The 72,089-nt window shown below is 42.2% G+C and overlaps 1 long non-coding RNA gene across 2 annotated transcripts; it reads right to left on the reverse strand.

The window, feature by feature from the left end:
* Nucleotides 1-16,978: 16,978 nt before the first annotated feature.
* Nucleotides 16,979-36,696, reverse strand: LOC133369814 (uncharacterized). 2 transcript variants are annotated; one of them, XR_009758997.1, is made up of 4 exons: nucleotides 36,556-36,696; nucleotides 33,667-33,811; nucleotides 20,868-25,781; nucleotides 16,987-18,790 (listed from the first exon to the last, which is right to left on the reverse strand). It is a non-coding gene; the product is annotated as an uncharacterized LOC133369814 (long non-coding RNA). The 2 variants fall into 2 exon arrangements; XR_009758996.1 differs by having other exon boundaries at nucleotides 16,979-25,781; nucleotides 36,556-36,663.
* Between the last annotated feature and the right edge of the window lie 35,393 nt (nucleotides 36,697-72,089).

The raw sequence follows: 72,089 nt of genomic DNA on the forward strand, positions 1-72,089 counted from the left end.
GTACAAGGGCGCTCTCCTAAACCATCAAGCATATGAGAAGGAATGCTGAATATTTCCCAGGCTGTAAAAATATGCAGATCCAATCTTCGCAGTGAGGCAAATCTCGAACATATGCAGAACAAGATTTATTTAATTGTGTGCGCATGAGAAATTTGAAAATACGCAGGGAAGAATTGCCAGCCCGAATCAGTCCATTGGTTCATCAAGTTCAGCTCTTGCCTTCAGCAATGGCGAGAGAAGCCCCGAGACTCTCAGGGAATGCGGCCCAAAGTACCCACAATGCACTCAGATGGATTTTGACAAGGGGAAGGAGGAGGGAAGTCCTCTCCGGTCCCTTTGGGCAATTAGTGGACATGAGAACATGCTGTGATAATGTTGTGCTTTTTGCCTTTTCTATGCATAGAAGTGGAGGGGAAACTGTGTGACACATTTATAGGGATTTAATCTTTGTTGTCCGGCAGGAAGGTACAAGGGGAGGGGGAAACTGAGAGGTACTTATGAATCTACAATACAGGACAGTTAATTCATTTTGACGTTGTTTACCACTGTTTTGTTTTCCCACCAGCGTTCATAAGAAGGACTCCTTTCTTTTGCTCCGTCAAATGCAGTGTTATAGTATCACTGCATTCCAAAGTTTGGATTAAGAATGGATCTGTCCAGCTCTTGTGTGAAGCGGCCAGCTAAAAAGTTTCCACCCCTATTCAGTCTCTCTCTCTCTGCCTTATACTGAGTCAAACCATTGGTCCATCTAGTGCACTAGTGTCTACACTGATGGTCAGGAACTCTCCAGAATTTCCAGCCCTACCTGGAGATGCCGGGGATTGAACCTGGGACCTTCCGTATGCAAAGCAGGTGCTCTGCGACAGAGTGTGGATGGGACCTATTGGCTGATGCTGATTTGAAGGCATTCCACTGCTATAACATCCTGGCATCTATCTCGTTCATTCTGTATCTGCTAGCCACTGCTTTTACTGATCCGTAAAACGGAAAAAAATATTGACATTAATATCAGTCATTTTAAAGGAAATATTGATATTTTGCAGAAAATATCAATATTTTAAAAGGAAATCGCAGTAAATTATCCTTCTTACAATCAGTGTTTTAGAGACATTGGCACCACATGACCTGAACCTGGAGGACAGTACCACCACTACTTAGCTTCTGCCAATGAAGCCCCTCTGAGCATTCCATCCTCAAAGCTCTATAACTGCCACCTTGGTAACAGCATTTGTATGTTAGCAGCTGATGAAGGCGGAAGCTGAAACGTTTTGTTAATATAATAAAAATCTCTGTTTGGTTAATCACAATTACGTTTATATATATATATATATATAAAGGTCAGTTTTTAAAAATAGCCGCAGAAATTTGCTACATTAAAATCCAATCCTCAGCAATTGAGAATAAGTGAATTAATGGACAATTCAGTACCGAATCCTAATTGGGTGGAATTGTAGCATATCCCTACCACTGCGCCATGACACTTCCTCTAGGTATGTGTGGCTTGCCGAACAATGTCTTTATCATTTCCCATGATTCACTGGACAGCAGCAGGGTCACTCCATTGGTCAGGATGAGAGACCAAAAATATTTGGTGCACCCTCTCCTTGTATTTTTTTGCACCCCAGCTCGTCATTATGTCCCTATCTGGACAGAGAGAACCTCGCTTCAGTTGTTCATGCTCTGGTAACCTCTAAATTAGATTACTGCAATGTGCTCTATGTGGGGCTGCCTTTGAAGACGGTTCGGAAACTGCAGCTCGTGCAAAATGCAGCGGCCAGATTGATAACAGGGACCCGGCGGTCCGAATGTATAACACCGATTCTGGCCCGCTTGCATTGGCTGCCTATATGTTTCCGGACCCGGTTCAAAGTGCTGGTGTTAACCTATAAATCCTTATACGGTTCGGGACCACAATACCTGATGGAATGCCTCTCCCGATATGAACCTACCCGTACACTACGCTCAACATCGAAGACCCTCCTCCGGGTGCCTACTCATAGGGAAGCTCGGAGGGTATCAACAAGAAAAAGGGCCTTTTCAGTGGTGGCCCCCGAATTATGGAACAATCTTCCTGATGAGGTACGCCTGGTGCCAACATTATTATCTTTTCGGCGCCAGGTCAAAACTTTCCTCTTCTCCCAGGCATTTTAGTATGTGTTAAAATTGTCTTTTAACTTTTTTAAGAATATAAAAAATTTAAAGTTGTTTTAAATTGTCTAAATATGTGGTTTATTATATTGTTGTATGACTGTTGTGAACCGCCCAGAGAGCTTCAGCTATGGGGCAGTATATAAATTTAATAAAATAAAATAAATAAATACAAGAACTTGTAATTAAGAATTTGTCCCTGAGTTGCTTATTTCCTCATCCCTCCCATGTATTTTTTTATTTATTTCGTTCAATTTATATACCGCCCATAGCAAAATAGCTCTCAGGGCGGTGAACAACAAGAGTAAAATACAGTACATCATAATGGTAAAATCACAAAAACATATACAAGACACAAATAGGAAAACAAAACATCACTTGCCATTTTAGGCCAGCCTTTCCCAACCTGGTGCCTTCTAGGTGTTGTGAACTACAACTCCCATCATCCTTGATCATGGGCCATGCTGGCTTGGGCTGATGGGACTTGTAGTATTTAAAAAATAACTGGAGGACACCAAACTGGGGGAGGCTGCTTTAGATTGCAAGCCTGGCCTAAAAGGGCAGGGAGTCTGTTTTAAAAGTGCTGCTCTGGAAGCCTTTTTTGGTTGAAGAGGATAAAAATTATTTACGTAAATAAATACAATTCTCTGGTTATGACTTTTGCTCATTAGAACTCTGTGGCCCAAACCCACGCAAAGATCTCCCTACTCTCTTACAAGACTTCGTCCAATCTCTCCTGCTGCCCATTGTATTTCAGGCTCCCTCCAAGAACGTCTGTGTGGGGCCACCTCTCTCGTTTCCTTCAACTCCATCTTAAAGCCTACTTGCTCCAGGGAAGTCGCTGGCTTAACCCAGCCTTCCCCATGCTGGCTGGGACTGATGAAAGTTGTAGTTTAAAACACCAGGACAGAGGGCACCAGCTTGGAAAGGCTGCCTTAAGACTTTTCTCCCAACTGAAATCCCAATAATTCTTGCCACCCTGGGCTCCTTCTGGGAGGAAGGGCAGGGTATAAAACAATTAAATAAATAAATTTTCAATTGTAAGCACCTTGGGACAGAGACCTGGGTTGCTTTTCCTTATGTTATTCTTTAAAGTGCCAGGCCATGGTGCTATAAATCAGCTTTCCCAAGAAGAAACAGGGTGCATGTTTATCTCTCCACCCTCCCCACCCCAAATCCCCAGCTTTTGAGCTACAAACCTGGACTCAAGATGTGTGGTGTTTTTTTAAAAAAAAAATTTCAAAAAGCTTGTCACCTGCTTTCAGTTCTATGAGTTATGCTGAATATCAGCCTGAAATAAATCAATGTTTTGCACAGCAATATTTTGCCTAGAAGGGATTCCATCCAGGCTCACACAGCCTCAGGCTGCAACGGAATTTATTTGGTACCACTTTCTACAGGATTCTCACTGAACTCACTTTAGTGTCCCCACCAGCTCTGTGGATTCAGTGGGTGAGTCTGACCCTGGCTTTACCTTTCTAATATAAAAGGAAGAGCTGAATTTAAATTAAAACTGTTTTTTAACCTATGAGAGTGACTTGTCCCAACACTGTTCTCTTTTTTAAAAGAAGATTTCTTGTACTTTTTTCCATATTTTACAGAACTATCAGTCTAGACTCAACTGATGAGCAGGATGGCTGAAACTGTCTTAATTTTCTTTTATTTTTGCCATATTGCCAAGTGGTGTAATGTGACCTGTTTAAGACTGTAATGTTATATTTATAGTATTGAAATGGTTTTTGTGTTGATGTGACATTTGTTGTTACTGCTGTTGTATTAGTTTATTATGAAATTGTTTTTGTAATTGCTTGCTTTTGTTGGAAGCCACTTCGAGTACAGGGTTTTTTTGTAAGTCGCTTTGAGTTCCTTTGTGGGAAAAAAGTGACTAATAAATATTATTAATAAATAATAATAAATAAATAATAGTCTGGGGGTGCTCCTGGGTCCATCTTTGTTGCTAGAGGCGCAGGTGACTTCTGTGGCTAGGAGTGCCTTTTACCAGCTTTTGCTGGTTAGATAGCTGTGTCTGTTTCTGGACCAGGATAGCCTGACCACTGTTGTCCATGCACTGGTAACCTCCAGGCTGGATTAGGGCAATGCACTCTATAATTTAACAGTCAACTCTAACGGGCTCCTGCTGGGAAGAAGGGCAGGATATAACTCAAATAATAAATAACTGGGAATTGTAGCTCTATGAAGGGAACAGGGATCTCCTAACAACTCTCAGCACCCTTAACAAAGTAAAGTTCCCAGCATTCTTTGGCGGAAGCCATGACTGTTGAAAGTGATATGATACCGCTATAAATGTATAGTACAGAATCAAAGAACCAAAGAATCAAATCATAATAAAAAAAATATTGAGATCAGATGTATGATTTTGGATAAGCTGTCATCCTCACCTTGAACCACCCTCATTCTTGAAGGCAGCTTTATCTGCATGAAAATCACAAAAGTGAAAAAGGCCTCAACGCCATCCCTCTTTCAAGATCCATTCCTATTACGGTTACAATTTTTTTTTGATTTTTTTTTGCAATGCCTTTTATTTTGCTGCTCTCTCTCTTTAAAAAAAACCCCTGTCACTCCCCTCTCCGCCTCGACCTCTTCCCTCAGGGCTTCTTCTTGAACCATGTGCATGAGGCCTGAGGTCCCCAGTGTCAAATGTTAGACCTTGTACTCAGCTGTCAGAGGAGAGAATAGGCTGGGATGATTGATGACTGGAAAGCCCGAAATCCAAACCTCGGCTGCAAGTGCTGCTTTGACAAAAAAGAGAGAGATCCCCACAGTGGTTCTAGTCAAGGTCAGCTCACATTCCATTACACCCACCGCTTTGGGGCATCTAACAAGCCATCATAGTCACAGAGACTTTTCTTCTCTCCCCGTCACTTGTCCACACACCCTCCCCTTTTTAATTTGCCTGCCAAATTTTTCAAGCACTTAATCCCAATTTTTGTAAGAGAGAGAGAGAGAGAGAGAGAGAGAGAGAGAGAGAGAGAGATGAGACTGGCTCTCCTTCTACCAACCTCTCCCCCTGCCCCCACCCCCCCGGGCTGCATTTGCTCTGAGATGCCACAGGCTGTGTTTTTATGCCGCACAAGTCAGATGACAAGATTATTAATGGGAGCAGGGCAATGTCATATCTGATTTCATGCATATTCATGAATGGTGTCATGCAGCTGGGACCATGTGCCATGGGAAAGACAGGGGGAGAGAGAGAGAAAGTTTTCCACCCTCTCCCAGCTGTGAAGAATCTGACGGTGGAGTCTTTAAAGTCACATTTAAAAAAAAAAAAAGGTGGGGGAGAAGAAAAGAGCCAATCAAAAAGTGGGGACACTGCATGGGTGTCCCAGTACAGTACAGATTCAAACTTTAATTATTTTCTATTTATTTTGTTTGGTTATTTAATTGATATAGCTGGCCATCAATCAATATCCCTTGGGTGACTCATAGACGAGACTATGCTGCATAGAATATTTAGAGTAGCATGCTAAAAGTAGACCCATTGAAATTAATGGGCCCAGGTTAGTCATGTCAACTCATTTTAATGGGCCTACTCTGAGTAGAACTAAGGCCTTCCAGATGTTGCTTGAAGTACAACTCCCATCAGCCTCCACAAGCATGGCCAATGAAGAGGGATGATGGGAGTCATAGTTCAGCAACATCTGGACGCCAAAGGTTTGCCATACCTGATTTAAATCAATGAAAAGCAATAAAAGACTGCAAAAAAATAATAATCCTGCCAGCAGATGCAGTATAAAGAATTTACAGCCCAGTTTTAAAACATAATTAATAGCACACTCCTAACAGTGTTTACTCAGAGGTAAGCCCCAATGAGTTTAATGGGGCTTACTTCTGAGGAAGTGTGTATAACCTAAAGAGACCAGGTGAAAAAGGCAATAATTCTAACCCCGCATACCTAGGAGTAGACCCCATTGAATTCAAAGACTTACATCTGAATAGACCTGGTTATAATTGCACTATTTAAAGGTCTTTATCTAGTGTCAAAAAGACCACAGAGAAGACATCAGGCAAACATCTCTAGGGAGATGATTCCACCATAGTGGTGATGATGGTGCCATGATAAAAAAGGCCCTCTTTTTTAATTAATTAAGGTCCTGACCATAATCAATTAATAAATTAATTATATGGATCAAACTTTTCTTCATTAATCCAAGGGCAATATTAATTAGGGTAAGGGACCGCTTGTCTATCTTGTTTGAGATAATTTTTTCCTGGGGTGAAAGAAGGAATGAAAAAGAGAAAATATTGGAGATGGTTTTTCCTTTTGGCAATGCTGTGTGGCAGCTTCATCCTTCCATATCTCAATACACACACACACAAATGAAATAACCCACCAACCGTCAGCATAATTTCTTTTAAGTTTAGGTAACATGCAAAGTTTAAGTGATTAATTAACCAATCAAGCAATTGACAAAAAGGCCGCTGGTTAATCAACAACACCACAAATGATTTAATTGGTTGAGAGCCCCTGCAGGGTGGCGGTGGGGGAACCCTGAGAGGAGGATTCAGGGAGCATCTCAGTTTTTCATCTTTGAAAATGGAAATGGACTGCCTTCAAGTCGATCCCAACTTATGGTGACCCTATGAACAGGGTTTCTGTGGTAAGTGGTATTCAGAGGGGGTTTACCATTGCGTCCCTCTGAGGCTGAGAGGCAGTGACTGACCCAAGGTCACCCACTGATCTTCGTGGCTGTGTGGGGATTCGAATCCTGGTCTCCCAGGTCGTAGTCCAGCACCTTAACCATTACATCACACTGGCTCACAAATAAAAAGGTTCCCTGTAGCACAGAGATGGAACATCTGCTTTGCATCAAAAGGTCCCAGGTCCAGTCCCTAGCTGAGCTAGATGGAGCAATAGTCTGACTTGGTGTAAGGCCACTTCCTATGTTCATCCTTAATATCAACCCTTGTCTTGATTTTGGCAATTTGGCACATCACACTGTATCTGCAACCAGTCCTCCAGTAGAGGGTAATTTAAAGCATAAAAATGCCATTTTTCTCATTCAGGCAGGCAAAGAAAGGGAAGGGGGGCACAAATCTCCTAACCAACAGATTAGAGCAATGGAAAGAACATGACAGCAATATCAGAACAGAGGAAATAACATGTTAATGGCATTCAATATTCTCTGGGTGTCGCGTCATCAGCATTTTTATTGCCACTTTCCCTCTGAATAGAGTATCAGAATTTATTGAGCCAGTATGTCTCCATCAGCTTTGATAAAATATATTTTATTCAATAGGATACAGAATAATATTTATCTATGAACTAAAAAAAAGAACCAAATGGTTGCTGCCATGTGCAAAGATATCAAGAGCACGGGAGTGTATGTGTCTTCCCCTCACCTGTCTGACGAGCAGGATGGTGCTGCGGTTGTCAAATGCCCAACAAAGTTGCCCTTTACCTGACCAAAAATTATCTGTGACTGTGTGAGTTGTTGCGTCCCACAGAGTTCTTCATCCCTCAGGATGGATGGGAGGTGCCACTGTCAACACAACGTTCCAGCTCTGAGAAGCTGGTCGGTAGGGGTAAAAGGAAAGGCTTCGAGACCAACACCACTGCATGTTGTATCTGAGCATACCATGTAAAGCCACTGGTTGCATCTCTCTAAATCAGGGATGGGAACCCTGTGGGCCAGAGGAGAATGTGCCCCTCCAGCTCTCTCTCTCTGGCCCACAGGACTCTCCCCAGGCCATTCATCCTTCTGGGCCACCCCCCTCACCAGCACTGCATTGCACCTTCCTTCCTTGTGTGTCTTTGCCTGGCTGGAACGTGCCCTTGAATGTTAATGATGCTTCTTGCTTCCCTGGATGCCGAATAGACAGGGATGTGTGAGTGTGAACAAGACTAGACTATTGTACAAAAATGAAATTAACATTCATTGCTCTACCCACTTTTGCCTCTAGCCCTGCCCACCTCTGGTATGTGGCCCCCAGAGGCTGCCCAGAAAGGAACATGGCCCCCAAGCTGAAAAAATTCCCCCCCACTCCAAATTTATTTGCCAGTTAATTCCCTCTAGCCAGTACCCTTTTGGGGGGATAATCAATGGCACATCAAAACCTTGCATTCGTGAAGTTGTTCTTCACAAAGTAATGATGCCACACACAAGGGGGTGTTTGTATATTTGTCAATTCATGGTCCAAATACAACACTATTTGGGCCACCTTTTGCATCCGAATGGGGTTCATTGACCCAACACCATCTCAACTGGAAATGGGGAAGGGCCGCAGCTCAGTGGGGGAGCATCTGTTTTGCATGCAGTGGGTCCCAGTTTCAATCCCCAGCATCTCCAGCTAAGGGCTGAGAGAGATCCTGTGTGAAATATTGGAGAGCTGCTGCCAGTCAGTGTTGACAATACTGGGCTAGGTAGGTCAATGGCCTGACTCAGTCTAATGCAGCTTCATGTGTTGCAAGAAAATAGGTTTAATGTATAAAATGGAACACATTTCAATTTACAGCAAGGAAAGTTAGAAGAAGGTTATTGACTCTCTCCTATTCTTGCCCATTCATTTCTGGCCATTTCATCAGGCATATGGTATTCATAAATTAGGCTCTGCAAATATCTGAGCCACAAGCCAAGGGGCGGATGTCCCATCCAGTAGAGAACCAAACACAGCCTCTCTTTTGTCTTTCCTATGGGGGTCTCCATTTAGGGCTTAACCTCCCTTCTCCCCCCCTTCCCATCCACCACTCCAGACCAGAAACTTCAGTGACTCACTCCAGTGATGAGAAAAGAGAAACACCTTTACTTCTGGCTCTTGTACTGGTAGAGATTTTGGAGAATCCTGTGTTGCCATAATTCACATGTTCGTCTGAGGTCAAGAACAGAAATCATGCAAGCAAATACAAGCAATATTTGCTATTGTACTTTTTTGGTTTAGTCTGCAATGAATTACATTATTTTTTGCATTTCCCTTCCACTGAAGTGAATTTCACAATCAGTTTTATTAGTTTTGGCCACAGTGGATAACAAGATGAATAAAGTAGGCTTCAGCAGAAGCCTAAATGTAGTGGAATGGAAACAGCGCTGATTGCAACAAACACTGAACAGGGCAGAAATTGCTGTCTCCTTGCATTTCAATTCAAACTCCTTGCTGTGCTAAACAATGAAAAATGGGTCTGTGTGATGTATATATGCATATTAAAAGCACAAATCCCTTGGCTTGAAAAATGAGTGACATTTTACTGTGTGTTGCTAATGTTGATAGATAGATATAAGTAATTGAGAGCCAGTGTGGTGTAGTGGTTAAGGTGTTGGAGTACGACCTGGGAGACCAGGGTTCGAATCCCCACACAGCCATGAAGCTCACTGGGTGACCTTGGGCCAGTCACTGCCTCTCAGCCTTATGAAAACCCTATTCATAGGGTCGCCATAAGTCGAAATCGACTTGAGGGCAGTACATTTACATTTTTTATAAGTGATTACGTGGGCAACAAATATCATTTAGAAGACCCTGCCTCCCTGCCTCCAAATGTAATATTCAACATGTGTGTGTGTGTTCATGAACGTGTGCATACACACCTGCATGAAAGCAACCCTTTAAACCATAGTGGGAATGTCCACAGAGACAGAGAAATACATTGCACACACACACACTGAAATATCTTTGCCCCATCCACTGAAATCAGAAATGTTGCCCCTACCTAATCCCTCTTACAGAACTATATTACCCAGAATTCCTTGGGAGGGGAGAGTAAACCAGTTCAAGGGCCAAACTTACAGTGATGATGGGTGATTGATGATTGGATCTTCTGCATTTTTTTAAAAAAAACTGGGGCAAGTATCATATGGGGGGAGGGAAGAGAGATCAGGGAAATGGCAGAATGGTGAAAATTATGCCTCAATACCACAGCACTCCAGCCCTGAGTGAATCTTTCCCAATAATATCTGTCTCTCTCTCTCTCTCTCACACACACACACACACACACCATGTGGCTTTTCACCAAACGTATTTCTATGCCCCTGGGCCTTTCCACACTCTTTCTTGGCTGACTCTTGCCTCACCTGGCCCTGTCAGAATTTCCTTTTTCTCTCTCCCCTCACCCGTCCCAGAGTCTACTACCTTCCCTCAAGGCATCTGACTTGTCATTACAACATTTTCTACACCCTGCTGATCTTGTGCTTTGCTTCCCTAAAACAAATTTCAGAAGAGTTTTGGACACACACACACACACACTTTCAAGGACAGAAAGCTTAGAGAAAAATGATGTGTACTTTACACTATAGGCTGATGACATTGCATGCTTCCTTCCAATGTGTGTGTGTGCATGTGCCACATCTGCACATATCAGATGTGGTTTCTTTGAAAGGTATATATTGTGTGCGGTGGTTTCCTTCTCTTCCATCATGCTCCAGGCTGAGAGATGCCAGCCCTCCCGCTGCTTCTCATCCACTTGCCACCAGGGTCCCCTGTCTATCAAAACATGTGGCTGAATGAAGCTCCTGGCACACTTATTTGAGGAGGGGGGACTTTTTCATTACTCCATTAGAACGGAAGATCAAGTGTTTTTCATTGCAATCTTGCAATAACTTCTCTGCTGGACTGTCAGCCTAGGGGCCAAGCTAGCTGAGACGTTGGAGATCACCAAACAGATTTCCCATCATGTGCAATGCCTTTTAAGACCATCTATGAGGGCCCTGAATTGGGTTTGGATGTGAACACTTGGGGAGGAAATGAACTCTCACTATGCTATTTTTTTAATATAACACACATGCATGTGCACACAATGCACATACACACACATACTATTTGCCCTGCTAGGTGCATGCATGTTTTCTCTAAGGGAACAGATAATAGCTGGGAGGGAGGGACCCTTTGCACAGTGGAAATGGCATGGTGGAAAAGATCAACACCCCCTTCCCAACACCTTGTTGGTTCTGTCCGATTGAGAGGCCATCACAGGTGCTTTTAAAATAAATGTTAAGAATCAGGATATCTAGATATGGATTCCAAACACATAATTCAGCACTTGAGAGTCCAAGAAATTTTAGGAACAATGGATTATATCCAACTAAATTTTACTGAGTAGACCCTTGAAATTGATGGACCTAAGTTAATCATGGCCATTAATTTCAGTGGATTTACCCTGGGAATTGAAATATCTGTCAATTCCAGTTCTCTCAGATTCTCATTTTTCTTCCACAGCAATTTGCATTTTTGTTAAAAAAAGTTGTCATGAAAATTCTTCTCTTAATAAACACCTTTTTGTAGACACTTTTAGCTAATGTATACATTTTTGCAACCAGTTTCTCCTAGCGTAGTGCATTTTGTATGTTAGTTTCACTCATATATTCATTTTTTTATGCACGCTTTCCCTTCATATGATTTTTTGTAAATATTGTTTGGTTGGTGAACTGCATTGCAATATTTGAATAAGTGTGGATTTTGAAGGATGGCTGTGTTTTGGTTCCCGTGCTGTTTTGAAATGCAAAGTGAATTGAATTCCTTGCCCATCCCTAGTCTACCTGAGTAGGACTAACACTGGAGACAACGCAATATGTATTGCTCAGCATAAAACTGGCACTTTTACAAGTCTCTCTAAATACACATTTTGAAAGACATGCGGATTGGCTTTTCCAGAACTGTGTAGCATACACTGTGTAGCATAAACAGTTCATGGCTTCCCCCAAACAATCCTGAGAAGCGTAGTTTGTGAAGGGTGCTGAGGGGAGACCCCAATTCCCCTCACAGAGCTACAATTCCCAGAGTTCCTTAGGAAGAGGGACTGACTGTTAAACCTAATCTGGGAATTGTTGTGTTGTGAAGGGAATAGGGGTCTCCTAACAACTCTCAGCACCCTTCACAAACTACACTTCCCAGAATTCACTGGAGGAAGCTAGGACGGTTTAAAGTGGTATGATACGACTTTAAACGTATGGACTGCCTTCAAGTCAATTCTGACTTATGGGCGACCCTATGAATAAAGTTTTCATGGTAAGCAGTATAGTGCAGATGGGGCCTTAGTTGTCTGACAGCTTTTCACCACATGAACCTCTCTCTTCCCTTCAAAGGATAGTACCAAGAAGGATTCCATCTTTCTGATGAAAGTTCACACTAGCTGATAGAGCAAGTGGGTGTAGGGTTCCCAGGTTCATGGCCTGAGACTGGTCCTGCATCTTTAGGAGAAGAGAAAGTCAGCCAAGTGCAGGTGTTCTTGCAACACTATAATGGGAAAAACCACAGGGTGGAATTCTCCCTTTCCCCTGCACAACTTTTAAGATACAGAAGACCTCTTGGAGGCCGGGCCTGGTTTGAAGGCCTTATGGGTGCCAACTGTCAGGCAGACCTTGGGAGCAGCTGAATACACTAATCCTTTCTCAAAAGATGCAAATTGCAAAGTCGTTTTCTAATGCCAAGTTGACTGACTCCTCCAAACCAAAGAATTTAATATAGCACTTGTCCCTTGAGAAGGAAAAAAAATAGATTAAACCCCCTCTTGAAAACTTTGGTAGTTGGGTTTAACATACTGTGTGCCTGGGGCTTGCTACTTGAATTTTTCTTCAAAGATTCACTGCAAAGTATCTGCCAGTTTCCTCCTCTAACCCCCACCCCCTTTCCTATTTGCCTGGTTAGCCTTTAAAGGAGAAAATTTCATTAACAAAAACCATGGATATAAAATATAAAAGCAGAGATCAGCTCCTGCAGTGCCAGAGCCAAATGTTACTAAAAAGGATTAGTTTCTTTCACTGTTGAGAAATTTCTCATGGAAGACCTTGGCTGCCCTTTCGATATTAAAACTTCCCAGCAAGTATTACACAGGAGTTTTAAATTAGAACGCACTGTCATTGGGACTGTTATAAACTGTTAAATATGTCCTTTTTGCAGGCTGGGCTACAGTTAAAGGCAAGCCCACACTGTTCTGTGTTCTGAAGTTGTGGGGATATTGGCCATTTGTGGTAAGAAGAACCTTGGTGATGGGGACTGTAGGGAGTGCTATGCCAAAATCTGCCTTCCAATTTCTCCAAAGTTCTTTTCCTCTGCGAATGAAGGTTTCATTTCTTTCCTTTGTTCTCAGGTAATTTCACATATTAATTAGAATTTTGCTAGAATTCTGCCTAGTACTGACTTTTGAGCTTGCCTTATCATTACAAAATGGCTGAGGGTGTTTTATGTATTGTCTCTCTGCAATACTCCCCTTGAGAAAAGGTTGCCGCATTTGGGGCTTTTCAGTTTAGAGAAAAGGTGAGTAAAAGGTGACACAACAGAAGCATATAAAAAAATTATGCATGATGTGGAAAAAGGGGACAGAGAAACATTTTTTCACTTCTCATAATGTTAGAACTCATGGGAGATTCAGCACAGAAACTACTTCCTCATGCAGCACATGGTTAAACTATGGAATTTGCTTCCACAAGAGGCAGTGATGGCCACCAACTTGGATGGCTTTAAAAGAGGATTAGATAAATTCATGGAGGATGCAGCTGTCCAAGGCTACTAGCCATGATGGCTGTGTTCTGCCACCATAATCAGAGGCAGTATGCTTCTGACCCTCTCTAGGATGTATACCTTAGCATGGTGAGGGGGTGTGAGAGTGAGGCTAGACTCTTAGCAGGGGCACCCAAAGCAGAATGGTCAAAGCTGAGACACCAGAATAAGATGCATCCAAACTCAGAGGAAGCCAATGGTAAACCACCTCTGAATACCTCTTACCATAAAAACCCTATGAACAGAGTGTCCAAAATGCAACACGAGATAGTGCTGGAAGATGAGACCCCAGGTCAGAAGGCACTCACCGAGCTACTGAGGAAGAACTAAGGACAAGTACAAGTAGCACTGTGACTAATAACGCAGCTGGGTCAAAGCCGAAAGGAAGCCCAGAGGCTGATGCGCACAGATGCAAAAGGAGAGTCTGGAGTTGTACGACGTACACAATAGGAACATGGAATGTGAGAAGCATGAACCAGGGAAAGTTAGAAATTGTCAAGCAAGAAATGGAACGCATCAAGATTACAATACTTGGTGTGAGCGAACTAAAATGGACGGGAATGGGACATTTCCAATCAGGCAACTACAAAATATTTTATGCAGGAAATTAGAAATTAAGTAATGGGGTTGCTTTAATAGTGAGAAGTGATGAAGCAAGAGCAATTAGGAGCTACAACGCAAGGTCTGAGCGAGTGATATTAATGAGATTAAGTGGGAAACCTATCAACATAACCATCATCCAAGTCTATGCTCCGACGGCAAATGCAGAAGAAGAGGAATTGGAGAGATTTTATGCAGAAGTACAGGAAGAAATTGATCACACACCAAAACAAGATGTGCTGATACTCATGGGGGATTGGGATGCAAAAGTAGGGAACAGAGAAGAATTAGTAATTGTGGGGAAATGGGGCTTAGGAGACAGAAATGAAGCAGGACAAAGACTTATACTGTGAAGCCAATAATTTGTTTCTTGCAAACACATGTTTCGAGCAACCGAAAAGACAACTGTACACTTGGATATCACCAAATGGTCAATATAGGAATCAAATTGATTATATAGTTGGTAGCAGAAGATGGAGAAGTTCCATACATTCTGCAAAAACAAGATCAGGAGCAGACTGTGGTACAGATCATGAACTGGTCGTATCGGAAATCAGAGAAAGCTAAAGAAGAAGAACAAAGCAATCATAATGCCAAAATACAATTTAAATAACATCCCAGAAGCATATAAAGATAAAATAAGGAACAAGTTTGAGGCTTTAAACTTAGTTGACAGAGAACCAGATGAACTATGGACTGAAGTCAGAGACATTATCAGGGAAGAATGCAAAAAAAAAATACCTCTAGTTAAAAAGAGAGAAAGACCTCAATGGATGACTGAAGAAACTCTTAAAATGGTTGAAGAGAGAAGGAAAGCAAAAGGAGATAGAAACACGGTCTCTGGAACTGTCACGTTTGGGATGCTTTGAGACACAAATGATGTTTTTGCCATTACTTGTTTTCTTTGGTATGTGGGTCTTCTTGTGGACTAGAAAGTTTGATCTTTGACCAAACATTTTCCCACATTCATTACATGTAAAGGGATTTTCTTCAGTGTGGGATTGCTGATGTATCACAAGGCTTGATTTCTTACGGAAGTTCGTCCCCAAAATCAGGCATTTATAAGATCTCTCTGGCTTACAGATCTTCAAGTGTTTCACAAGAACCTTTTTCACTTTAAATCTCTTTCCACACTCAGAACACTGACAGGACTCTATTCTTGCCGGCACCCTTGGATGGCTAGAGACAACAACCTTCAGTATTTTGGGACTGGTGGACAATTTTACTATTATGCTGCTGCTTCTCCCCCCCCCCCTTATCTTCAGGTTTTCCATAACCTTTACACCAGAAGCTTTGTGAGGATATCATCCATTCAGGAGTTTATTTAAGTTCAACATCATTCATGACTCTTCCTTTACAAGACTCTTGCAACAGATGGAATTAAAGAAAGAGAGGTTGCAATCACTTTTTCCATACAAAATGCAGCTAATCTGAACTCACACAAACGTTTAGATTGCGAATAAAAGAACTTCCATATCTTAGATCTTCCACTATGTATCTTAGATCTATGAGTCTGGTTTAGAACAGTCCTTTATCAGGCATGGTGAACCTTAAGGGTGGTATTAAACACTAGTCCTACTCAGAGTAAGCCCACTGAAGGTAATAGATATGATTAACAGGTTCATTAATTTCAGTGAGTTTACTCTGAGTAGGGCTTAGTTGAATACAGCCCTAAGCCTTTATTTTCTCCTGCGTTCATCCATCCCAAACCCTTCTCTAGAAGTTGACAACCGATAGATCAACTTAAGGCAAAGTTATCTCATACACAATCTATCCTTCTCATTGTCTCTGTTCTTTCTCCTTTATAACTGTCTACAATGGCAGAAACTCCAGACTCACAAACAGAGCAAAACATGCCCTACTCCATTGCAAACCCCTCTATTTAATTTCTCCCCCTTCTTTGTTTGTTTTTGAGCCATTTTTTTTCCTGACAACAATAATCCCCTTTTAAATGCTGGTTCCGCCAGTCACATAATGGACCTTCCCTTCTGTTATCTGACCGGCAGAGCTCGTAATGAGTGTTTAATTATAGTTTATACAGCCCACTTTGGTCTGAGTGGAAAAAGCTGCTTTGTTACAGTCAATGAAGTATTTAAAGCTATGTCCAAGTTAGGGACGGGTTTATTAAACACTTGGGTAAGCAATAATAAACTAACATTGATCGAGCAACTTGATAGCTTTCTTTTATGTGCTTGGGGAAGGGGGGACACTCAGGTCCAGGTAGAAGCATTTAAAGTAACTTGGCACAGGAAAAGAATCTGTTCACATGGCTGCTTCAGGAGGCAACATTGTCTGATGTAACTCAATCTGCCACTTGTCTAAAAAACGTTGCTTTGCCACCACCAAACTGGGCCGGGGGGGTGTCCTGTAAAAGGGGAGGAGGAAAAGGAGGAAAGTCTTTGCTTCTAGCTAAAAAAGGAATGTTGCTTTCATCATGGAAGGCTTAGCACTGAGACGGGGAACCCGAGTCCCTCCAGATGTTCCTGGGCTACAACTCCCATCATCTTTGACCATTGGCCACGCTGTTTAGGGTGATGGGAGTTGTAGTCCAACAACATCGGGAGGACCTCAAGTTCCCCGTCCCTGCCTCAGAGAACACATTAGTCAGGAAACATGGACTGACAGCATAGGAGTCTTACATTCTAGGAAAGGGGTAATGGGTGAGGACAAGGCCCTTGGTTCCATCCCCAGTATTTCCAGGTAGAGCTGGGAATGTTCCCTGTCTGAAACCCTGGAGAGTCTCTGCTGGTCAGCATAGACCAGGGCTGGCTAACTTATGGCTTTCCAGACATCATGAACGTATAATTCCCAACATCCCTTTGCATTGACCATGGTAGCTGAATCTGATGGGAGTTGAAGTCCAACACTATTATCTTTCTGGACTGAGGTTTTGAAGAAAGATCTGAAATTATCCATGCTGCCATTCAGATGTTACTCTAGTTGGCCCTCCTTTTGATGTTTAAGGATTGTCACTCTGATATTTTCTTTAAAGAACTTCTAATGCATCTTTCATTTGCTACTCTTCTTTCAGTTGCTCAAACATGGAAAACTTCGGATAATTTGAACATTTCCCTTGGGTATAAAAATACCTGGAAGATTAACATTTTTGGGGGGAAATATACTTTTTTTTTACAATCGACTCAAAGCAAAGCTAAACCAGGCACATTTCATGTGATAAAAGTCCAACAACATCTGGAAGACCACAGGTTAGAAACTGAATGGATTAACGGTGACTCATTCTAAGGAAGGTTGCTATGTTTCTATGAAACAATGAGTTCCAGAATGTTTTGTGTTGATAAAAGGCAGGCATATTTATTCTGCTGACATAGAATGCTAGATGTCACACAATGTGGCATATTGATGACAAAACAGAGCTCTCAGCACTTCCTCATGGTGAGATCAGTCTTCCAGTTCTGTAAAAGGGTTATTTAACAGCAGCAGCACTGCTCCCCAGCACCCCAAAATCATGTAAAATAGGATAGTCTGAATGAGCAAAGGAGGAAAATCAATGGTGTCATATAAAGAAAAATGCTGTTGTTATGGAAGTCTAGAGGATATACCACTCAGGAAACTGAACAATAACTTTATTATCTCTCTCAAACAAGAACTCCAGCAAGATAAACTAAGTTCAGTGCCACCTAGTGACTACGCTATGTAATTACACTATCCACACAGACACGTTTGCAAAGAAATTTGCTGTCATAATGTTGCAAGGGAACAGGCTGGCTTTGTAGCATAAAGGATGGACAGGAAAAAACAGTGAGCAGGTCAGAGCTCTCCAGAAACAGGAAGGAGCACTATGAATTAGGGATGCCTTATGAAAGGATGCAGAACAGGCAGAAGAGCATACACATGGCTTTGCTGAATCAGATGAAAGGATTATCTGGTATGTTGCTTCCAACAAAGACCAGAAATATGCGTCTCTGAGACCCAGAAGAAGGAAAGTGACAGCCAACCTTTGTTGTTGGTCCTCATCATTTCATATTTAGATGGGGAATCACACAAGTTCAGGAGCTCCATGTGCCTTCACTGCACATGCAGAGCTCTTTAGTCCTCCTCCTCCTCCTCCTCTACCTATCACCATTGTACTTCAGATTTATACTATACTTTATGAGGGTTGAAACTCAAAGCACATTGCATGCATTTTCCTGGTAAACTTTCCTGTAGTGAGACGTATCAGTATTATTATCATCTCTGTCTTGGAGACAGGGAAGGGTTTGAGGCTTGCTTAAGCTTGCCTACAGAATACACGAAGCTGTGGATTGGAACAGGCCACATAGACCAGTGGTCATACACTTGGTTTGCCTGCCAAAGGCCCCAGGATCAATCCCTGGCATCTCTGCTGATCTAAAGAATCGGAGAGCAGATGATGTAGAAGATTCATTCTTCCCAGGACCCCGCAGAGAGTAACTGCCAACCTTTAGAGTGGGGGTGAGGAACCACAGCCCCCGGGGCCAAATGCACCCCTCCAAGTCTCCCCCCCTCTCTCTGGTCCTTGTGACTCTGCTCCGGCCACACCCTTCACCAGATTGGCTTTGCATCCTCTTTGAGTGCTTCTGTCTGGCTGGACTGTGTCCTCGAACTCTAATCATGCTCCTTGCTAGCTTGGAGGGATGGAGAGATAGAGAGGGGTACGTGAGTTAGTATAGAAACAGGCCTACAAAGTTACCAGGGTAAAATTAACATCCATTGCATGACCCACTTTCACTTCTGTTCTTGCGCACCACTGTCATTTGCCCCCCAAAAAGTTGACCATTAGGCTATGTGGCCGTCGGGCTGAAAAAAAGTTCCCTATCCCTGCTACAGACACAACACTGGACTAAAGAGGCTGAGCTTGTGGTATAAACAGCTCCTGGCGACTTCCTGAGTCATACATGGTTTATCCTCTAATTCACTATGCCAGCTTTCCCCAGACTGGTGCCCTGCAACTGTCTTGGACTGGGAGGGTATTGGGAGTCATAGTCCAAAGCCATTGGAGAGCGCCAGGTTGGGGAAAGCCGCAGTGCGCTATAGTAGTCCTTGAATGCTAATTATGCCTCATATGTCTCAGGTACCCTTATATGTTATTAATTTAAATATATTTGAGAATACTAAGAAATGCCAGAGTTTTTTTTTAAAGCCTTCCTCTGTTTCATTTGAGTACTTTCCAACCAATGCAGTCATATTGTTGTCAATGGTTACATGTTACATTGCAATGTGGTATCGCTGCATCTTGGGAAAATGGCATTTGCACTGAATGTCTGCCGCAGGAACCTTGGATAAATATTCTATTGTCCACTATCATTTATATCTAATATGAAGCGTTCCACACAGATCATCTTTAATCCTTGTGCTTGTTAAGGAGCTTAAAGAGTAAAAATCAGTTGATTTCAGGGTCTTTTGTAGTTCAAGGTCAACATGATTATAGTCCTTTCTCTGTGTCTTTATTTAAAGGCATGGACTCATCACAGTTTCCAAAGCTCAATTCCATTTTTGGTCTCTAATTAGAAGCTGTCCAGGAGTATATTTGGAGGCTTTTATATGCGAGATCAGCCCCTTGCCCTGGGACCAATTATAGAAAAATAGCTTTACACATTTTACTGTTTGAATATCTGATGTTCATACATGCTGTCATATTTTATGGTGAAGGCATGATAAGAGGCATACCATTACCAGCTCAGGACACAACTGCATTCTCATAGCATTAAAACCCAGAATGGAGATGTCGCTATTGGATAGAATATGCTATGCACATCTAAATGCTTCAACTCAGCCAAGTTTGGGTTTTAACAAAAATGACAGGGTCAATAATTGTTTGAAAACATTCTCTTCCATTATTTAAATGTAGACATGGAAGCCAAATGGAAATAATCATATGGTAGAGACTTGAAGCACAAGAGTTGGTTGATTGTTACTTATCAATATTTAAGGCTCAGACTCCCCCAATTTGGCACTTCCTGGTAGGAATAAGGGGAGGAATTGGTTTGGTCATTTTTTCATGGTGGTGGATTGTCGCGATGCAATGCTGCTGACCTTGCTTATGGATCAGAATGCAACTCCCAGTCAGACTGTGCACTTCTCCAGATTTGCACAAAAAATGCGCAATGCATTTTGAGTGAGTCACAAAAAAAGTATTTTACATAAGACATCCATATTCTTTTTACTTTAAAAATACCCAGAATGCATATTTTATGGATGAATGCATTGAAAAGTGTGTATTTTAGGTTTTAAAAGTGTATTTTGTGCATTAAAAGTACACACAAAATGTGCACAACAAGGCAGAACTACGCAGAATGGCATGCAAAGGGTATTTGATCGAATGGACCTATGATTAGGGATGTAAGAAGGAATCATTTTCCATTCCATTCATCACATACAACACTGTATCTGTTCCACTGTCGTTTGTATTCTGCCAAAATCTATGTTATGCACCTCACTGCCCACTGTGGTGAAGTAACTCGCATAATTTATGCAATTAATTACATAAATTATGTATATTGCATTGTCATTGCATTAGACCACCCCTTTCATTTCATTGCAAAAGGGGAAAAATATGTAATCAAGTACATATCATTTGTGGAATGAAAGGAAGAACAGTGAAAACCGATTGTATCGCTGGAGTAATTTCCATTCCAGACATGGAACAAACAATATCTGCTCCAGTTTCTGTTTTCGTTGGGATGCTCTGACATTCCTACCTGTAACTGAGAGGCACCAAGACTGAAAAGGGATGGAATGAGATGCTCAAGAGGGAAGAAGGAATCCATTAATTGGCACCAGGAGAACCCTTTCTATGAATGAGAAGAAGAAGAAGGAGAAATACATTATTATTTAATAAATAGGCCAGTCTCCCTACGTCACAGCAATCTGAGATGAAGAATTGGATTTGTGAGCAAACCTTATGATTCTTAAATGATCATTCTTGATCATTCTATTAGTACAAATCTTGTTTATCTTGCAGTATTACTATATTAATATTGTTACTTTTACAAATGAATAAGCAGTGTCCAAACTCAAAAAAGAATTATATTACATGTGGAAAATATAGAGCATGACCCTGCAAACCTTCCTTAAGTCTTATTTATTTTAATGAGAAAGTTAAGCATTGTGCTTAATTCTCTCCCATTTCAGTCAAATGGTACTTTTAATTCTAGCTGAAGAGTTGTGTCTGTGCTTAGCGCATGTCCTTAAATGAAGAAACTGCATTTCTCCATTCTGCTGTGCTTCCGGAGAGTTTAAAAATACATTTTACGTGATATTCAAAATGCCACTTCATTCTGTATTTATTAATGTCCCAAAGGGATTGACTTAATTATGGTGGGTGTTTTGTTTAGTGGGGGGGAGAATCATGCACCAATAAAAGGAAGGAAAAGGAGGAAGAGAGAGAGGAACTAAGATTATTTCCATGATTGAATTCAATTTATTTAGAGTATTTTTAGCCCATGCTTCATCATAATGACTCCACTTTTGCCTGTTGCAAATTATGAAATCGTAATAGAACAACCACCCCCTTGCTTTCCCCTTAGGTTTCTAGGGGACTCCCCAAAGCCACGGCTTAGGGTTCAGCACATACAGCAGTCAAGCCTTTCTACGTCTTTCCAGCTCCCAGCTTCACAACAAACTAACGAACACAGAGAGATGAACTCCTGGCCTCAGGATGTTGGAGAGAATCACTCTCCTGCCAGACTTCCTATAGCAATAGGACTGTGCTGGACCGCATATTAAGATGCAGATCAGCCACTCAACAGGCCCATTAATTCACAAAGGGATTGAGTTGGCCTGAACTATTAACTTATGAAAGGAACTGGTTTGACCAGTTCAGCAGATGCCTCTGCTACAACTCCATCTAAACAGATTCAAAATCACAGGCTGCAATGGGACTCAAAGACATCATCCAGACCACCCTAACCCTATAATAACAGTGCAGTCATGGTAGTGCACTTTTAGGACACATCGATCTCAGCAGGAGAGATTTCAGCATGTGCTTAACCCGTTCCAGTGACATTAAAGAGACTTTGAAGTGCTTCAATGTGGCTGGGTTCTGCCCAATGTTTTTGCTCTATTGCATTTACAGATTGGTTCCACCATTCCAAAAGTTGGAAGGAGGCCTTCCCCCCCCCTTTTAAGGAGTTTATACATTATGGAAAACAAGTCGACAGCTTGTCCTTATAAATATGAAGGTTTCCTTCTCTACCCTCATGAATCTGAAAAGTCATTGCTTAAAAAAAATACACAAAACTACTGATTCAGCAAACTGAATCAAACTAAGCATTCCCTGAGCAAGTTTTGCTGACCAGAGAATACTCTGGCAATTTAATTTTTTTGTCTAACATTTACTGTACATTTTTCTGCCTTCCAAATATTATTATGTTTACAGAAAGAGTTCCATTTCCTGCAGAAAAGTTCCATTATTGACAATATGAATATCACTGTGAAATATACTCCAATACCTCAAGATGCTCAGGGAATTCAGTTAGGGTCCCTGTGGAACATTCCTTATTTGTGGTCAGCAAGGAAAGCTCTGGAGTGCACCATATTTTCCTGTTTATAGGTTCCACTTGCTTGCAATGATTGACCTCATCATGATAGAGAAATTGCCCAGAATTGAGAAACCCATGTTGCCGCCATTATGTCACATTGTGTGACATCAGGCATTCTGTGTCTGCAGAATCAAGGTGCTCTGCTGTCATCAGCACAAAGCAAGCAAATTACTAGAACTTATTGTTGCCTGTAATATTCAGCTCCAAAGCTCAATCCTTGGAAAGAACACAGGAGGTGGTCTTAGAAAGGCAGTCCATCTAACACAGCTTTAAGGATGGAAGGATCTGTCAATTCTTTACATTCTCTCACATTGTCATTTTTCCAGTCTTAAATTCAGTTCTCCACATTTCTGCAACCATTTGCAAGGTGCTGTTTTTTAAAAAACAAAATCCTCATTAGAATTAATTGGTATTTTAGTGCAAATTTCTCCTAATAAACACATTTTTGTAAGCAGTTTTGAGTAATGTGCATGTTTTTGCAAGCAAATGTCCCTAATGTATTGCAATTTTGGATGTTATGTACACAAATATATTCATTTTTATGCACATTTCCCCCAATGCATTTTTGTAAACACTGGGAGGCTGGAGGACTGCATCACAAAATTCGGAGACATGCCAGTTTCGAAGGGTGGCTGTGTTTCAGTTCTCGTATTGCTTTGGAAAGTGAGGATTTGATGCATTTGCCTTTAAATGCAAACTGAATTAAATTTCTCCCCCATCCCTGCTTACCACTCATGACTGAGACCAGCTCTCCAGGGTTTTAGACAGGACTGTTTCCCAGCCCTACTTGAAGATGCTGGGGATTGCTTTTGGAGCCTTCTGCATGCAAAGCAGGCACTCTGCCACAGAGCAAAGAAGCTTCCTGTCATCAAGGAACCAAGGCTTTGACAATCATTTCATTTCCCCATCCCTTCTCATAGCCCCTCATATCGTTTCTCTATTACTATTATTATGTTGTTGTTGTTGTTGTTGTTGATGTTGTTGTTCACCAGTACGTCCCAGGGAGGGTCACAACAATATAAAATACATTATTAAAAACAGTTCAAGACAAAACACATTCACAGCCAGAGAAGATCTTGAAAACATATTTCTCAAGTGTCAAAAGCCAAGATGAAGAGGTGTGTCATCTGTGTACGACAAATTTACACATATGCAGACCCTCTAGGCATCCTTCTGGAAGTCCCTCTGACTGAATTTCCCCCTGTGTTTCATGGTTCTGTTTTACTTTATTCTGGTCATGGCTTATTGCCATTTATTTTTCCTAGTGCTTTGCTGAAACTACACACACACACACACACTTACTTCCTTGACACTTTTCTTCTTATAGACATTTTCTCTGAAAACTCAAGAGTGGAATACTGGCCACAGCTGATCTTTGAAATACTTACAGAACCAAATGGAGGCAGATCTGTCAACCCCTAATGGTGGTGACTTGCCTATCCCTTCCTTCCTGTCCATTGTCCTCAGAGTTGGCCTAAGACAGGGGTTGCTGATCTTTTTGGACCCATGGGCACATTGACAAACTGGGAAAACTGCAGTGGGTACCACACACATACATCAACCAAGCCCACAGCACAATGAATTTCATTGACTACAATAGAATGCTTTTTTTCAAGTCTGCTTTAAGTTGGGCGAGGGCACACTGTGGGCACCAGGGAAGGCCTTTGTGGGCATGCATGTGTCCATGAGCACCATGTTGGTAACCCTTCCTTAAGGTATGCCACTGCCTAAGGCAGACAAGCTCAAGTCTTCCTAGCCAGGCCACTGCTTCTGGTTCCTTGTCCAGAGTTTGCCACTCTCCCAATATGGTGCCAGCCACTTTCACTCTTTCCCACCTGGTGAGCAGTGCTGGCAGTAGCAGAGGAATAGAGTAGAGTGGCACTTTAATTGGCACCTGCCATCTTAGTTCTTCAAAATGCATTGGCTGACATGACATTGATGTCACATCAGACATTGCATTTGGTGAAATTTAGGATGATAGCTCCCTAATGCTAGGGATGGATCAATCTGTCAATTTCAGTTCTTTCTGCTTCTCATTTTTCCCAATCTTAAATTCAGTTCTCCAAATTTCCACAGCAATTTGGTTTTTTTAAAAAAAAAATCCTTATGAAACTTCACCAGCAATTTAGTGTAAATTTATTCTAACAAATGCAATTTTGTACGTAGTTTTGACTAATATACACATTTTAGCTAACCTTTTCCCTCAATGTAATGCATTTTTGCATGTTATTTTCACTAACATATACAATGTATGCACTTTCTCCAATGCTGCATGCTTTTTTGCCCATTGGTTGAACAAATGCATCCCAGTTGAATTTGGCTGGACAATGGCATCACAGTTGAATCTGGAACAATAGCTGTGTTTTACTTTGCGTATTGGTTCAAGAAGTGCAGGTTAGGTAGTTTATCATTAAAATGCAAACAAAATCAAATTTCTCCTCTTTCTTCTCAAGTGTCAGCTTGTCTCCAAAGTTATGGTAGAGGTGGTAGCGAGTGGGCTGGGGAGTGGGCGGGAGGCAATGATGGGTAACAGGGTGGTGGGGAATGAGCTGCCTTCCCAGTCTGCCATTTGAGCCCAGTGAGGCTCAGCATGCCTCAGAGTAGGGCTGTCCTCCCATTTCTTCTCCCCCCAAAAATGTGTCACTAAAATTAAGAAGCTCAATTTGTTCTGATTGCAGAATTTTGAATCTGGTTGCAGAGATTATCATATCAGACAGGCCCTTACGTGTTCTCATATATAGCAGGATGGGATGGAAGAACCAGGTATTTGGAAATTGCTCTTTCAAAACACAGATGCACCATCCCATTCGTAGGTATTTAATCACCCAACATTTTCAATTAAGTGTTTCTCACTGTGAGAGGGTGGGAAAGATGGCTGAGGAAATTGATTTCCTTCAGGATAATGCATCTTTTCCAGTCTCTGGCCCAGTCTTGCAAGCTCCCCAATCCTTTCAGAAGGATGCAGATTAGAAAGTCACTTGGTCACAGGGCAGCAGAGGGCACTCCAGGCCAGAGCAGGTTAAGTTGTGGTCACTTTATCTCTTGTTGTTGACGCAAAGGCCTGAGGTCTTCCTGCCAAAAAAAAGAGAAAAGTGTTTACAAGCAGGTCAAGGACTTGCTAGCAGATAACCATTAAAAAAACAACTTTGCTATTGACAAAAGGAGCAAAAAAAGGTGTGTTTGCAGATGCAATGCTTCCCATCTGGGACAATCAGGTTAAATCAAAATGGCATTTCTGAGGGTCTGCTTACAAAAGCTTCCTTCACACACCCCATGAGCCTTTCAAAAGTTCTTCTTTCCTCTCAAAAGAAGTTACTATGCACTTGCACTAAACTTTTAAAAAACTTTGGACTAAATCAGACTTGGGATTTACTGCTGGTCAGACAGTAGCCAGGGCTCGTTAATGTCTTTTACTTTTAGACTCTGCTTTCTAATTATAAATATGCCCCCCTGCCCCCCTTCCTCTCTCCCTCCCCAACCCATAGCTCATGAAAATGGTTCACTGTGAGTGAACCTTACCTGGTGTTAGCTTTCATGATTGCCTCCTGAGCACACCTCCTCCCCCAGCCCAAATCCAGAGCAGGTTCATCAAAAGGTTCCCTGAAAAGTTCAAGAGTCGTTCAAGCAAGCCCGAGTCAATTTATGGTTTTGTACGCCAGCCATGTGACAAAGGCAGCTGGGATTCAAAACCAGGGCAAGCTCACCAGATCAAATGAGGCTTTGCCTTCAAATGACACATCTGTTCAAAAGCCAGCTAGCCTGGAATTTGCAAAACATACTGGATTTTACATAGGCCTTTTCTTAGCAAAAGGATTGTTTTGAGCTATCCATCCATCTACTCATCTATCTCATGCCCTCTAAGTAGGGAAGGGAGAGGGATCTGTTGGGTCTACTTTTCAAAACAGATGAACCGAATCTGACGATCGCAAATGAAAATCCCAGTTGGATTGCACACATCCCCAAATTGTGCAGTGTATTTTCAGTGTGCAAATAGTGACCACAAAATATGTATTTGCGTAAAGGATGTGTACAACATGCACATTTTTTTCTGGTACATGCATTGAAAAGCATAGAAAGATGTGCATTTTAACATTAAAAGTGAGTATTTTGCCGATTTGCTACCAGGCCAGGTTCAAGGTGTTTGTGTTAATTCACAAAGCCCTAAGCAACTTAGACCCAAAGTACCATAAGGACCGCCTGACTCCTTATGTTCCATTTCAATCACTGAGAATCTCTGATAGGGCATTCTGGGTGGTTCCGCACATAGCCCCTGAGGTTTGGTTGGCCTTTACTAGGGACGAGGGATGGGAAAGGCTGTCAGTTTTCATTTCTCTCCTCTCCTCTCTTTTTTTATATCTTAAATTCAGATCTCCACATTTCTGCAGCAATTAATTTTTTTAAAAGAAAATCCTCATGACAATTCTTCAGCATTTTAGTGTGAATTTCTCTTAATAAACATACCTTTGTATGTACTTTTCCTAGCAATTCCTCCTATTTTGTATTCTGTTTTCACCAATATGTTCATTTTTATGCACACGTTCCCCGAATATTGCATTTCTGTAAATATTGCTTGTTTGGAGAACTGCATAGAACAGATACATGTGAATGTCATAGTACAGCTGTGTTTCGTTTCTCATATTGTTTCAGAAAGTGTAGGTCTGATAGTTTTGGGTTTAAATGTGAACTCAGTCAAATTTCTCCCCCATCCCTCCTCCTAAACATAAAGTTTGCTGGGATCACATCTATACCATACATGGAAAGCACATTGCTTCGTCCAAGGAATCCTGGGAACTGTAGCTGGCCCTGTCCTGTGGAACTCCCTACCAGTAGAGGTTTGCAGGAACTTTCCCTGCATGCTTTTAGATGTCTTCTGAAAACTGCATTGCTTAGACAGGTCTTTGCAATATGATTTTTTTCTTTTTTAACCAACCCATATTTTACTGATTTTATTATAATCTTGTAGGTTGTATATCGCCTTTCTATATACTTTTGTGAAAGCATGGAATATAAAATATTAAAATAAATAAATGAATTATGTGAGAAGTGTGCACGTGATGCGTACAAAATGCATACAATGGGATGGAATGGCACGGCATGCAAGGAAATGGAAGAAACCTATGGCAGTGCCAGTGAGACTGAAATAAGATGGAATTAGCTGCTTGGCTCATCCCTACATTTCATGGATGAAATAAGGGATTTCTCATTCAGGTGCTAAAGCATTGCCCGCCTTCTATTTTTCATTGAGGAGGGCTGTACCCCCACTGGCATCTCCACCGTAAGATGTGACTTGGTTACCTATTTTCATACTCAAACTTGATTGCCTCTTCTCATATTAAGCCTGAGCCCCCAATCCCCAGACTTTACTTATATTATTTATTTGAATTAATTTGATTTAGGCCTCATCTGCACTACACATTTAAAGATTTATTAGTCACTTGTTACCAAGGTCTCCAAGCAAATTGCAACACTAATAATATATATATTTTAAAAAGTATGTATTTTAATTTACTGTAATGTTTTTGTGTACAATTTTAGTATGCATGTGTGCAATTTTATTGTAAGCTGCCCTGAGTGCCCTATTATATTTTATTTATTTGTTTATTTGTTTATTTATTTATTCTATTTCTATGCCGCCTTTTGGCCAAAAGGCCCTCAAGGCGGCTCACAAAAAAAAAAGGGGGGTAGAAGGGCGGAATATAAATATTTTAAATAAATAAATAAAATAAATACTATAGAAACAAAACTGTAAAAACAAAATCAAAACCAACCACAGGAAGCTTGGGCAGCGTCATCTCAGTCTATCAAATGCCTGGAGGGAAAGGCAAGTCTTTACCTGGCACCGAAAAGATGTCAAGGAAGATGCCAGGTGGAACTCACTGGTGAGCATATTCCACAGATGGAGAGCCACAACTGAAAAGGCCCTCGTCACCACCTTCCGAGCCTCCCTCAGAGGGGGAACCTGTAGTAGGGCCTTGGTTTTGCTAGGAAAATCTTCCTAGTATTTATTAGTGAAGATGGGGAAGGGGAAAATGCGACTTGCTTACTATTAACTACTTTGTTTCTGTGGCACTGTAAGGTTATCTAATACCATCACAAAGTCAATGCCCTTTTGTCTTTTTTTCCTAATTCCTCCCCCTCCTCCAAAGCACAAACCTATAAAAACAGAGTTGTGCTCAATAAACTCTTCCTATTAAAAATGACAGGGATTTTTAAAGAAATACCTTGCTTTAAAAAAAATGACAATGATTCTGCTTGAAGTGGAAGAAGTTTCTCTAAGTTCCTTTCCAAGCTGTTAAAGATTAGCTTGATGTAGATAAGCCTATTCCCCAACTTCATTATCTGTCTTCAAAATGCACCTTAAGGACTACTTAATAAAGTCAAGGTTACGTGAAGAGTATTTCAGTGGAAACCAGTGAATGACTGTTAATAAATCTGCATTACAGATTGGAGATTTTGTCTCTGTCTTTCATCCCAGGAATAGAGGAGCCCTCTGTTCTCCCCTTCTTCTTCTTTTTTTTTAAAAAATAAACACGTGTTGCCACTTTGCTAAGGTCACCAGTTTGAATCAGAGGCAGCCGCAGTAATGGGAAGAGCATTCTTCAACATGTTTACAATTACGTAAACTCCACTGCAAAAAAACCCAATTTTGACTAACCCCTGAAAAAGAATCCCAGACAGTGGCGAGGGTGGGCAGTTGCTGTGGTCCCAAGTCTAATAAAGGGGCCTCAGCCCTACAAGCACTATATTTTTTTTCTCTCAAAACGCTCAAGAAGGTAAGAGGCAAGGGAAGAGAATTCTCAGTTTGGACATACACTCTCTGCCCACTTGAGGGAGGTCACTAAACGTGCCTTGCTCAAAAGCCCCCCAAATCCTGGAAACATCACAAGAAAAGTAGATACATGGATCATTTCATTTGTGACGCTCTTTGAAACTGCAAATTTGATTGTTCATTTCCTATTTTTATATATACGTTCAATCCCTGGCATTTCCAGGGAGTTCTGGGAAATTTTCCTGTCTGAAATCACCCTGGAAAGTACAAGAGAACTCTCCCCTTCTGCAGTTTCCATCAGTATTCAGAAGCAATACTACCTTAGGGCATAGCTACTGTGGCTAGTAGCCATTGATAGCCTTATCCTCTATGAATTTCCCTAATCCTCTCTTAAAGCCATCCAAGTCAGTGGCCAGCACTGCCTCTCGTGGGAGTGACTGTCATAACTATGAGGAGGCCCACCATCTTAAAACTCATATGTGAAGATGCATTCTTTCAGGCACTGGGGTCCCAAACCATGCAAGGCTTTATAGCTCGAGGGCTGCATTCCCTTCTGGGCAATCATCTGAGGGCCACATGCTATAGTGGGTGGGCCCAGAGACACAGTGGGTGGAACAATGGATGCAAAAAAGCAAGGAGGGAGGCATCCTTTTTTCCATTTTCTTTGCTATGGTTTATCCTACTTAGTTAATAGCTCTGTTTATATTTTCTGTGCTGAGTTCACATATAACCAGTTTTTGAAAGGTTTTTAGTGTTCATTTTTCACTATGTTTCATTAGGGCTGTCCTTTCTTTATTAATTTTAGCAACTGGCCAGCATCATGCAGAATGTTGTTTTGTTTACTTTGAGTAGATATATGTATGTCGCTCTTTTCATATTTTAGCATTTTAGAATGTATTATTATTATTTATTACATTTGTATACCGCCTCATAGCTGAAGCTCTCTGGGCGGTTTACAACAATTAGATGTAATTTAATTTAAATGTAAAGAATGTAATTGATTTTAATGGTGTTTTGATATAAGCTTTTGCAGATTGCCCTTGACAAAGGGTTGTGCCAACACCCAAAATGCGTTGGGCTGCAATAAAAAATTCTCATTCCCAACTCTCTGCTGTTTCCTGGTCTGGCACCTTGAGAGTCTCCCTCTCTTTGGCTGGAGCAAGGAATGGCAAACTTATTTTTGTACAGTAGGCTAGTTTCTAAACACAGCCCTCTCTATCCTCCACCCAGACAAGCAAGAGTCGTTATCAGTGTTGAAGGACACATTCAATGCCAGGTTAAAACACTCAGGCTGCAAAGTAGAACCAGTGAGGGGTGTGGCCTGTAGAGAGTTCCAAGGGCCAGAAAGAGAGTTCTGGAGGGCCACATCAGTCCTTGAGCCTGAGGTTCCCTGCCATTGTTTTATAGGTTAAAACCACTGGAGACCTTGGACAGCTCCTTGAAACTTCAGACAAAAACCCAGAGTGGATTCACTGCCCCACTGACATTGGAACCAGCACCTTGCATTGGGCATCTTCCCCCTCCAGGGGATGAGGAAGGCTGCATAGTTAAGAAACCGAGGTAAAGAACAGACAGGATAAAGGATGGTGTGATATGGAAGTCCAGGCATCACGAAATGGCATTCCCATACACCTGTCAAGGCTCAGAAGTTTTATTACCAAGGAATTTCACTTCTGCCTCTTATTCTTAACACACTGGCCAGCACCAGGCCAGAGAGGATTTGTTGATCTAATATAGATAGCGATTTTGTAGGTTTGTTGAGATTTATATAGACAGCACCTTGGGATCAGGAATTACATTTTAAAATGTAATAAAATGCTCCTTGGCATTTTTTTTAAAAAAGAAAAACTTACAAATACCCGTACTTAAAAAAGTAAACATCAAATAATCTCTGATATCTTTCAAGAAAATGTTGACATAGCTCAAGGAGCTTCATCCAGATCTCTGAGTCATTTGCTAAAGTCAACTTAATACACTCATCTGTCACTCCAGAATATGCTATTTCTTTCTGCTTTCCCCAGCCTGGTGCCCGCCAGTGTTTTTGGACTATACCCCCCATCAGTTCAAGCGGGTGCTGATGGGAGGGATTGCACTGGCTGCCAATTAGCTACCAGGCTAAATTCAAGGTGCTGTTTCTGGTGTACAAAGTCCTATGCAGGATACCTGAATGTTCATCTTACCCCTTATATACCCAATTGATTACTGCACTCTTCAGGTGAGGGCCTCCTGCAGATATCAACTTACCAGGAGCCTTGTTCTGCATGATAGAGGAATTATGCCTTTAGTGTTGTGGCACCTACCCTTTGGAATTTCGCTCCTGTTAAATGTTAGATAGGCACCATCTCTGTTATCTTTTCGGTGGCTACTGAAGATTTTCCCCTTCCAACAAGCCTTTTAAGTAGAGATCTCTGCCAGTCTACATTTGGATTGGAATTGTTTTTACATTTTTATTGTGTTATCACTTGTATGTTTACTGCCCTATGCTCCTTTGAGAGGAACGAACGAATGAATGAACGAACAAACAAACAAACAAACAGCATTCGCTGTTCTGCCAGTTTTAGCTTTTTTTTCATTCATCACATATCTTTTCTGTTTCCAAAAAATGCCCTAGTTTGCCCTATATTCTTCTTTCTTTCTTTTTCCTCTTATTATTTTGCGTTTCAGAAATTGGGTGACTCTTGGGGCATGGTCCTAGTATCATTTTCTTGTTGTTTATGCATTGGGTGAGGCACTTTTAAACAAAAGCACAGTGCCCCCCATTCCTATCCAGATCTCTCTTCTTTAGCCTTTTAAAAATTACATCTCCCCCCCAACATTTTATTATTTTAACTAAATTTGCTTTACCTCCCTCAAAATTCTTCAGAAGGTTCTGACAGCCAAAGTAAGTACAGTGCAGGAGCAGTCTCCTGATTTTGTTTTTCAGTCAGATATGATGTGATGGGGGGGAGGCTGCAAACTTGAAAAGTCTGATCTTTTATTGAGGTAAAAGGTCTTGAATTAGAAGAGTGTACATTCTGCCCCCCAATACATACTTCGTCTTCATCACAAGTCTTTAGCTTTTTAGCCCTGAATAGGTTTCATCAAATTTCCCTTGAATTTAGAGGAAAGTCGGAGACACCTCTTGTACAAGAGAGGAGTTGTTCTTTCTTCCATAAGCCCTGGACTCCCAATAAGAAATGTAGTGATAACAATAGCAGATGATACTGTTGTTACATTCATGAAATGGATGGATGGATGGAAAGATAGATATTATTATTGTGGTTGCATAATAATAATAATAATAATAATTCTTACCCACCATTCACCATTAAGTCCTGGGGGGGGGATTATGTCAGGTGTCAAAGGCCAGGGTGAAGAGGTATGGTTTGTATTGAACTAAATCCCTCGCAGAGTAGACATATTGAAATTAATGAACCTAAGTTCCCGTCATGTCTCTTAACTTCAGTGGCTTTGCTCTGAGGAGCATTAAATACCATCTTGTGCCTTCAACATATAGTGAAAACTGCACAATCAAGGCACCAGACACACCTCTGTAAGAAAGGAATGTTGGTGCTTAGGGGCTGCCCATCCCAAGGTTCTAATAGTGGTGGAGCTACCAAGGGGGGCCCTGATAAAGATTCCAACTAAGTTCTATTAATAATAGACCCACTGAAATTAATGGACATGGCCAACTTAGGTCTATTAATTTCAATCGGTCTGTTCTGATTTGAACTTAGTTGGGTGCAACCTTTAGAATCTATATACCACCCATATTCAGAGAGAGAGAGAGAGAGAGATCCTGCAATTTAAAATTTTATTTAATTATTTAATTTAATTTAAGTTTTGCTGGTCTTACCACAAGGCTGTTTGTTTCGCTCAGAATTCCTCAGATGTCTCACCTGAGCAGGACTCTCCAAATCCAGTTCTGGATTTCTCATGGAGTGGCATTCAATGGGAACTCTAAGCACAGACTTCTCATCTTGCCTCCTCCAACCACCTTCCCAGAGCAACCCTTGCTTTCTTGTTCTGGCCTGCCATGCAGGTATTGAATCCAGAGTAGCAAGTTGGGGAGGGGGGGCTGAAGAATTATAGAGAGCCCTCTTTGCATACCAACTTTGAACACTACCAGTACCAGATAGGTTCCACTCATCAATAGTTTATGAAGAGCTAATAAATCATTAACCAAGGCTGTGATAAATGGTTACTCACTTGTTCATCATTGAGGAGGAAGGAGCCAGTTGCCTGTGGGATGATCATGTGGCTTTCTACAAAGGAAACTCTTTATTGCTGTTGTTGCATTGATGAGGATGTACAGGTTACCTTTCCATACCGGGTGGGCATTGTTCTGTGTATCCTTTGAATAATGAGGCAAATCAGAGTGATTCAGGGCAGATTCCCATGTTCCCAAGATAGATCGTGCCAAGGCCAATCATGGTGCCCCCAGTTTTAAAAATAGTTCTTTTGCCTCTGATTTTCCAAAAAGATAAGTGCATACAACTCTTCCCCCCCACACACTTTTCATTTTCTTCTCTGAGAAATGAAACTAAGCTGACTTGGGAAACATCCAGAGCTTGAGAGGGGAGGAGATGGAGAGGTGGTGATGGGGAATCTTTTGATTTGACTGACAGGTCTAGCTTTTAACCATAGTGAATTATTTTCCCCGTGCACTCCAATCTGAGAGATTTGGGAGAGGAATAAAGTTGTTCTTCACATGGGTCACCATTCTCCTCCGGGTTTAGGCTGTGTGAGCCAGGTGCAAGTGGTGGTTGGGAAAGGAGAAGAGAATATATTATTTCTATGAGTGAGTAAAAGTTAGCTGAATATATTCCAGCTGTTTTGGAAACCCCAAAAACCATTATATGAGCTGAGCTTAAATCTGGCTTATATTGCAATGAGCTCTACTGATTCCAATCTTCACTGCTGCCAGGATGCCAGTATCACTGCTAGTCTCTACTATTTGAGGATGGGAGGCTGACAGAAACAATGCAAGACTGATCATTTAATCATGAAGCATCCATTAATGCTAGGGGAAATGGGAAAGACTGAACCAGTTTATGAACAGAGCTAGAGGGGACCTTATGATCACTAATTAATGTGATTGGGCCTGAGCAGGGCCTTCAACACTGCAGCTTTTGCTAGTAGGTAATTTGTTTATTTTATTTTATTCAAAAGTTATGCACCCCTCCTTTTTAAGGAGGTTCCTCCTCAAAGCGGCTTGTGATCTCCAATAAAAAAACAACTCCACCTGGCCATGAAATATGAAAATACAAAATGCACTGCGAGAATAAAAAAGTAGAACAGCATAAAAAGGTGGAGTCAAGAAACAGATAGTAAAAATATATGACAGATCATAAAAACAAGGGGGCCTCAGATGGTTGTGACAAGAGAGAGAGTCTTTTCAGTTGTGGCTCCCCATCTGTGGAACATGTTCCCCAGTGTGGTCTGCCTGGCACCTTCGCTGGTATGTTTTCAACACCTGGCAAAGAGTTGTCTTTTTTCCCCAGTCTTTTGATCAACTAATAACATATTATTTGTTATTAGTATGGTGCTAAAGCTTCCTGTGGCTGTTATGGGGGTTGTTGTGGTGGTTTCTTCGTTTTATTTTGTTTTTATGGTATGATATATTATACAGCCATGAGAGTGGCTGTATACTACAGCCAGCATGGATTTTTTGCATTGTGCAATGTTAAATTGAAAATACCCCCATGCCATTCTGTTGTTTCCCATAAGCTGATTTGAAAACAAAATCTGACAAAATTTATAGTCCTGAACTCAGAAACACTTGCTTAACAACCCTCTAAATTTTCATGGCAGTACACACAACAGTCAGAGAGACTTGAGAGTTCAAGGTGTTAAAAGAGAGAAAAAACAGACCCCCTTTGGACTTCATTGTTCTCACAATTTGCTGAAATTAATTAAAAACCAGCCATTTTCATAGAGTACCTGTAATCCTGTTTCTGACCTTGCTCCATACTCTGATCTTCATCTTCTGCAGTTTAAAATTTAAAAGAATGCCTAGCTGATTTTTAATTAATTTAAGAAATTTAGCATTGAAGTCAATGATAAGCCTAGGCATGCTCAGTAAAAACCAACTGTCAGTGTTCTAAAAGCCAGACTCATATAATAAATAATAATAATAATAATAATAATAATCTTGAATCTAGCTCAGTAATATATTGCATACCTGTTTCTTCATGAGAAGGGCCCTGTTCCTGGCTGATTGTTTTTTAAAAGTAATCACCAGAGACTGGGTGGTTGTACATACCAGTCATACCAGTAAGAACCAGTCAGTGGAGAGGGCTAAGGATTTGTGGAAAAGTAAGAAGTCTCCTCATCTACACTCACCTCCTTCCCAACAGAAACCACACTGACTCTGTTTAGCGTTAGAACCTTTTATCAGCTTTTCCTTGTAGCCATGAGGACTAGAAACTTGCCTGGTTTCTGAGGAATCCAACGTGCCGCCCTCAATTCTCCATTGAATCCCATACTCTAGGCATAAACTCATATTGGTGCCTCTGGTCAAAAACTGGACTGATATGATCGGCTTTGTAGCCTGGCTTTCTCTTGTATGAAACAAAAAACGCTCATGGCAATAAAATTGGAGTTCTCCTGCCCGAGAGCCAATTTGCCAGGATGGCCTGGGAATCCCTTGGAAGGGAGTGGGTGGTTTAAAAGATTTTTATGCTTGCTCGCTCCAATTCCACTGACTTAAAGGATTAAAGGGCTGAAGAAAAGAAGAAGCAGGAAACTGAAGTTGACATGAATGCCGCACAACTGTTGAAGTGTATACTCTCCTCCCTCTACCTTCCCCCCCTTTTCTTTCCCAGTTAATGAATAACTCTGGATGTTGTAACTTATCTTGCTTGGACTTGGGTAAAAAATGCTCTTGGACGGCATCCCTTAATTGGTGTCTTAAGCATGTCAGACATATCTGTCTTATCACAAAGCTTGGGGGAAAAAAACACGGATGCCCGGGATGCAAGGGGGGGTTGCTTTGACTTTTAAGATTAAATACTTTGTAGAGATCAGCTCTCTCTCTCTCTCCCCCCCCCACGTGCATACATGCACACGCACATAGACACACACACACACACTTACCCTTCCTGGGAAAGTTTGCTTGTAGAAGGCAATGCAGAGAGATGTGCTTCCAAAGAGAAAAGGGAATGGAACTACAGTACAAATTCTTCTACTGAGTTTGAGCTCTAAAGTGTGGACTAGAAAATCCCCTTGGAGTTGGCCAGCTGACAGATGTTTTCTTTGGGTCCTGCCAGAAGGGGTCACTGCGGTGCACGGATTTCAAGCCTGGAGATGCGGAAGGGGAAGAGGAAGATGCTTTGGAAACAGAATTAAAGGAGAGAGAGATTCAGTAAGCTTCCCATCTCCCCTTCTTTAGAAATGTGATGTTTGGCTAAAGTCTAAGCGGAAGCCCTTCCATTGTCACTGCAGCCTTTTTGTGAGTCTAATCCCTTGCGCAGGACATTCGATCCTCAAGCCCATGCTATTACCCCACAGAATAATATGGATGGCAACCTAGCTTGGTGATTAGGAATGCATAAACACTCAAAAAAACCCCACATTTGTTGAGATTTCCCATACACCCTGATGTGGGCAGACAGTTGAAATCCACTGCTGGAATTCAAAGGCATCCATTGCAACAACATGCAGCTATGGAGATGAGGTGCAGAGAAGCATTTGGGGAAAAATAACATTTTTGGACAGTGATAACCATCTCTTCCCTTAATTCTCTCTTTAAATGGGTTGTTCTCCCACTCAGTTACACTCAGAGTAGACCCTCTGAAATGAATGGATCACTGTGCCCGTTTTCAATGGTTTTACTTGAAGTAGGCCTAACAGATACAAGCCGTTGTGCCTTTTCTAAGTGGGGAATGACAGTTTCCAAGTCTGTGGAGGCCCCAAAATGGTGGTGGTGAGTGGTAGGATGGGTGAAAAATTCTATTCAGTTCACATTTCAAGCCAAATCTATCGCTTTCTTTCTGATGTAGAGTTTATGAGGGTTTTCACATTATTACCATACAACTGTACAGTCCCTTATTTCCCCCCTCCCAGCTTCCCTCCCTCCCTCTGCCCTCATGCCCCCCTTTTTTCTGATGTTCACTTGTTAGAACTGAAACACAGCCATTCTTTAAAATTCACACGTATTCAAATTTTGCAGTGACGCTCTCCAACCAAACAGCCTTCACAAAAATGCATGTGTTAGGGGAAAGCGGGCATAAAAACGAATGCATGAGTGAAGATAGCAGACACAAATGCATTGTACGACAAGAAACTGCTTTGGCAACATTGGCTTAACATTTGTTTATTTGGAACAATTTGTGCTAAAATGCTGGAGAATTTTCATGAGGATTTTTTATAAAAAGAAAAGCACAAATTGGGGCAGAAATGTGCATTTAAGATCGGGAAAATGGGAAACAGAGAGAAATGAAATTGACAGATCATTCCATTCCTAGTGGTGGGGGATATATCTTATTCAAGAGGTTCTTGAAGTCAATAGGCAAAGAACTGTGGGTGTTGAATTCGATTCAATGTATGAAATCTCAGGTACCCCCCCCATCTCTGCTTCCTGTTATTCACCTTAGGGTAGCCAGATCACAATGCTGCAGGAACAGATGGAACCACAATGGCCATATAACTCTTAAATCATATAGAAGCCCTCTCACACACTGGACCAGGTATGGGGAACTTAAGACCCTCCAGATGTGGTTGGGACTCCCAGCTCCCATCATCCCCAGCCAGCATAGCCAATGGCCAGGAATGATGGGAGTTAGAATCCAACAACGTCTGGAGGATCCCTGCGCATGACCTAGACCAATGTGTTTCTACCTTGGGTCCCCAGATGTTGATGAACTACAACTCACATCATCCTTGACCTTTGGCTAAGCTGGCTAGGAAAGATGGGAGCTAGAGCCCAATAACATCGAAGATGCATGGTTGAAGGTTGCTGGTGTAGTCTAGAGACCAGGGTGGGGGACCTTTGATCCTCCAGATGTTGCTGAAATACAACTCCCATCATTCCTGTCCATTGGCTGTGCTTGCTGGGGTTGATGGGAGTTGTAGTTCAGTAACATCTGGAGAGCCAAAGGTCCTCCACATCTACTATAGACCAATAAGTCCTTCATCCCCCACTTAGCTCTCCATTTTTCTTTTTACTCTGTGAGGTCTTGCTCCATTCTCCTTGGCTCCTCCTTTCTTCATGTCCTTACTACCCATTCTCTCCCCAGGTTCCTGCTTTGTTTTGGGGGGTGGGTGTCTCTACTTTAATCCACTTCCTGTATCTACCAGTGTCCTGTGGTTGTTGTCACTTTATGTTGTAATTTCTGTATTTTGATTTACTTATTTATTTTATTTATTTTATTTCATTTATAAACCGCCCATAGCAAGTAGCTCTCTGTTTGATGTTTGTATATGTATTCCATATGAAAATTGGCACACATTTCCATGTACAAGTTTGCCAATATACACATTTCGGTAAGCAATTCTGTCTAACATGCAAGCAAGTTCCCGTAATATAATGCATTTTTGTTACTTTTACTAATATATGCACTTTTTTTGTGCACACTTTTCTCCAGTCTACACTTGTTTGTGGCTCAAGAACTGCATTGCAAAATTTGGAGAAGTGTGCAGTTCACCTCATTTATTGGTTTGGGGAGTGCAAATTAAGTAGGCTCACATGAAAATGCGAACTACACCAATTTCTTTCCCGCCCCTGTAGGTATAGTGGGGTTTCTTCAGAGCCCTTTCCTGCCTCAGAGTCCTGTCCTCTCTGTCTTTTCCCTCAAATTTCTTCTTACCTATCCCTTCTGCTTCTCAATTCATTGTCTACATTGCACCCTTCCTTCTAGGCTCCTTGTCCCTTAGATTCCCTGCTTCCCAGGAACTCTTTCAGGTCCTCACCCTGCTCCACAATGCCACTCCTGTCCCTATGGCATCTGTGATGATTTAAAAAAAAAACCAGCCAAACTGGCAAGGTTTCTTTCCTTTGCTAATTCTGCACTGCAAGCATTCCAGCAGGCTTCCTGTGTTTCCTGTGTAGCGGGAAAGTTTGTGAACTCTCATGCCACCTCACCAGTTCAGCCAACCTGTGCCAGAACCGTACTGCCACAAGTACAAAGAAAATAGATTTCCTGTTGTGGACACTGCTGTTCAGGCATGACACTTGTCCATCCATGTGGGTGTCTGCCTATGCTCTTTAGGATCCTGCTTGCCTGTCTTCTCTTGCAGCAATTAAATAAGAAACACCCTTTCCTCTACCCAAATAAGTAATGCACATCTGATCAATGTTCCAGGGCAGAATATTGATGAAAATCCATCCATTCACTCACTTTATAAAAACTTATCCCCACCCCCACATTTCACAGATGAAGGACTGAGTCCAAGAACTGCTGGTCTGATGCCAAGCTGTTATTTATTATTTGTTTATTTATTAAATTTATACATTTACTCAAAGCTCCCTACAAAAATGTGTCAATAACAGTCAATACATATTTAACATCAGCAGTTAAAACTGCAAATTAAAAAAATGTCAGCTTTTACGTGTCTAGATAGGCGTGCACAAATGAAAAATGTTTTTTAGCAGGCACTGAAAAGAGTACCGCAAAGGTGCCTTTATGATGTGAATAGGCAGGGAGTTCCAGAGGGTTGGTGTTGCCACACTAAAAGATCATTTTTTTACAATGTGGAACAAACATTATGTGGCACTTGTAACAGTGCCAGTTCTGCACTATTCTACACTAAATAGGATGGAGAATTTTGAGGGGCCATTTCTACACAGCTCTAGTTTATTTACACACCATGATGAATCATTACTTTCAATGAGCCTTAATCTTCTCCATTAGTTCCATCAAGGAAAAGCATCATCCTTTTCAAAAGAGGCATTACACAAAAATAAGAAGCCTGTCAGCCTAACCATAAGCACATTTATTCAAAAGTCGGTTCTTTTCCTTTCCATGGACTTTCAGTAAAATGTGCTTAGGTTTGCAGTCTATCGTTTCAATTCACTTTGCACAGCATGGAATCCAACTGCAACCATTTGTGGAGCATAGGCAATGAGGCAGGACTAATCTTACCAACTGAGATATTTACCGTCCTGTAAAATCTAAGCTCTCAAAGAAGAAGATAAGTTGCTTCTCCAATTAATCTGGCCACCAAGGGTGTTACCTTGAGGAATAAGTATTAACAACTTCATCACATTTTGTAGAGCGCGGCATACTTTTGCATGTTCATATCAAGTGTCAGACTCCCAGTTAGAAACCACCATAAAGTCTTCATAGGGATGGATTTGTGCCATAATTAATAGGGCTATCATGGGCCCCCAATCTGATTCGGGTCTGACCTGGTGCTTTGGAGCACTCCTGATCCAACCCAGAATGATCCAGGGCTGACTCAACCTGGATCTGGGCCCTCTCCTCACCACCCAACTGCTCTCTGCTTTTGACATCCCTATATCACCCCAGGTGGGCCCAATTTGACCCAGGGTGATCCCAGACTGCCTCGACCTGTTCCAATGGAATCCCGGGTCCACCTGAATCACCCCAATTTGGGATCTGGGATTCAGCCAGAGCTGGTGTACAACTCTAATAATTATACCATTACCAGGGCCAGGGCCAGAGGGCAGCCAGGTCGGCCCATGGCCAAGGGCCCCTGAAGGGCTCCTTCTTAGGGTGGGAGGATAGCACTCCCATTCTGTAATCTGCAGCAGTGTTGACTCCTGACCCTGCTGTAGATCACAGACAGGGAGCTCCCGGGCCCCCCCATACAGACTGTATGGGCCTGTGATATCCATCCACATGCCCCACCTACGTGTCCTATTGCCATGAATGCTGTGCCCTCATACCTGCCATCAACCAAGATGGCAGCGGAGGCTTCTCTAAGGGGCTTACATCCCTACTACCATCTTAGTTGATAGCAGACATGTGCACTCACATAGTATAGTGTGCATGTGTGCCATCAACCTATATATATATATATATATATATATATATATATATATATATATATATATATATATATATATATTCTGCAAAAGTGGAAGATTTCTTTTTGTAAAAGGCACTCTTCTATTCTGTTCTGCCCCCATCTTGACTACAGTGCTGTTCTCTATAGTGCTTTCATCTCCATACCACCCCTGCTGAAACATCATGCACTTTAAAAAAAAAATGCTATCAGGAGAAAGGTTGTTTGTGAATTTTTTTATTGATATCAAAAGATTGTGCCAAGGATCATAGTAATGCTGGAGTGAAGACCTTTACTCCTTTTTCCTCATGTTTGTATGTCTGGGGGTGGGGGTGGGAGTCTTCATTTGATAGCTCTGGATTGTGGGCAAAGAATGAATATGGCCTTTCTGTGGCTAAAACTTTCACCCTCCTTATTTATGACTGACCTGGTCAGATACTAGTGACCTTGGGGAGTTGAACTGAGCCTGGGATTCTATGACATTGCTTAAAGCCATCTGAATTTAAAAGGTAAGACACGATCTCGATCTCTCTCTCATTCTCTTGTGCGAATGGCTGCCACTGTTCTTTACCTGGGATATTGTAAGCAAGATGACAATAAAACAGTGCAACTGGATTCTCTCTCCCTTCTCCTGCAATTTCCCCCCTTCTTTTATCAGATTTTTGCAGCCAACTCTTTAACTTTTTTATGAACATGATTTTGGCAAAGATTTGAGCCTGTATAATACAGGTGAAAGGGGTGTGTGTGGATTCATGGACACAATCAGCTTCATTCTCTGTGTAGAGACTGTGTTTAACATCCTTTTAATTAAATTGTTAACATGCCTGATGAATGTCTATTCTTTTCACCCTGCCAATTTTGCTGAAAAGTAATAAATTCTTATTAAGTCACTTAATGCAACTTGGGGGGGTTGGGGGAGGAGGGAGGAGAAAGCGCATAAGAATAAAGGATAAACAGTGGAAAAGCTGAGATATCAGCTAGCCAAACAGTGTGACATTTCCAGTGGTGGCTGGTGGAATCCGTTCTGTGTTTTAGTCTGAACTTTCAAGGAGCTGTCCAAGGTCCTTCAACTTCCAAGGAGCTGTCCAAGTTCAGACTAAAACCCAGAGTGGATTCCATTGCCCCACTGACATGGAGCCTCCAGCTGTCACTGGATATTTCTCACTGGTGGTTGTCCCAAGATAGATATCAAAACATCATATATAAATGATACAACATTAACACACTTAAATACTCAAGAATAGATATCAGTGGCTCCTGCTAAGCTTGTTTGCAGGATTTGGAAGACAAAAAGACAAGGCCATTACTGTTGTGTTATTTTATGACATACATGTTTGCCACTAGGCACTCAACAGATGATCCTCATCTTAATATCATTTACATTCTCAGTTGATATTCTAACTAGAGTACTCAATGGGCTTAAATTCATCCCCCCCTTGCAGCTAAGACTAGCACCAGAAGTCAGGGGAGTGAAGTTAAGGGGCTTACCTGCCAAGACCCATCATCACTATTAGGGATGGGGGAGAAATTTAATTTGGTTTAATTTGGTTAATTCACATTTCCCAAAATAATGTGTGAACTAAAACACAGCTATCCTTTGAAATTCTCATTTCTCCAAATTTTGCAATGCAGTTCTCCAGCCCCTTTGTACAAAATTGTACAAATTGTACAAAAATGTGTATGTTAGGAGAAATATATGCATACAATAGGGCATATATTAGTGAAAGCAACAGCCAAATTTGACAAGGCACAATTACATCCAAAATTGCATTTATTAGGAGAAATGCACACATGAAAATTTTTGTGAGCAGATTTATATATATACGTATAGAAAAAAATAAAAACTGATGTGGAAATATGGCAAACCGAATTTAAGATTGGAAAAGTAAGAAGCGGGGAGAAGCCAAAATTGATAGCTTTTTCCATCTAAAGATTACAATCTGTATATTGGCAATGGGTAATTAATAAAGAACAGCACCTTCATAAAAGTATGCCAAAATGGCTACATGTTGATGGAATTTTCCTGATCACAGTTGTAGAAGAATATGAGGGGTGCAGCCACCCTCAAAATCCTTCCACCATCCTTCTACTGTGAAATTCTTGTGGGGCACAGCACCAAAGTAAAGCAGGCATCAGCCGTGGATAACGCACTGAAATCAGAAGCAAAATTTGATGGGGGTTATACTGCAGAGGCCTGATCTGGGCTGAAGTTTCTCAGAAAATAATTTCCTAATCGATTTTATGATAATGTTCTTTGGGGAGCTGAAGTGTTGGAGAACCTGAACCCCCCTCTTTAGAAAATGAGTGGCAAAATGCGGTCCCACCCTAATTTCACCACCAATGAGCAGGTTGGGAAATTCAGACACAACTGTTCTCATTTTGTCTTGGAAAGTGCACATTTGATAGATTCCACTTTAAATGGGATCTGAATCAAATTTTTCCCCCATTCCTGCTGGGGAGAGTGGCTGTGGATGAACAGAGAGTTCTGGTGGCCTGGATTTGGCCCATAGTCTAGAGGACTGAAAGTTCTCATGCCTGCCCAGGACGATAGACAGGGCCGGTTCTAAAGGGCGGCCAGGTGGGGCACTGGCCCGAGGGTCCCTGGAGCTACAGGGGGCCCTCCGCTCTCCTTCCATGATCAGTGGAAGCATCCACGGACTGCCATCCCCCCGCTTTACCTACCTTTCCATTGTTTTTTGCAGCGCGCAGATTTGCCATCAATCAAGATGGCAGCCGAGGTTTCCTTAAGGGGCTGAAGCCTCTGCCGCCATCTTGGGTGATGGCACGCATGCATGCTACACATGCACGTTGCTGCCATCAACAAAGATGGCAGCAGAGGCTTCAGCTCCTTAGGAAAACCTCGGCCACCATCTTGATTGATGACAAACCTGCGCGCACCACAAAAATCGACAGAAAGGTAGGTGAAGCAGGGGGTGGTGGCGGGGGGTGAGCGGGCGGGCGGGTAGTGCAAAGCTCCTGTCTTGCGGTCCATGGATGCTTAAGTTCCGCAGATCGTGGAGGGGCCCAGGGCAGGCTGGTACCCAAGGGCCCCGGCATGCCTGGGGCCAGCCCTGACAATAGACATCATGATCTGCAGAGGGGAACTGGGATTGTTCTGGGATTGTACATGTTTTACCATACAGGTTTAACAAAGCACTCCTTAGGAGTGCTGTGAAGCATTTCCCATAGGTTGACCTGTACCTCTTTCAACAGCTAATGGGAGAACAATCTCTTAAGAACAGAAATGTTATACCTCTGAAGAAGGAAAAGAAACAACAAAAAGTGTCTGGAAGAGCAGGTTTCTTATTTATTACATTTTAATAGAAACTGACTGCTGGCCTTATCTGATGCTATTTGGGTTAGGTTCCATAGTTTCTGTGTGTTTCACCAAATTCCCTTATCTTCTCATTGCTTGTGTTCTGCTCTGCTAGCATCCAAGGCATGCTGATATACTTATCTCCAGTTTTATAATAAAGCTGTTGGTTCCATGAACTGGAAGGGAAGGAGAAAAAAGGAGCAACTTAGACAATGGCAAACTTATCAGGGGGTCTGACTTGTCAAGTCCGTTGAGCCGAGGGAAAACAACAACTTGTGCTGAGGTAGATTTATGCAGTGAAGTGGATTTAGCTTATTTAAAGGTTTGATATCAGGAGATAGGATTGCGGGGTTCCCCCCACCCTGGTTCAGTGATCTATATACAGAAAGTCCTCAGAGGCAGATTTATCAAACTACTACCTACCTAATCCACCCAGGAAAACAGAAATGGGCTAAGGACACAAGCAAAATGTTCTAATCAATAGAAAGTTGGCTACTTTCGTATTAAGCCATTTCACTATCAATGGTTAAGAAGCCAGCTCATTGTTTTCTTAGCGCTGTGGTGAGACCTGATCTCCAATTTCTTGAAAGTTTTCTTGCCCTGTGAAGGAGCCTTCCATTTTACTTTCATATTAAGCCATTACATTAGCATTGTTTAAAAAGCCAAGTCCCAACCACGGTTTATGAAGCCGGCTTAGTGCTGTGTTGAGACCTATTCCCTGTGAAAGAAGCTCCATTTTGCTTCCAAATTCACAGAGCGCTTTAGATTCCATTTATTTTTTTGGTGGATGCAGGGTTAAGCTTACCTCTTGTTGTGGGATGGCTAAGGGCGTGTGTGTGCTTTTCTTTCCAGTAAACATTTCCCCAGCACTCTGCAGTCTCCCTAGGTGCCCACACTTCTTCATCTGGGAAAGAAACCCATGGGGAGAGTTGCCTTCATCGCAGCTTCCTCTAGCCTTTTATTGAAATGCAAGAAGCTTGGGGTGCTGGCTGTGCCTACTGATTTTGTTTTTAAGGGAAATGCTTCCTTTTGCCCTTTAAAAAAGATTTGTACAAATTCATTTGAAAGTAAAAAAAAAAATCACTACCAACAGCTGTCAGGGACATGTTCAGCAGTCTCCCCTCCGTCTCACCTATACAGGAAAAATCCAGCTGAGGACATTGTGGGGTTTTCAGGAAGGGAGGGCATCCTAGAAGATTGGGGTTGATGGGAGTTCTAGTCCAGAACAGCTGGAGCTGTGGTCTTTCTCAGAATAAAGTTTTTAGGAACATAGGAAACTGTTTTACACCATCAGACCATTGGTCCATCTGGCTCAGTATAGTTATTTTTTTTCTTTTTATACATATATTAGTGATTTATAGATCCTTTGGATATCTCTGGAAGTTTTAAGACCTGTGGATCTTTGGAGCTGCTGTCAGATTTGTTTTGTTGTCTCTTTTTGCTGGTTCTCTGCCATATTTGATGTTATGGGTTTATTTTTGTATACAACTTTTTTTTGTAAGCCACTCAGAAAACTTTAGTAATTGGGATGCATATAAATAAGTAGATAAAATAAACAAATAAATAAGGTCTACAGCAGTTTTCACCAACCTGGTATCCTCCAGATGTTTTGTGGCACTCCCAAACATCTGGAGGGTGCTAGGTTGGCGATGTCTGGTCTACAGTGACAAAGCAGCAGCTCTTCAGGATCTCAGGCAGGGGACGATGCTTCACCCCCCCTTAAAGTAATCTTGGGCATGAAACACCCCCCATTTTTAAATAGATCCATTACTGTCAATGATTATGGATTTAGAAGTTGGATGGCCACACTGCAGTTCAAGCAATCGTGAAGTGAAATAAAAATTACGTCACCCACAACAGCTCATCAAAAGCAAGGGGGCAGAGGAGGTTTTGCCAAATTTGGCCTTGATTTCTCATTAGAGTGCTCTCACGGGTTTCTTGGCATTTCCTGTTTCTGGGAATCTGCAAGGACAAAAGTATGGGAAAATAACAAATTCTCAGAACGAAAAAATGCCAATCAGCATTAATAATTCCCTAATATATAGCAAAATATAGCAGCCAGTTTCTTCCATCACATTAAAGAGAAGCGTAGAACCATTGGGTCAGAAAGCAGCAAGAAATCTAGACAATTATGGGTTGTATCTAACTAGTTCACTCTGCATATGGAACAATTTCCACAGGCACAACTTCCTCTCCTTCTCCTGGTCCACATGTCCCTCGCACAACCCCACCCCCTGCTCTTTTTGTTAAAGCACTTAAGGTGATGTGATCTTCATCTAACCTCATTTTTTTCCCCACAAACATTTTCAGCAGTATAAAAAGAAATGACTAACTTTGGGGAGGGTTTTTTTTTTTGCTCCCCTTGCATAAATATTTGCTTATCTATGCAGACTGCTCTTTCCTGATCTAAGCTTCACCTGCCTATGCCATACATTTGTGACCTCATCCTCTGTGCAACGTACATTTGTGACCTCACTCTGTTAGTTCCATCATCCCCTGGTTGGCTAGACTGCCCAGGTAACTAAGCCAGGAAGGTTAAAGAAGAAGCAGTCAGGAGAAAAATGACACCCAAAGAAATCATGTTATTGAACAGGACTTTGGGGTGGGGGAGTGAATATTCACTCTTTTACGCAATAGATATATGCCAGTGAATTTGATACATTTGGCCTCAAAATAGAGACAGGGATACCATGCAGCCCTGCAGATAGCTGAATATAGTTTATTGGATGAATAACATAGGAAATGCTAAATACCAGGTTGCTGCTTCCTGCTGCCTTAACTGGAGATTGCAGGGACTGAACCTGGCACCTTCTACATGCAATGCATGTGTAGTACTAGGAACAGGGGAGAATTTTTATTCAGTTCACATTAAAAGCTGAACCTACCAAATTCTCACTTTCTGAAACAATGCAAGAACTGAAGCACGGCTAGTGCTTGAAATTCACACCTCTGAATTTCACAATACAGTTCTCTGGCCAAGTATTGTGTACAATAAATAAATATACTAGGGTAAAGTGTGCATAAATATGCACATATTGCAGAAAATAATATATGCAAAAGCACTATATTTGGGGAAATTGCTTTGGGGAAAAACGTGCGTAGCACGCAAGTTTGCATACAAAATATGTATACGAGGAGAAGTTTGCGGTGAAATGCTGATGAATTTTCAGGAGAACCTCTTTTTTTATATAAAAAAAATAGCAAACTGATGTGGAAATGTGAGGAACTGAACTTAAAATTGGAAAAATGTGAAAATGAGAAACCATCCCTATGCTCTATCAATGACCTATGGTCCTTCTCTTAGCATAAACATGGGAGGTGACAAATATCTGTTCCCCCATGAACCCCCTACATTGTTTCAAACACACTGCCTTCAACTCTAGTACCTCACCAGTACATCTGAAAAGTTAAGGGCCCACTCCATAAGGAAACCATGTAAGCGGACAAGGCACATAGCATTTCATTAGCAAACTCCTAACAACATAAGTTAATGGAATTTTCCAAAAGTGTTTCCAATAAGCATTTAACGTCCTATGATAACCTCATTTGAAAATAAGTGAAAGGGAAATGTTTACCAAGAGAAAATGGAAAGGGCCATCTTGATAACAGTTAGGATATAGCTCCAGCATAATTCTAGCAATGTGGGGGTCAAATGATTGTACTGTTAGTTACCAGACCTTGAGAATGGGGGGAAAGGGTCAATAAGAGGATTGCTTTGGTTCCATTGGAGTGGAGAAATGAGAAGGCCCAATGTATATTAGTCAAAGAAAGAAAAATAATATCCTAGAAAATGAATAAGAGATAAGTAGCCTTGGAATAATGCTATATAAATACATTTGCTGTAGGCCACATAAAAGATTCATGACACACACATGTTCAGGTCAAATTACCTTTAAATATTAAATGTCTTCCCAGCGGTGGAGAATTTCCAATTTATGCTGTTTTCACAAGGAAAATGGATGCAACCAGTCCATTAGTATTTGCTGTCAACCACATGGCCTCCAGTTCAGCCCTACTCTAGATAGGCTTTTGGGGGGGAGGAAGATGGTGACTTTTCTCATTAGAAGGTTCCAGTGTACACCATGAAGCCGATGAAGTTGGCTATGGTTAGAGTCAACTTGGTCAATGTGCCATAATGATGGCCTCATCTGTTCATCTCCCCATCACTTTCAGGGTATATTTATCCCAATCTTTAAAGATTAAGTAATAGGTTTTGCTTGTGTTCTGCAATGACAGTGTCTATTCTTGCATCTTTGTTGTGTTCCATTGGATCCACAATGGAGAAGGAGGAAGCATTTGTCCATCATAAAGCAGAAAGTGTTGCTAACAAATATGATCATTAATATACACAGCGATAAAGCTAGTATCCAGAAATGTAAGAAATAAATAAATGGTATCCTATACAGACCATGTATGGCAGCCCATTAAGTTGCTAAATGTCTTGTTTTGCTGTCTACCTTGTATGGCAAAACAATAGGGTATTGTCAGCTACCTGGCAGGCCACTGCCTTCAGCTTGGTGAGTCAAAAGGTTTGTAAGTTGGCTTAGAGTGCAGAAGTTGCTTTGCATGTATTATTTCAGTCCTTACAACCACCCTGTAAGGTTGACCAGTGTTATTATCCCTTATTGCAGTTGGAGGGATTGAGGCAATGGGAAAGTTCATACAACCTCCCCTCACACGCACACACACACAAGAACATGTGACTGCAGGGCCACATTGGCTAGTCCCACCAATGTATGTCACATCCAAGTCCCCATCACAGCCTTACACAGCAGAAATCCTTCTCCACCATCCACACAATGGCTAATGTGGAAAAGAGCTCTACAGGCATACTGGTCGATGCACATAAACATTTCCCATGTGAGAAGGGATCCTGATTGGACCAGAGTTACTACTCATATGAAGAACCCGTGTGGGGCCCCATCATGCATTCTTTCAATGTGTGTTTGTGGCAATCAGGTGAACCTCCCTGTCATTGTCTAATGCAATCTCATCTGATGGCTGACAGGAGATTTTGAACAGGGAGTTCCTGGTTCACAACTCTGCTTTTTAGCCACTTTGCCTTGTGTGTGTGTATCATAATTCTCATGAAGCTTAGATGAGGAGAATATCTGGCAAATTATATTTAATAAAAAATTCTTTCCCCCTCTTTTATCATTTCTCTCATTCCGACCCTGAACATCTAAAGCAGCCTTTCCCAACCTGGTCCCTTACAGATGTTTTGAACTCCCATAGTTTTTTAACCATTGGCCCTGCTGGCCAGGAATGATGAGAGTTATAGTCCAAAACATCTGGAGGGCTCTAGCTTGGCTGTCCAGGGTTTCTGAAATGGGATATTCTGAGCCCTACCTGGGGATGCTGGAGATTAAACCCTGGGCCTTTTGTACGCAAAGCAGATGCTCTGCCAATGATTTGCCAGTGGAAAGTCTAGAGCAGCCTTCACCAACCTGGCCATGTTGGCTGAGGCTGATGGCAGTTGTTGTCCAAAACACCTGGAGGGCACGAGGTTGGAAAAGGCTGATCAACAGCAAGCCATTTTGTATTTGCAAATTTGCTAAATTTGGTCTTCTGGAGTTTACCTTCTTCATTTATTCCATTCTGGAAAGTTGTGTGATTTTACCCTGAGGAATCACACACACACACACACACACACATTGCAGCACAGACTTCCTCACAATGGACATTTTGTTCATATACATTTCACTGTCTGTGTCCTCTCGGGGGACGGCTATCATCTTCACACTAACAATATCCCTCGGTAAATGATAAAGTCACGTCTGGGGTAAAACTAGACGTTTTATCAGCATGTCTGAACTATCGCCTTACAGCTCTGTACTTGCCAACCGTGCATCCTTTTCCTAAATAAAGGCTCAGTGCTCATTAAAAAGGCACTCTCCAAAGGTGGTGTTTGTTTCCAGAGAAGGTGAGGACTCTTACCTGCCGGAGCAGTTCCCTTGACTCGTTCTTTTGTCAGACGCAGAAAGAGAGAGGTAAAGCCTTGCAATAGCCTCAGGGCCCCAGTTTGATCATGTCTGTGTGTCTTGCCAGTAGGGATGGGCGAACCTGTCCATTTCAGGTTTTCATTCCTTGTTTTTCTAACCTTATATTCTATGCTCCACATTTTCACATCAATTCATGATTATTGGGTTTGGTTTTTTTTAAAAAAAAAACACATGGAAATTCATCAGCATGTGAGAATTTCTTCTAATATACACATTTTTGTATGCAATTTTGCCATATATATTTTCCTTAACATAATGCATTTTTGTATGTTATTTTCACTAATAGATGCTTTTTTATGCAGACTTTACATTAATATATACACTTTTGTATGCTTGGCTGGAGAACCACATTGCAGAATCTTCAGAAGTGCGAATTTTGAAGGATGGTTGTATTTCAATTTGTGTATTGTTTTGGGAAGTGCAAATGAGGTAGGTTCACCTCCAAATGCAAGCTGAATCAAATTTCTCACTGGTCTGTTCTCCCATTCACATAGTTTGTTGGGCTTCCCCACAGTTAAAATACCACTACAAGGAAATCCATCTTAGTTTCCCCCCTCCCATCTTGCAATTTCATTAAGAAAAAAGAAAAGAATGAGGAAAAACCCCTCTGTCAGCTGACATGAACTGAACATTTAAACAGCTACACATCCATTGTGTAGCTACCGGGAGGAAGGGTGGAATATAAATCAAATAAATAAATAAATTTCAGTTTGCACATTTCTCCAAATGTCCAAATCAGTATCCAGATGAAGTTGGTGTTCATAGAAAGTATGCTCCAATGTAGCAAAAGCATTTAGGTCATCAAAACATTGCAGAGTAGTTGGTGGGTATTTGTCCTTCCAGGCTCACTATGAATCTCTCCATGACCATCACGGCACATAAAGTCCATTCTTGTTGCCCTGCTGTTAATCCCCATATAAAAATAAATAAATGTCCTGCCTTCAAGTCAATTCCGATTTATGGCGACCCTAGGAGTAGGGTTTCCATGAGGCTGAGAGGCAGTGACTGGCCCAAGGTCACCCAGAGAGCTTCAAAGGTGGGTCAGAGGAGACATGATAGAAGTGTATAAAATTATGCATGGCATTGAGAAAGTGGATAGACAAACATTTTTCTCCCTCTCTCATAATACTAGAACTCATGGACATTCAAAGAAGCTGAATGCTAGAAGATTCAGGACAGACAAAAGGAAATACTTCTTTACTCAGTGCATAGATAAACTATGGAATTTGCTCCCAAAAGATGCAGTAATGGCCACCAGCTTGGATGGCTTTAAAAGAAGATTAGACAAATTCATGGAGGACAGGGCTATCAATGGCTACTAGCCATGATGGCTGTGCTGTGCCACCCTAGTCAGAGGCAGCATGCTTCTGAAGACCAGTTGCCGGAAGCCTCAGGAGGGGAGAGTGTTCTTGCACTCGGGTCCTGCTTGCGGGCTTCCCCCAGGAACCTGGTTGGCCACTGTGAGAACAGGATGCTGGACTAGATGGTCCACTGGCCTGATCCAGCAGGCTCTGCTTATGTTCTTATGGCTGTGTGGGGATTTGAACCCTGGTCTCCCAGGTCATAGTCCAACACCTTAACCATGACACCACACTGGCTCTCATAATCCCCATATAACAGGAAGATAATTTAAATGAGGACATCCACAAAGTTCAAGGATTTTGCCAGTACTAAGTTAATACAGGCAACAACTTCAGACCAAAAAGAAAATAGCTCTGGAACATGCCCGCATCATATGCCTCCATGAGGCATTCTCAGCATTGCACCTCCAGCAATTCTCTTAGTTAATTTACAGCCCACCTTTCCATTGGAGGAGGTCCAAGAATGAAGGCAATATAAAATTTTAAAAACAACATCAATCAGCAAAAATAGGAAGGAAGGGAGGGAGGAAGGAAGGAAGGGAGGGAGGGAGGGAGGGAGGAAATGGTTAAGAGCAGCTTTCCCTGGCCTGATGTGCTCCAGCCATTTGGGACTAGAGGTCCCATCACCCCAACATGGGCTATGCTGGCTGGGACAGATGGAAGTTGTAGTCCAAAACAGCTGGATGGAACCAGGTTGGGGAAAGCTGACCAATCAATATTATGAAGTTTCACTAAGCAAGCTTTCACAATATATATGACTTGCAACTGAATGAGCAACTTGATTTCAGTTGAAACGCATTGTGCTTGAGATAATCTGCTTTCTGACTATAGTCGGAACATGATGCCGGACTAAAAGTGCTTCCCAACTGGATGTTTTACTCAGACTTTGTTCACTCACTGTAACCAGGCATCTCCATATCGCCATCTTTGAATCATGGCCCTCCTCTGTTTTCCCCATGCTTCTTCCATCTTTTCTTGGAAAATATTAGGGGAAGATTGCTTGCAAAATGTGCATATTTGGCAGAAATTGCATACAAAAAATGTACACTAAAGTGCTGACCAATTTTTGAGGAGGACTTTAAAAAAATAATCATGAGATATGGAAATGTGGTGTACTGAACTTAATGTTGGGGGGGATAAGAAAAATAGCAGGTTCTTCCATTCCTTTGAGGCTCTGTGGGTGGTCTGATCCAGCAGGACTCTTCCTATGGTCTTATAAATATTTTGCCTCTTGTATTGGATCTATGTTAGTTTATTTATATGTTCACTTTGTAACTTGATGGTGCAGGCATGTTCCTTTAATTTTTTTTTTAATTCTTACATTTATATCCCACCTTTTCTCCAGGATGCTCAAACATAGCTCTCCCCTTCCAAATTTTATCCTCACAACAACCTTGTGAGGTAGGCTAGGATGAGAGACAATGACTAACACAAGGTCACCCAGTGAGCTTCATGGCCGAACGGGGATTTGAACCCTGGTCTCCCAGGTCCCAGTCCAACACCTTAACCACTATACCACACTGGCTCGTGAGAAGTATCACTAGCCTTGCAATGCTTTTGTCTTGCTTTGACATTCATCCAGTGTATTGCCCAAAGGTGAGCTCCACAGAACTCTGTGCAGGGCCATAGCTCAGGGGCAGAGCATCTGCCTTGCATGCAGAAGGTCCCAAGTTCAATCCCCAACATCTCCGGGTAGGGATGGGAGAGACTCCTGCCTGAAACCCTGGTGAGCCACTGCCAGTCAGTGTAGACAGTAATGAGTTAGATGGGCCAATGGGCCTGACTCAGTATAAGGCAGCTTCCTATGTTCCTATAGTTTTGAAGAGACTGTCCAACTGCATCCCAAAAACCACTTCCACCAAAATACCCCCTTTTCACTTTCTGTATTCATACTGATGATCCTCAGTGCTAATGGTCTCCTGATCTGCCGAGCAATAACTCTAAAGCAACTACTCTCTACCAAAAGCAATATCATATCACTTCTCAATACATCCCAAGAGCATGCAGAAATTGTGCAACTGTTATTGAGGAGACCAAGTTGGGAGGGGGAATGTTAATTGTAGATCAATGCAACTTTGATTAAAGCTCTTCTTTTCTACTCTTTACAAGCAAGGTTCATTATTATCCCCCACACTCAGGAAATGACAGGAGGCATTTTCTAAAGGCAATATATCTGTTTTGCGTGCTACACTTCAGTGGAGCCTTGCTTTATCTGATTTCTTAATGTGCCGAGAGAATGACAGGTAACATTTTGTATCTGCATAAGAGCTTATGAAACAATGCTTATCAGCTCTCTTCATCATTGCCGGCATGTACACGAATCATCCTTATCATTTAGGACACGACTCCACTGGAGAGGGCAATTGTGCGGCAGCTCAGCGTTTCAAATGGATAAGAAATCTGAATGTTGGCCTCCTCGTGGTCCGTTCTGCTCCTAGCTTCTAATGTGATGACAACATAAAAATCTTTTTCCATAGAGATGACATTGGAGCCTGTTTTGCAAGTTGCCAGAACAGTCACTTCTCCCTGGTGGATCCCAAGCCTCTAGGATAAGATCTGATAGCCACATGGACTACCCAGATTACATGGACTCTACCCCATTTGAGCAGGACTGGCTCCAAGAGAGGGTAGGAAATGGTATGAACACACAGACAGACACCACAGAGCATATGATTCAATGGGGTGGGACAGATTAGTCTATTTCTGGTCTGTCATTTGTGCTCAATAAATCCCTTTGGTCTAAGGATGAAGGGATAGTTCAGTTCAGTTCACTCAGTTTCTCACTTTTCCAGCGTTAAATTCAGCTCTCCACATTTCTGCAGCAATCTGCGATTTAAAATCCCCATGAAAATTAATCGGCATTTTAGTGCAAATTTCTCAGAAAAAACACTTTTTATGCAGTTTTGACTAATGGACACATTTTTGCAAGCAATTTCCCCCCGGACAACAATGGACTGCCTTGAAGTCGATTCCGACTTATGGCAACACCATGAACAGGGTTTTCGTGGTAACCGGTATTCAGAGGTGGGTTACCATTGCCTTCCTCTGAGGATGAGAGGCAGTGACTGGCCCAAGGTCACCCAGTGAGCTTCATGGCTGTGTGGGGATTCGAACCCTGGTCTCCCAGGTCGTAGTCCAACACTCTAACCACTACACCACACCAGCTCTCATAATTTCCCCCTAATATAATGCATTTTTGTGTTGTTTTCATTACTATAGTCATTGTTATGGATGCTGTGCATTGTTTTCCCCTAACATGTGCATTTTATAAACATTGTTTTCTTGGATAACTGCATCGCAAAATCCAGATAAGTGTGAATTTTGAAGGACAGCTGTGTTTCAGTCCTCATGCTGTTTTGGAAAGTGTGAATTTGATAGATTCAGCTTTAAATGCGAACTGAATTGAATTTATTCTCCATCCCTTCTATCCTATTTCTAGATTGATATGAGAAAAGAAGTGCATGAAAATTGTATTTAAATATATATTTTGAATGTACCTTCATACACACAAAAAACACATTTCTAACAGAACAATCTTATGATACAGATGATGTCACTTTTGACACATATTTGCAGGCTAAAAATAGCAATAACAAGAAACAAAATCAAATATAAAAACAGCAATAAAGCAGGGCCTTAGAAACTCATCATATCATCATCTATTATATATATATGGCTTCACACTCACCCCACTTAGAAGAATGAGCACAAAAAGAGGCCACAGACATAAGTAGCTACTGCTCAAATTAAGGACCAAATGCCTAAGAGAATAAAAATGTTTATGCTTGGTGCCTAAAAGCTGATGATGGTGCCAGGTGTGTTTCTCTTGGGACAGCATTCCACAACCATGGGGCCACCACTGAAAAGGTCTGTTCTCATGTCATCACCCTCCACACCTCCCTCAAAGAGGATACATGAAGAAGGCCCTCGTCCCCAGTCTGCATTGCTGTTGAGGGTTAGGATTTGTCCACCCACCAGTATCTGCTAGAGGTGCCGCTTGTGTCCCTGAAAGAATGGCAGGGCACACTGTGGAGTTTCATTGTGTAAGGTTCTGGGACAGGGTGAGGGCAGAGTGAGGATGGACCAGGACTGGCACTCAAAAGCCAGCCCAGTTTCTGGAGATGGGCATATTCCATCCCTCTGTGCCCCTTTCCCCAGTTAAGATTGCTCTGTAAATGCATTCCAATTCAAAATACATCAGCGCATTTGGAATGGATATGGTTTTCTGCACCAAGGACAGCATCATAAAGTTCAGAGAAATGAGAAATCTGAAGGGTAACTATGTTCTGATCCACACATTCATCCCGGAAGTGTGGATCAAGTCAGTTTATATTGGAACTTTCAATGAATTAATTTCTCAGGTGTCCCTATATTGACGAGCATGCCTTTAGTCCATACCAGCATAGGACCACGCCTTGGAAATGTATGGATCAGGGATTAACTAGGTATTGGTTAATCCCCCATGGGATTCTTCAGATCATTCGTGAAGGATGCTCCAAATTCAGTTCAGCTACAGGAGAAATTCAGCCACAACTGCTGCCAGTCAGTGCAGACAATCCTGTGCTGGGTAGTCCAACAGTCTGACTCAGCATAAGGCAACTTCCTCTGTTCCTATGTGGGTTCCTCATATTCCTAGACTGGTTTTGTTCAATGTGAAATTCCAAGCAAATCTGGAAATTCCTTCTCACATGAGACATCTGAGACATGTTGAAGACAGCAAAAACAATAAAGATTTGTGATCATTTTGTACATTCTATACATTGAGACCGGCCAGGGTGGCTCTTTTATGGGAGTCATCCTTGAGCACAGTTTGCAATTCCGTAATTCACAGGATGGTTTTTGTTAGCAGTGACACCGCAGCTTTGAAATATTCTCTCCCCTCCTGCCCCAAAGGTTTGTCTGGCACCAATATTCGTAATTTTCTGAGGCCAGCAGAAGACCTCCCTCTTCTCCCACCTCTGTGGGGCCAAACAATCTTTGCCACGTGCAGAATAGTTGGGCTTTGATGGTGTTCTTTGTTGCAGTTTTACATTTTGATTTGTGTGTGTTGTTGTTGCTCTTGTTTTTATTATTATTAATTACATTTGTATACCGCCCCATAGCTGAAGCTCCCTGGGCAGTTTACAACAATTAAAAACATCAAAAACAAATACACAAATATACAAATTTAAAAACACCTTTTTTTAAAAAAAAAATATTAAGAACACATGCTAAAATGCCTGGGAGAAGAGGAAAGTCTGGACCTGGCGCCGAAAAGAAAACAGTGTTGGTGCCAGGCACACCTCGTCAAACAGATCATTCCATAATTTAGGGGCCACCTTGATGGCTGCCTTCACATCTTTTGATGATGCCCAGACTTGGAATGCATTAAACAAACAAACAAACAAATATCTTATTTCTGGTAGCTATTTTACACTACAAATGGTACCTGAAACAAAATGTGGAGAGCTCCATTCCATTCCTCCTCTTGCCAGGTATTCTATTCCCCCCCCCAGAGAGAGAGAGAGAGAGAGTCAGTCTTCCATGACAACTGAGCATGCTCAGTTCTAGTATTGCTGTTATGGGAATTACACATTCCAAACCTTAGGTTCTCCCCCCCTTTTTTTTGTACTTCTGCAAAACTTAGGGATCCCCCAAGTGATGAGGGCTGGTGAGCCTCCCCTTTTAGGAATGTAGGAAGCTGCCTTATACTAAACCAGACCATTGGTCCATCTGGCAGCATCTCTCCAAGGTTTCAGGCAGGAATCTCCCCCAGCCTACCTGGAGATACCAGGGACTAAACTGCATGCAAAGCAGATATTCTGAGCAACATGTGGATGGTGCTGTCTTGGCTGCAAAAGCAATGATACTCACAGCCTGAATGTCAGAAATAGAGGGACGTGCATAAGCAACCACTTTGTCCACCATCTTGTCTCTGAGGTTTATCAAGAGGGGGAATGAGGAAGCAGACACACACACACTTTTTTTTAACATTCTCTGGCCTTGAAAATAATCCAGTGTGAAAAGGGAGGAGGGGAACTAAGAAAGAAAACCTTTTGCATGAATAAAACTATATTATTCTGGTCTGACAGGCCCGCTCTACCTACTAACCTTGATAAGCACTTAAAACATGTATGAGGAAAGAGAGAGAGAAAGAGAGAATCAATTTGCATTTTCCTTTCTGCAGGCCAACATAATGCAGCATTTTACAGTTACCATTAAGGGTTGTTGCTATCTTTACACAGCACATTAGACAGTTTGTGGCTATTGTTCGTCGGCTGACCCATCAGAATGTTCCAGGGTGATGGCGTTTTTGTCCCAGCTTGATGCTATTATCTCCAGCGTGTTTATTCTCACAGGTCTCTTCGAGACCTGAAAAATGTCCTCAGTAGAACAACAACAACATGTCACTCATCACCTCCTTGTATCGGCTGACTAAACAATGCTGAAGGTCTCATCTAACGTATGAAAAAAGCTTACCTGGGTGGGAGGAATAAAGCTTCTTAATAGAGTGAAATCTATCTATGGTAGATGGCCCTGAATGGAACGGGGGAGGCTTTCAGAAGGCCAGGAGAATTGACATCTGAATCTGCATTTTGCTCCTGATCTATGATCTTCCTTTCTTTCTTATCTCTCCCCCACCCCCCTAGCCAGCCTCAGTCAGGCACAACCAAGTCTGTTTAAGCCGTACTAAATAACATCCAAATTCCACATTAAAGAAAACCCAAATACCCGGATCAAGGAAGCTCTTTTCTTTTAGTAAATTCAGCCTGAGCTGAATTGGGCCTCTTCCGAGACTTTTGGGCATGGGTTGTGTTGGGTTCCGATAGTCCCAGTTCACTATGGGTTGGGTGCAGTGGCTCATGGAGATCTGGGGCTATTAGGGGGTGGAAGGGGGCAAGAAGAAGAGAACATGTTGTGCACACAAGATAAGGAGGTGGTGCTGTCAGCCGTGAGGGAGCGTGAGAGCGAGGCGAGGGGCCAAGGATGGAGCTAGGCCACAGCGTGGATGGGGGGATGCTGGTGGGCTGAGAGAGATATATAAAGGAGGTGGGGTTATCCTCAATTCAGGAGGCAGCTGCAGTCCTTCTTCCTCCTCTTCACCTTGGTTCTCCTCAGAGGCTGCCCTGTTCCACCACGGCCCTCAGTGCCAGCGGTTCCTGTCAGACAATGCGATGGGCTGGCTAGACCTCCAGCATGGTGGCGGTGGTGGCTTCGACTCCTTGTCTCTCTCACCTGTCTGCTCTCAGTCCTTCACTGGAGCTTTAAAGCACTCTTGAGTGCTCATTGGCAAGAGAGGGCAAACTCAAGCTCTACACCCCCAGCAGGAAGTCTGACTGTGAAATCTTAAAATGCCCAATCACCTGCCATTATTTGTGCCATCAGGTGATTTGGAGATGGGTGGCCAAGCCCGTCTGTCAAATTTGGCCCACGAGGCTATTGCTGAAAAGGATATTGCTCACGGGGCCGAAAAAAGTTCCCCAACCTGCTTTGGTGCATGAGAAGTTACCCGTCTCAGTTCTATCTGCCTATCCCACCTAGATCCTTTAAAAAGAACAAGGAAAGAAACAAGCTCACCTGCTGGTAAAGCATTTACTCTTGGGTAAGAAACCCTTTTGTCAGAGCATTGCAGCTTCGTAAATCCTAATTTGCTTCATATCCCAAATCTTTCTCTTTTTTTCCTTTAGAAAAGGGGAGGGGGGAGAAAAATGTTATTAAAAGTTGACTAAGGCATGCTAGCTCTTATAAAACCACCATCTGTCTGCAACAAGGTATGGTCTGAAACCTCCTCAGGCTTTTTTGGCAGGGTTACCTCCATCCATCCATCCCAGCAACACTTCTTTGTCTCACCATTGGATCGATTATTCCCTGAGAAAAAAAAAAGACGGGGGGGGGGGAAAGGGGCCGTTCATTGTTTTGTGTTGCAGATTGCATACAAATGGCCATTGGAGATATAGCTGAGATCACCAGACATGTTAACGTACCCGCTCTCTATAAGACAGACAATTTCTCTCTCTCTTTCTCTCTCTCTCTTTTTAAAGGAGGAGAATTCCATGTTGTCATCTCAAACACAACCTATTATTTACAGCCATAAATGCTTATCATTACACACAAGGTCATATTTAAAATTATAACGCTACGGTAAAACATATGTTCTGGGGTTATGAGGCAAACCCTGTTGCTGCAGACTCTTTTTATAGGAAAAGCCCTAAAAATAACAAGCACTGTGCAAAATCCAGGGGGCTTCTTTTTTCTTCTTTTTTTTTTTTGGCAAATGGGTTTCAGCCCAACAAACTGCCTGCTGTATTGAATGAACACCCCTGTTATAGTCGACAATCATTTGGCAGCATAGGTTATTTTAATGGACACATCACTTTAAACCAAGCCTTCGCCATCTGTTCTGCCCTCTAATTACAGATGCAAAAAGAACATAATTCACAATTGCATCATAAAAAGTAAGATATAAGTGATTTAAATGCATGTGTATGTTCTTTATTCAACGCAGCATGCAGCTGTTACGTTGTTTTCATGTTTCAGACACAAATCAGGAAGAAAATGACTGTCCTTTGATGGAGTGCATTCCCTTGCACAAGCCATTTAGAGTATGGCGAGAGAAACAAAGAGTTCAGAAAAGATGGAATTCAGGTTCGTTTGGAGGCCTAAATCAAACAGTACATGCTGTTGGCATGTGGAAAACAAAAATAAACATTTGGATCGAGAATGGTTCCTGCAGTGCATCACAAGTTCTTTTCTCCCAGGCAAATCCATAGCTCTGGATTGTATTCCTTGAAATGAGGGACTGATACAATAAATATTTATTCCCTGTAACCATATGCCATTGCAAACCATAGGCCACTGCAAGAAATTTGTGACTGTAGGTTCTGCGCGTGCCCACTTCAAGAACACGAGTTGTGTCCCAAGGTGAAGGAAAGGTTGAGAGAATGGGATATAGTGAAGAGTGCCTGTTAGTTTTCTGTTAGAATTTGGTGATGAGAAAACTCTAAGCTTGCCCAGGATTAAGAGGGTGCCACATGGTTTTCCTAACCAAACCAACGTACCAGGTGCAATTGGCTTACCTTTCAGAGATCTATATACTTCTTGCAATCAGAATAGAGAACTTTTTCCAACCAAAATACCTCATTCCCTTCTAGGCAATTATCTGAGGACTACATGCTAGTGGTCAGCAGGACCAGAAGCAAATGTGGATGGACAAGTTTCAATTCTACTTTTGACCAGTAGGCTAGTTCCTAGTACACACACACTCACACACGACTCTCTATCCTCCATCCAGAGAAGCAAAGAGGGATTGTCAGAGTTCACAGACTCTTTCCAGCAGCCAAAAACATTCAAGGAGAGTGCAGAACAGGAAAGTGAGGGATGTGGCCTGGGAAGAGTTCTGAGTGGCATGAAGAGGGGCCCGGAGAGTGGCATTTTGCCCCTGGCAAAATGAGGTTCCCCATCCCTGCCATACAACTAGAAAGGAGTGCAAATGATCTCTCTGCTCATGGGCACAGTAATTAAGGGGAGAGATCTCACCAAAGTTCTCCAGGGGGGAGAGAGATACTTCAACAGTTTTCTCACAGTTAGCCCAGGTTCTTTGTTCTTTTTCTTGATATTTGTTTCGCTTTTTGCTGCTGCTGCTGCTGCTCCACTCTGTTGGCAGCCTGGCAGCCATTTTGCATCCTCCACAATCCTCTGTAAGCATCTTGGGCAGCTCCTTGACTGTTCAGACTAAAGCCCTGAGTGGATTCCACTCCCCACTGACATGGAGCCACCAGCCCCCAGTAAGTTTCCCTCAGCCAGCATGGCCAATGTTTGGGAATGATGGAAGCTATCACCCAACAATGTGGTTACCCCTGTTCTAGCCCATTCCTCTCTGTTCTCAATGTCAGAGGCTCTTCAAGGTCTCAGGCAAAGAGGTCTTTTCTAGCACTGGTAGTCAACATTCTTTAGCTAGGGATAAAACTGCTGCCCTGATCAGATTCTTAGGGTCATTTGGACTTTCAAAAAGCCACAGGATAAATGCATTGGGTTGCATCCAACAATGTGCAAGGTTAAAGTCATTTAACATTATACTTGTTTGGCTGGCAAAATGTTTTGGGCCAGTGGAATGTTGTTGCACAAGAGAATGCAGAAGCAGGTTGCTGGTAACTAGTGATGGGGGGGATTCAATTCAGTTTGCATTTAAAGGCAAATTTATCAAATTCACACTTCCTGAAACAATGTGAGAATTGAAATGCTACCATCTTTGGAAATTTTGAAATTCTCCAAATTTTGCGGTACAGTTCTTCAACCAATGTTTACAAAAATGCATATATTAGGGGAAAGTGTGCATGAAAATAAATGTATTAGTGAAAATGATATACAAAAATGTATTATATTAGGAGATATTGTTTGGGGAAATGTGTAATTAGTCAAAACTGCATACAGAAACGTGCTTATTAGGAGAAATTCACGCTAAAATGCTGAAGAATTTTCCTGAGGTTTTTTTTTAATTATTGCAGAAATGTGAAGAACTGGATTTAAGCTTGGAAAAAGGAGAAACTGAGAGAACTGAAATGGAGAGCTCCTTCCATCTTTGCTGTTAACTTTGCTGCTTAAAAGATTGTGCCATCTGTTGGGCAACGAGTTTCTGCTAGTGGAACGGTTGCATTAGATTCCTCTGTTGCACAACATTAAAACTCACCCACCAGCTAGCACAAGGGCCATTGCGCTGGTGGACAGAGAACATTGGTACAGCCCCATAGGGCATGCTTGTCCTGCAATGTTGCTAAGTTTTTTGGAGTATCACAGAAGGTACTATTTCACTCACATTACAGCCTCTCATTTCTGTTTTGCTTTCGCTGGGAGGGGAGAGGGAAAATGCTATCTTTTACACCTTAGCTCCTAGGTTTTCACATGACGCTTAGCTTTCCCATGAGAAAGACCAAACCAGGCCTAGCAAAGCAAGAACGGAAGGGGTGGCCGATCATGGTAGCCAACCTTTCAAGGAAAGAAAGAAAGAAGCATCCCTGTCCTCTGCAACTTTCTTCTTCATTTGGAAAACCTTGCAAGCCCACTGCCTCCCAAAGAAGTCCAAACAGGTTCTCTGACTGGGAGGTAATAGTGTCTTGACTCCCTTACAAATCTAAGATATTAGGTGATATGTAGTTTAACTGTGTGAACACCAGGAGGAAATGTTATTTTGGGGGGATGGATGGATGAGGGGGAGAGGGTTGTGAGGGAAGGCAAAACTGTGTGACTGCATTAAAGTCAACACTGTTTATTTACCCTTCTTCTCCTGGTGGGCAACAAAAGGGCACAACTGTTAAGCCCAGCCCCTGGATGGAACAGCAATGATCTGGTACTTTCAAACGTCAGCCCTTTTGTACCACTTACTACTTTATGAGGCTGATGTCAAGCATCCTACTCAATGAAGCTTTTGTCCTAGGTGTATCGGGCAGGACAGTGGAAAAAGCACCCTGTCTTCTATCGCAGGCTCATCCATCTTCGGCTCAGCCTGGTTCTCCATTTTCTTAAACCTCCCCCTTGCCTGGAGAGTGAGGTTTCTCCCATCCTGGGTTAATGTGCTGGAAAATTGCTTTGCATGTTTATGAGGGGGTCCCTTCCAAATGAAAGGGAAACAGGGGGCGATATATATATAAAAGGACAAAGTGTGTATACGTGAGTCAGTTTAAAGGGGGGGAGGTTTAAGTTAGGAAGACAGATTTTTTTTCCCCCACTGAATTTACAGGGCAGGCCATGGCTTGTCGGTTCTGACCCTGATTAAGAGAATTTGAAAGACTTGCTAGGAGGGTTATTGTGCCTTGTGGTTGAAAGCACTTCCGAATGATTTTTTTTTTCATATTTATAATCAGTGGGGTGGCTCTCAGGGCCCAACATTTGGTAACCCTTGCTCTAAAGACCCCACCTTTAAACAAAACCACAACTCACATCTATTGGGTTTAGAACTCCCCTCCTCCAAATGAAGCACCTAGATCTCTCTGGCTGAAAATCCAAACACGCTCACTTAGGGAGCAAGACCCTTTGAAAACAGTGGGGTTGACTTCCATGTCAAGATGCATAGGATTGCACTGGGTATCTTCTAGATCTCACACCAGAATGAATCCTTATTTTCACAGAAAACAAGTACCTGTTTCCTTTTTCTCAACACAATTAGTCAATTTCAACTCTGTAAATTGGCTTGAAGTTGCCATGGGCTCAGAGACCACCACGACACAAGGATTATATTTAGCCATTACTTGCCGTGTTTGGATAACGTCACAAAAAGTGTCCACTCACAGAGATTTTTGTTGTTGCGATTACTGAAATGGATCTTGACATGTCGACCTCTGAAGATAACTTTCTGATTGGAGTACATGTGCGAGAGAAAACCTCAAATGTAGAGAAAATGGCCATAAACAAACTGAAAAGCCACTTTTAAAATATATTTATCCGAGTCCATAAATAATTTAAAATCCTAAAAGGGAAGTAATATCTTACTCACTTGGAAAATCGTGTTGTTCGCTGAACTTATTAGTCACTTGTTTTACAAAGGTCTCCAAGACACTTACATTTAAAAGCATAAGTAAAAATACATATGCAACCAAATTCCACAGAAACACATGCATTTCATAGAAAAATACACAAAGCAACCCCCAATAACATCAGCAGAAGCTTGGGCAGAAGCTTCATTTTTGAGTCAGAAGAGAAGGACGCTATCGTAGATTTATACTAGCGATAGGGGAGATATTTAAAGGTGAAATTACATAGGTTGCACTGTCCCAAACAATATGTGAACTGAAACACAGCCATCCTTCAAACTTTGCAGTTCTCCAGATTTTACAAAAAATCATATACTAGTATAAAGTGTGCATTTAAATGCATAACATAGAAAATAATATAAAAATACATTATTATTAGGGAACATTGATTTGAACAAATGTGTATATTAGGCAAAAATGTGTATATGAGGAGAAATGTTCACTAAAATGCTGATGAATTTTCATGAGGAGTTTTTTTTTTTTTAATGCAAACTGATACGGAAATGCAGAGAACCAAATTTAAGGTTAGAAAAATGAGAAATTGAGAAAAACCAAAACTGACATATTCATCCATCCCTAACTATGCCCAACTTAACTGAGCTCCAACCAGAAGGAAGTCCACATCACATGATGGAATGTCAAAATAGGGCTCCCAAATTCCCCAATGTATATTGAATGTATACATTTTTTCTCAGAAAAAAATGAATGGCAGTTCTGATCTAATTCCATTATTATCTTTCTCAGATTAGATAAGTATTTTTCAAAAGATACACTGTTGCAGGGGGAAACAAACATCTTTTTAAAAAGTTTGCTGATCATAAAACATACAGAGAGAGACTTCACCAAGGTTTTGGTAGGTTTTTTTCCCCAATGTACCTTTTTGACCCCCCCCGTAAAAAAAAGGCCTGCAAATTTGTCTGCATGCTGCCATCAGTGATGGCAAGGAAAATCAATTCACTTGCCATCAGTAATGGAAGCATGTAGACAAATCTGACTGGATGCATAGCACTGTGACATCACAGTGCACAATTACTGATACTCTGAGATCACCCGTAGGACTAATCCGGAAGGAGAAAAGCATCCATAGCCATGTGGAAACAATGACACTGAACAGGATGGCAACATGTGACTCTGCAAACATGCAACAAAAATTTCTAGCCTGCCAACAACTCCCATTTTCAACAAGAATGAATAAATAAATAAATAAATGAGAGAGGATTTGGTGCAGCCTTGAAAGAATCTACTCCTTTCAAGCTTGGCAAATACAAATGGTTTGCCCAATGGGCGAAAAAAAATTAGGTGCAATGCCCAGTGTGGTGATAGTACCCAATGTGAAAATGGCATCAAATTATGTTGTTTCTCAGCCAAGAAGCAGTTATTTGTATATCTGCCTTTGGGAAATATGTCTAGCCGACCCTATATTCTAGCCCGATCACAGGGTGGGCTACCATATCAAAGTCAATAATTAAGCTAACCACAAGCAACACGTTCCATTTCACAAGACTAGCACGGTAGACAAACTGTTATAATTAAAACAGCAATCATTAAACCATCTTTAAACTGCAAAAAAGCATCTCCTGCTTTCCAACATAAGGCTGACTAAATTAACCACCTACAAATGTCTGAGTAAATAGTTATGTTTTAAACTGAAATTGGGGGGGGAGAGTTGGTGTCACTTCCAATTGTAATTCTGGAAGAAGGGCATTTTCTAACTGGAGTACCATGGCAGAGGGCCCCATCTGCACTATGGGTTTAAAGCAGTATCATGCCATTTTAAGCAGTCATGGCTTCCCCTACAGAATCCTGGGAACTGTAGCTTGTTCAGGTGCTGAGAGCTGTTAGGAGACCCCCATTCCCCTCACATAGCTACAATTCCCAGAATGGTTTATCAATCAATCCCTCAACTCTGAGAACTGCAGCCAGCCAGATGTCTGTGGGAAGCCTGTAAGCAGGACCTGAACGCAACTGCACTCTCTCCCCCCTGCACTTTCCAGCAACTGGTATTCAGAAGCATACAGGCATACCCCACTTTAATATATGCAATGCGACCGGAGCTTGTATGTAAAGTGAAAATGTACTTAAAGTGAAGCAATTATCTATGCATGTACTGCATGGCAATTGCCACTAGATGGCAGCGGCGTCATGCCATTAAGTGTCCATTATTGTGAAGCACGCATACGTTAAGCGGGGTATGAGCGAGTATGGAGCATGTACGTTATAGCGAGGCGACTTTAAGCAAAGCGACTTTAAGAACATAAGAACATAAGAAGAGCCTGCTGGATCAGGCCAGTGGACCATCTAGTCCAGCATCCTGTTCTCACAGTGGCCAACCAGGTGCCTGGGGGAAGCCCGCAAGCAGGACCCGAGTGCAAGAACACTCTCCCCTCCTGAGGCTTCCGGCAACTGGTTTTCAGAAGCATGCTGCCTCTGACTAGGGTGGCAGAGCACAGCCATCATGGCTAGTAGCCATTGATAGCCCTGTCCTCCATGAATTTGTCTGATCTTCTTTTAAAGCCGTCCAAGCTGGTGGCCATTACTGCACCTTGTGGGAGCAAATTCCATAGTTTAACTATGCGCTGAGTAAAGAAGTACTTCCTTTTGTCTGTCCTGAATCTTCCAACATTCAGCTTCTTTGAATGTCCACGAGTTCTAGTATTATGAGAGAGGGAGAAGAACTTTTCTCTATCCACTTTCTCAATGCCATGCATAATTTGATACACTTCTATCATGTCTCCTCTGACCCGCCTTTTCTCTAAACTAAAAAGCCCCAAATGCTGCAACCTTTCCTCGTAAGGGAGTCGCTCCATCCCCTTGATCATTCTGGTTGCCCTCTTCTGAACCTTTTCCAACTCTATAATATCCTTTTTGAGATGAGGCGACCAGAACTGTACACAGTATTCCAAATGCGGCCGCACCATAGATTTATACAACGGCATTATGATATCGGCTGTTTTATTTTCAATACCTTTCCTAATTATCGCTAGCATGGAATTTGCCTTTTTCACAGCTGCCGCACACTGGGTCGACATTTTCATCATGCTGTCCACTACAACCCCGAGGTCTCTCTCCTGGTCGGTCACCGCCAGACTTTAAGCGGGGTATGCCTGTATTACCTCTGTCCCTGGCCGCGTCCAATATTGGAATGTGGCTGCCGGAAGGCTGCTAGAAGGGAATTCAGCCTTTGGGCTGAAAGAGGCCCTCCACTCCTTTATTAGAGGCCAAAAAGGTGTACTCTACATTAGGGCTGAGGAATCTGTTAGTAAGACATAGTGTCTGACTTTTTCCATTTGTGTTGTGTCTTTAGACTCAGCACCAGTAGATGGCCAGGTCAGGCACTGGCTGAGGGCCGCTGCAGCCCAGAAAACCCCCTGATGGGCTCCTCCTTAGGCTGGGAGGGTGGAGCTCCCATTCTGTGATCCATGCCAGCTTTGGGTTGCAGGGCCCAGCGATGCAACACTCCTGTGGGTTGTGGAGCAAGAGCTCCATCCTCCCAGGTAACAGTCCCCAAGCAGGCAGCATGGGCTTAAATAGGCCTGCCCATGCCACCTATCTTCCACTTTGCCATGTTAGTGTGCTAGCGGGTACACACCTACCATCACCCGGTATGGCAGCAGGGGCATCCCTAAGGGGTTGATGCCTCTGACACCATCTTGGGTAATGGCAAGTGTGTGCAGACAGAGTGCAGGTGATGCAGGAGGTAGGTGGGGCTGGTGGGTTTATTTAAGCCTATGCCTCCTGCATCAGGAGAAGGTGTTGGGAGCATGACAACACAGGACCAGGGCAGTCTGGTGCCCAAGGACCCATTCATGCCTGGTGCCAGCCTGTGTGTCTTTTAGATTGTAAGCCTGACGGCAGAGACTGTCTTAACACTGATGTTTGCAAGCTGGTCTAGGAGACTTTCTTTTCCTTTTGCTAAAGAGCAGAATCGAAATGCTTTATAAATAAATAAATAAGCAAGCCCTTAAATATTTACATATTTATAAGTTTAAAAGGTCTGGTAATAAGTGATGGGAGGCACCTCTCTCTACCTGACAGTTTAGAGAGTTGCTGCTGTCAGTCAGAGTAGATGACACTAGGCTAGATGGACAAATACTCCAACTTGGTGGAGGACAGCCAACTTCAAAATACCAGACCTGGGAGGAGAAGCAAACTTTTGGGGAAAGATACAGTTGTACCAGAAGAAAGGTGCCTAACAATGCAATCCTAACTATGTCTGTTCAGAAGTAAGTCTTATTGAATTCAGTAAGTGGGGCTCAGATTGCAGCCTAAGTATTTAGGGCTGATCTGGTGCTCTCAGCATCACTAACCCCATGATTAGAAAAAAATGTGGGTGATGGGTGGAAACAGTAACCAGCAGCTGCATTTCCGTGGAAGTCCACTTTGCAAAATTTCAGAGCCCGTTTCAAATTTCCACACACAATTCCAGCCACGTATTGCTCAGGCCATTTAAACAGCAAATGGCTACTTTTGGGGAACTGACCTCAAGAAGGAAACAAACAACCCCACAGCCTAATTCACAGACCATTTTTGGTTCCCCATGAAAACAGAGGGCATTCAGACCAGGATTGCAAGAATGCAGCCATTTTTCCCCCCACCTGGTGTGTACCACACACTTTGGACTGTGATGGCTTTTAATGGCCAGCTTGCAGCTTAAAAACTTGGTGCCAAGTATAAAGGGTGATTTTTTTTAAAAAAAATCAACAAGACAAAAAGGAATTGACTGGCTCTGCCAAACCAGTCCCAGGAGAGCCAAACTTTAAACTACAACAACTAGTAAATATGAACATCTAATCTCTTCGTTTGTGCCCCCCTCTTTTTTTGGGGGGGGGTAGGCAGAGGTCAGGAACATTTGGTCCCTGGAGACCCTTAACAAGCAGATGTTACTGTAACATGCTCAAGGAATCAAGCATAAATATGACCTCTGACCTCACTTGTCAGCTGATCCACTGAGACTCTTAGAAATATACTCTTAACTTTTAGAAATTCCCACTTTTTCCCACCATCCCACTCCATTCTTTCAGCCGGCTCTCCCTTCTGTTTCTAAGGCCTGTAGTCGCGGCGCTGGCGCTAACGCAGTTGCTCCGAGTCTGACCCCTCTCTTCACAGAGGTCAAAGGCCTTCCACCCAAGGGCAGGCCTCTTTTTCTCGCTGATGAATCATTCCCGACTTGAAGGGAACGGAGGCGGAGGGAGGGGCCTTGCCTCTCAAAAGGCCTTCAAACAACAGCGCCCTATATATCAGCATTTTACACTGTCCTGACACTTTAAAACTCACTTTCCAATAACAAAAGAGGGGAAGAGTGTGTGTGGCAGGGGAGGACTGAAGGCGCTGGAAGGTCCTTGCTGACTGGATGATGAGAGAATCCTTCTCAGAGCAATGTCACACAAAAACATCCTTTAAAACAGGCACACATATAAACATGGGCAGATGAAGGTGCAGAATTCAGGCAGGTCGGCAGGAATTAGTCTCCAGCTTTTCACATATGGAGAAAAGGATGGTTCTTGCCTGGCTGGCACATCCCCACTCAGGCTGCTTGAGGAGAGATGGAAGGATCTGTCAGTTTCGCTTCTCTGAGGCGCTCATTGTTCCAATCTGAAATTCAGTTCTCCACAGTTCTGCAACCTTTTACTTTTAAAAGAAAAAAATCCTCACAAACATTCATCATCATTTTAGTGTGTATTTCCCCTACTCGGTGCATTTTTGTATACAGTTTTGATTCATGTACATTTTTACAAGCCATTTCCCCCTAATATAATGCATTTTTGTAATGCTATTTGCACATATATAGTTATTTTTATACACACTTCCCCTAATATATGCATCTTTGTAAACATTGTTTGGTTGGCGAACTGGATCACAAAATCCAGATAAGTGTGAATTTCTAATGATCTCGTTCAGTTCTCGTATTGCTTCAGAAAGTGCAAATTTGACAGATTTGGCTTTAAATGTGACCTGAATTAAATCCCTCCCCCATCCCTACTGAACCTCAGTCCACGGCCACATTCTCTTCTGGGCAACCCTTCCAGGGCCCACATGCTAGTGATGGCTGAGGCCAGAGGAAAAATTGGGCAGAACAATAAATGTGAATGTTGCCTTTCCGCAATAGGCTACTTTTCTTCACAGACATCCCTCCCAGTCTTCATAGTTAGTTCCTCCATGCACTCACACATCCCTCTCTAACTTCTACCCATGCAACCAGAGTTCAAAGACACATTCCAGCCAAGCAAAAAAGGAGGCTTCAAAGAAGAGCTTGGGAAAGGTGTGACTCTAGAGGGTTTGTGGCCTAGGAAGAGTCCCAAGGGTCAAACAGATAGGCCTGGAGGCCCACATTCAGCCCCTGGGCCTGATGTCCCCCACCCCTACATTACAGTCAGCACACGATACCCTGCTTATTATTCCATCCATGGCAAAAGCCAGGAAGATAGTGATGTGGTACGGGGCATTCTTGGTGGTGGCATCCATTATGCAGAATTTGTTCCAAGGACATCCAATGAGTCCAAACAGTGGAATTGCTTAAACCAGTGTTCTTTAACCTTGGGTCCCCAGATGTTGTTGGACTACAGCTCCCATCATCCACTGCCAAAATGTCCAGAGATGATGGGAGTTGTAGTCCAACAACATCTGGAGACCCAAAGAAGAGTGGCTCAAACCACAGGATAAAAACATTTTTTCTCTCTTCAAGCTCTTGGATTCAGGTGAATTTGATTATTACTGGATCAATATTATAGAGTTGTGCTACTACTGCTGTGATTTGAAAGTGTTTCTTTTAAAAAAGTAAGGGTTTTATTGTTATATGAACACATTATAAACACATTTTCTGTGGTTAGCCACCCTGTGCTCCTATGCTCCTGTTGGAGGAAGGGTGGGATGTAAACATGGCAAACATGGTGACCCTCGGAGTCTATTCCCCATCTTGACACCATTTTGCATGCCTTTCTTCACCAGGTCGCCCCATCCCATTTCCTTGTTATCTAGGATTCTTATGTACATTCAAGCCAGGCAAAAATCCTCAGGGTGCAAAGCAGGGCCAGTGAGGGGTGTGACCTGGGAAGAGGAGGTGTGGCCTGCAAGGAGTTCTGAGGGCTGGATAAGAGAGGCCATATGCAGGGTGTTGAGAAATTAAGTGATGTGCGGCCTTCCAAAAATCATTTGAAGGGCCAGTTCACTTCAATCGCCCTTTCAATTTTCTTTGATGATCCCCGCCTCCCCTTCCTAGGCATCTATAGAGGTTCCTCTGAGAGACAGGGAGTACAAATGAAGCAGGAAGCAGGAAATGTCTTCCTTCAATGATTTACTTGGTATGCTACATTCTCTTTGGATGATGCAAGAAATGCCTTTGTGGTATCCCTGTGATCAATTTGTGACAGAAACACATGTTTGGAAGTGTACACATAGCTTCCGTTACTGCACAAAAAAAAGCATGTTGTTTGTTTTGCTTCTTCCCTCTTCCTTTTTTTAAAAAAGATATTCAGCAAGAGGA

The sequence above is a fragment of the Rhineura floridana genome, chromosome 14 (genome assembly GCF_030035675.1).
Source record: "Rhineura floridana isolate rRhiFlo1 chromosome 14, rRhiFlo1.hap2, whole genome shotgun sequence".
NCBI classification, from domain to species: Eukaryota; Metazoa; Chordata; class Lepidosauria; order Squamata; family Rhineuridae; genus Rhineura; species Rhineura floridana.